The sequence below is a fragment of the Cibotium barometz genome, chromosome 31, assembly GCF_041138505.1.
Source record: "Cibotium barometz isolate CiBa-2024 chromosome 31, ASM4113850v1, whole genome shotgun sequence".
Taxonomy (NCBI): Eukaryota; Viridiplantae; Streptophyta; class Polypodiopsida; order Cyatheales; family Cibotiaceae; genus Cibotium; species Cibotium barometz.
In genome coordinates this window covers 21,383,898-21,455,986 of record NC_141076.1, presented here as the reverse complement: position 1 = coordinate 21,455,986, position 72,089 = coordinate 21,383,898, and the positions used below count along the sequence as shown (strand labels likewise).

The 72,089-nt window shown below is 41.8% G+C and overlaps 1 protein-coding gene across 2 annotated transcripts; it reads right to left on the bottom strand.

The window, feature by feature from the left end:
* Window positions 1–15,361: 15,361 nt before the first annotated feature.
* Window positions 15,362–41,520, bottom strand: LOC147620613 (SAGA-associated factor 29 homolog A-like). 2 transcript variants are annotated; one of them, XM_086824855.1, is made up of 9 exons: window positions 41,272–41,520; window positions 17,905–17,998; window positions 17,730–17,806; window positions 16,956–17,074; window positions 16,775–16,860; window positions 16,565–16,615; window positions 16,098–16,251; window positions 15,950–15,963; window positions 15,362–15,852 (listed from the first exon to the last, which is right to left on the bottom strand). In XM_086824855.1, exons 1-9 carry the CDS (start codon window positions 41,384–41,386, stop codon window positions 15,741–15,743), a joined length of 822 nt encoding a protein of 273 aa, XP_086680981.1. In that variant the 5' UTR covers window positions 41,387–41,520; the 3' UTR covers window positions 15,362–15,740. The 2 variants fall into 2 exon arrangements, with proteins under 2 accessions (XP_086680981.1, XP_086680982.1); XM_086824856.1 differs by having other exon boundaries at window positions 16,098–16,248.
* Window positions 41,521–72,089: the final 30,569 nt, after the last annotated feature.

The following is a 72,089-nucleotide window of genomic DNA, read 5'->3' as shown; positions in this document are numbered from 1 at the left end:
GAAATTCATAAATTGGTAATTGGGTCTTCAGATGCAAGTACCGCAATTGTATGGAATCCCTGACTTGCTTGAGGCCTAGACATGATGGTATTTACCTTATAGTTCTAAGGACCGTGACTACCCGTATGATGAATTCGAATGTGGTTGATATGATTTTAAATTCTGGTTGAGAACTGATGAGTTGATTTGGATTCTGATTGAAAAATGAAGATTCCTGAATTTTGGTTGAAATGTAATAAACTAAGCAAAACCACAATGAGGATGAATGGGGCGAGTCCCTGTGATGATGCTCGTAGCTGGAATGACGTTAATGACTTCAGCAAATCACTATGAGATTAGTGGATTGTGCTGGCAGATTGCTGCTGTTAACACTTGACCCATTGGATCAAATTAAGGGATTTCAAATTAAAAATCTGTATAATTGAAAATTTCCATGAAGGACTGTTCAGATAGAAATTTGGACCATTATTGTGATAATAAGGATTGAATGTTACGATCTGAGTGAATTATTATCTGATGATGAGTTTTATATGAGGGATCTTTATCCCAGGATTCTGTTGGGTTCACTAGACTATAAGGAACCCCAGAATCAGTTGGATCTTAAGGAAAAGAGTTCTCCTCTAATTTTGCGAGATGAGGACATCTCGGGTTTTTTAAGTGGGGTAGGATGTAAGATTCCTCCCTCCAGATTTTGAGGTGTGCAGGTGTAAGAACCTCCCCTTCTGATCTTATAATTATTCCCCTCTCTGAAATAAAAGAAAGATCCTCTTTTACCCTGTTTTGGCCGAGAGAGAAAATGTCTAGAGGGAGATAATTCAAAATTGATATATTTTTGGATATAAAAATCCTCCTAGTGTCTAAAATGGTTTCCCCTGAAATAGATATTCAAAAAGAAATTTCCAATGTGCAATTGGAATAAATTGAAATCAGGTAAAAAAGGACCTTAGCCTAAGGGTCCAGATTTTCTGAAATTTTTGAATTAAGGTTCCTATATATGGACCAATTAGATTATTCCAAATGTAGGGAGGAGATAAATGGAAGAATAAAAAAAATCCCCCCAAAAATGAGTAAATGCTCACATAAGATAAAGAGTTGACTAAGGACATGGTTATTAGTTAAAAAAGAAGAGATATTTAGAAGAAATGATGTATTTTTGACACCTCAGTGTGGGAAATTCCCCTCATGAAGGAGGCACCTATTTCGCATGTGTGGTTAAGTTTTAAACTCACAAATAATGAGATATTTTCATCTCTCCTCTCTCCTGCTTCAACTAGATCCAAAAAGTAAGCTAAACTAACCTAAAAATGGTCAAAAATTGACCAAACTGATCTGAAAATTTCTAGAATCAATTTTCTTGGTTAGAGGCTCACTTTTTCCTATAAATGAAGCCTCCCCCTTTGTAAATGGTTAATAGTGTTTTATGCACTGTTACTCTACTCCTCCTCCCCAAAGCCAAAAACAGTGAATTCATTGATAATTCATTTGTTTTTGACCAAAAGAATTGGTGGCCACTCTTGTTGCAAACAAGAGTAGATCCCTCAACCCATCAAGCCAAAGGAAAGCTCACAAAACTCCTAGAAAGTTTGAAATTCTACTTTTTCTTATTCTATTTTATGGTTTTCTGATTTTTGCTTTCTTTAAAATGGATGTTATGCCTTGCTGGAAAGGCTTTCCCCCTTCTCTTCATTATTGAATTCAGCCTTTCTTTATCCTAGATGTGTAATCAAATTGATGGAATTAAACTTTTCATATTGTTTACTCTTAATAAAGTGAAAATTGATTAGATTAGAATGATTTAAATCATCTTGGATAATTTCTAGTAGATTTTAGAGTGAAAAAAACTAAAAAATGGTCAGCCATACAAAGGAGGTTATGGCGAAAACATTTTAAATTTGGTGAAGTAAGTTTTATCTTTTTATTATTCAAAAAGAGTAATCCCCACCGCTTGTGTATTCTAAAAGTGTTATTTTTATTCTATGCATAGAAAAATGCATATTAGAAATATTTTTATTATAAAAGTGTTATTTTCATTAGAATTAATTTCTATGCATAGAAAGATGCATATTGGGAATATTTTGATTATAAAAGTGTTACTTTCATCAAAACTGATTTTTATGCATAAATAGATGCATAAAAGAATTTTTTTCATTATAAAAGTGTTACTTTCATTAAAATTGAATTTATGCATAAATAGATGCATAAAAGAATTTTTTTAATTATAAAAGCGTTACTTTCATTAAATTTTGATTTTATGCATAGAAAGATGCATAAAGAATTTATTTTTATTCCAAAAGTGTTATTCTCATCAAATTTTGATTTTATGCATAGAAAGATGCATAAAGAATTTATTTTTATTCCAAAAGTTTATTCTCATCAAATTTTGATTTTATGCATAGAAAGATGCATAAAGAAATTTATTTTTATTTCAAAAGAGTTATTCTCATTAATTTTGATTTTATGCATAGAAAGATGCATAAAGAATTTATTTTTTATTCCAAAAGTGTTATTCTCATCAAATTTTGATTTTATGCATAGAAAGATGTATAAAGAAATTTATTTTTATTTCAAAAGAGTTATTCTCATTAATTTTGATTTTTTGCATAGAAAGATGCATGAAGAAATTTTTTTTTATTTCAAAAGAGTTACTCTCATTAATTTTGATTTTATGCATAGAAAGATGCTTAAAGAAATTTATTTTCATTTCAAAAGAGTTATTCTCATTAATTTTGATTTTTTTGCATAGAAAGATGCATAAAGAAATTTATTTTTATTTCAAAAGAGTTACTCTCATTAATTTTGATTTTATGCATAGAAAGATGCATAAAGAAATTTATTTTTATTTCAAAAGAGTTATTCTCATTAAAATTGAATTTATGCATAGAAAGATGCATAAAAGGTTTATTTTTTATTTCGAAAGTGTTATTCTCCTTAAAATTGAATTTATGCATAAATAGATGCATAAACGGATTTTTATAAAAGTATTATTTCCCACTGAAGTTGTTCTTATGCATAAATAGATGCATAAAGAATCTTTATATCAAAATTAAGAATTCTCTTACATTCTATAAATAGATGTGAATAGATGTGATAAGATGTGATATGAATCAGATAGATGAGAATGAATAGAGAATGGATATGATGAGAATAGAAGTGAGGAGAATGAGAGGTAAATAGATGTGATGAGATGTAATGCGAATCAGATAGATGGAAATGAATGGATGGATGGATGTGATGAGAATGAGAGGTAAATAGATGTGATATGAATCAGATAGATGAGAATGAATAGAGAATGGATGTGATGAGAATAGAAGTGATGAGAATGAGAGGTAAATAGATGTGATGATATATGATGCGAATCAGATAGATGGGAATGAATGGATAGATGGATGGATGTGATGAGAATAGATGTGATGAGAATGAGAGGTAAATAGATGTGATGAGATGTGATATGAATCAGATAGATGAGAATGGATGTGATGAGAATAGAAGTGATGAGAATGAGAGGTAAATAGATGTGATGATATGTGATGCGAATCAGATAGATGGGAATGAATGGATGGATGGATGCGATGAGAATAGGAGTGACGAGAATGTGAGGTAAATAGATATGATGAGATGTAATGCGAACTAGATAGATGGAAATGAATGGATGGATGGATGTGATGAGAATAGATGTGATGAGAATGAGAGGTAAATATATGTGATGAGATGTGATGTGAATCAGATAAATGTGAATGAATAGATGAGATGTGATGTCATGTGAATCAGGATGTAAATGAATGATATACGATGTGAATGAATGTGTTAACATGTGTATCGGGATGTGAATGAATGATATAAGATGTGAATGAATGTGTTAGCATGTGAATCGGGATGTGAATGATTGATATAAGATGTGAATGAATGTGTTAGCATGTGAATCGGGATGTGAATGAATGTGTTAGCATGTGAATCGGGATGTGAATGAATGATATAGGATGTGAATGAATGTGTTAGCATGTGAATCGGGATGTGAATGAATGATATAGGATGTGTTAGCATGTGAATCGGGATGTGAATGAATGATATAGGATGAGAATGAATGTGTTAGCATGTGAATCGAGATGTGAATGAATGTGATAGCATGTGTGAATGAATGTGATACCATGTGGATCGTCGATGAAGAAAAAAAATTGTGGGAAGATGAGAAAAGATGGGGACTAATGTGAAAGGATGTGGAGTGATGAGAAAAGATGGAAATATTGTTGGAACTGTATTTGTATGTGAAATCTCTTTTTAAATGATTGTTTTATGTCAAGAATGCTGGAGAAGTATTTTGACCGTCTTGCGAATGAGGTCGTGGAGACCTATCTGTTAAAGTTGCAATTGCTGAAGAAGAGTCAACGGAGGACGTCTCGCGTAGCAAGGTCGTCGGCCGAGGTCTTGACCAGCCTCGGTTTGATTTAAATGGTGAGCTTCCGGTTTAGTGAATGAGGGACCAAGGAAGCAGCCTATGAGTGAAGCGCTAGGTGACCTGGAAAGGATCCTAGAGGGTGCTGACGATATGGTGCTCGGGCTTTGGGTCGGTCACCGAAGATACCCACACGTACGTCGGGGAAGATATTGGAACAAGGAGTAAGAGTTGTTTTCTGAATTCAAGCATGGATCTGGTTGATTGACCTTGCTGGTCCTCAACGGATGAGTCCATGGCTCTTTTATATGGATCTGTTGGTTGATCTTGTTGGTTGATCTTGCTAATCTTCAACGGAGACTCCATTTTTGTCAAAGTGAATACTTGTCGGTTACTATGAGCTAGGAACTATCGAAAAGGCCTTTGAGTGGACAGCGGGTGAGTGTTCTGGTTGCCAATGATGCCATAAGTACACCGATGAAGGAATGTTTGGAAATAAGGATTCAACTGGATAATTAGAGGATTATGATCAGTGACACTATGGTTTCATTAAATGATTGTTTTAAAGACTGTTGAATCTGTGAAAAAGGCAATTTCATATTGGGTGTGTAAGTGGTGTGACTAGTTTTAAGTTTGCATGAATATCCTGCTAGGGGGCCTGGGAACTCTTTTCCCTGGTACCCGGGACAACCTAACCAAATTCTTAATTGGATCCCATCACCACAGTGGTTGGGCGGTTGGCTAACCCATGGGATGGATGGGGTTAGGCTGGACTGATGGATCCCTAAATTGAGACTCAATTCTATTCTGGTTCGATAGATGAAGTAAATCCCGGACAAAAATTGTTCTTTGGAAAAGAATCAACGGCTGTGCCTCTCAATGAGGAAAAAAGCATTGGTCTCTATGATCCAAGTACAATCTTTTCCCTGATCTGACTATGGGACTTACGGGTCGGGTCAGATTAGTTCAGTTAGTTAAGGCTTTTGACTATGTTAGAGAAAAGTTATCCTGGAGGAATCACCCGTGCTTTCTGGGCAAGGAAAGTTTTTTCGGGTTCGATTTTGGAAGAACCGATGGATTAGTCTCTTGTCCGGATATCCGTGGGCGAGGCCCCGAGTGTGGGACCCTACCCTGCACAAGAAGTGCTACTTCCGCTACTAGCACCCCTGAATTCGTTGCGCGGTCATGGAGGATATGCCTAAGAGGGTTTCTTTCAACTCAAATGGAGCGGAATACGAGAACATAAGGTATGAAATGGATGAAAAAACTTGCAAAGCAATATCAATGCTCATGCAAGTCAAGCCAGTGGATAGGTATAACAGGGTCCCTCTCAACTGAATAGCAAAAGTCCATGAAGAAAAACAAGAGTATTGGGCTTGGTACATCCACCGCAAGATGGATAAGAGTACTGGGTTTGGTACATCCACCACGAGATATCCACCACGAGATGGACAAGGTGGAAAACAAAAAGATGTGGGCATCACCACCAAAAACGGAAAAACCTGAGGACCAAGAGTGTCTTATGATGGACCAGAAGATACAAAACAAATGGATTTAGCATGGCCTATAGGGAGGAAGCCAAATTGGTTTGGATAGCCACCGACTTAACCTAAGAGGAGGAGAGAACTTAGAACTTATAGTAATGCTCAAAGAATACAAAGACGTGTTTGCTTGGAGCTACACAAATTGAAAGGCATTGCTCCAAACGTTTGCCATGCTAGGCCACTACAAGCCAAAGCTTGGCAAAGGAGCGACAAAGACTACTTGAAGAAGCTAATGTTTAGGCCACAGCTTCGAGGATTGCAACAGAGGAAGCAAATAAAAGATATGCAGAACTACCTATGCTACTCGAGATGTGTGGGAAACCACCATCTCCACACTCCTCACCACTAAAAAACTCAAAAATACAAGATCTGGAATGCCAACTCGCCCTCCAACAAAGATCCTAATGAACTGCCCAACCAGATGAATTATGCCAACTCATTGAACATGCCTCAGAGACACGTTCGTTGTTTGCCAGTTACTCCTCGGGCCCCTCCTCAAACTCTAACATTGTTTTTATCTACACTAACCCTCTCTCTTCTTCTTCAATAAGAAATTAACTTAACTTAAGACTTCAGTCTAGGAGACTTAACCCTCATTCACCAAAATACAGAAAGGGATGTTGACCCAACCATTGTAATGTGAATCCTACAAGGGGATATAGTTCTAACTGACCCAAATGATATTTTCTATTTTCCCTTACATCCCATAGTGCTAAACCTTCATAGTTGGTGTCAGGTGCTGTAACAGTCACACATCTTAGATGACAGTGTCGATAAACTCGACCTATTTCTACGAGATGATATCCCAATGACACCAGTCAACTATGAGCACGAAGTTACCAATGGGTTATAAGCCATGGTTGGACTAAAGTATATAATACCCATCAACATCTAAACCTCTCCGAATCTACATTATATTATCCTTTTGGTATTACAAAACTTTATCGAGATATCCATAAGCATTTGGAGGCTATGCTCACTAATATGATTTTTAATTTTGATAAAGAGCATATAGAATATTCTAATATAACCACCGATAATATGTGACCTCCAAGAATTTATGAAAACTAACAAGCCCAGTCTCCTGTCCCCAAGTTTCGGAGAGGGTCAAGAAGAAACACAAGGAACTTCCTCATCTTTTACTTATCCAGTGTTCTCTTCCATTGCTAGTAAGTTATTAAACCCCTTTCCTAATGTATCTCCAACTAACAAAACTGAGGCAAATTGCATTTTCTCTCGCTTCTCTTCTCTCCCCGTTGATTTTCCCACTAACACTCTCACCCCCGAGGAGATGCCGGCACCAACTCTATCTCCACCAAGGCCGATCGATGAGGTACACAACCATCACCCTCACGATGATATCCAAGCTTTTTTTGATGAAAATACTCTTGAGTCTTTGATAGTTGCAGGATATGAGGGCTTCATCCATGCAGGCAACCCACTCTTGAAACCGAAACTCATGTTCAAGGTGCTGATGCAAATCACACCATTTGAGCTTACCGGAAGAATCCTTCCAGATCTTGGGAAGCCTCAAGGGACGTGAGCTCGAAGCATTGGTAAGTACCCAACGATGGTTGTTGTCTATTGCTTCTTCCGATTATGAATGGGTAGATTTCTCTCTTGGGAGGTGCGATAGCCCATAACAGTTGTGGTATTGGGTTTCCCCGAACAATGGGTTGTATCGTGGTTCCCATGTTACTGCCAATGTGAACACAATATTGTTGTTGTCTAGCCCCTAGTAATAGACACTCCGTGCTTATATGGTTTCAGCACAGCAACAGATACCAAACCATATCTCTCCTTGGAAATAAATGTCGGTATCTAACTTGAGAAACTGGCTGGGACTAGGGTTGCCCTTGGGACTGGCCTTGCCAGTGTTGGGGCCTAAATGGTTGAGTAGATTTTTTGCCAGCTTGTCCATGCTTACACTCTTTACTAGGAAAATAGTTTGTGCTAGTTGTTGGGCATGCGTAGCTGCCGGTTGAGGCTTCCCCTGTCTCTTGGTTTGGGTGGATGACTTCTACATCCTTATGGTGCAAATTGTCTACTAGGTATATCACCTCGCAAGCAACACTCATCAAAGATGTAGTGTCTACACCTGTAGAGATGGTCATGAAGTGTCTTACTATCAAGACCTATCATAAATCCATCAATGAGCGATAAGTCATCTAGTCTCTCATAGGGGTTGCATCTCATGTGGAGATACTTGGTTCTATAGCAATGTAGCCTTGCATTGTTTCACCCTCCTCTTACTTGAGGTTATAGATATGTGTGATGGGGCTCCATCTAGCTCCACCACTAGGCAAGAATCCCACAATGAATGTGTGTATCAAAATTAGGTAATTTCATGTCCTTTTCATGAAGTTTATGTTGGATGGATGCTTTCTTGAATATGTTTGTTTGTTGGTTTCCCCCTTGCATTAACTTCTTCTTCTTCCCCCATTATGTATGAGAGAGAAACGTTGTGAAAGACCATCTCTAATGACCTCCATCTAGACAAAAAGTTATCTCCCTTCATCCCCATTTGGCAAGGAGCAATCTAGTGTGACAATGGAGTGAGGATGCGACAGACGAGCTAGTGCATCCATTCTAGTGTGACAACATAGTGAGGATACGATGGATGAGCTAGTGCAGTCACATCGGGAAGTTACACTTGCATTTTTAAGGCAAGGTCCAACAACACATGCTTTGGAGAGACTAAGGTAAGCCCTTGACATTAACATATTTGGCAATGTTGACGAGGACTAGCCTAGTGCTTAGCTTAGTCCATTCCAAGCTATTGGGATTACCCAATATTGTGGATGTTGATTACAAGGTCACATACTAAAAAACATATGTTTTTGGAGTCTTCGATGGGTCTAATTTGTTGTTTTGTATTTTGTTTTAAAGTTTGTTACATTAGGACATTCTAGTTTCATCTCTTGGAAAGGAGAAACCTTGCTTTTTTGGTGATTTGCATGATTTTAAAGCCCTTAAGACTTCAAAATCTTTCATCTTGTTACATTGAGCTAAGGAATAGCTTGGTAATTATTATTAGGAATGCAATAATCCACTCTTAAATCATAAGCATTAAGCTCCATTAGGTGTGGATTAGGGTGGGATAGTTAACTTTTGTTTATGCACTTCATAATTTTGCATACATTGATAGTTTAGAAGCATGCAAAACCAACAAAAGACAAGCAAAAAATACTTAAACACTTACATTACCACCATTAACTAGGATCAAGTTCAAAAAACCTCTACAAACTCCAAAACCAAGCCAAAGAAGCTCTCAATTGAGAGATGTGAGCTTGGAGACACGTACCATGAGTTTGGAGATGTGAGTCAACCAAACGTGAGTTAATCAAAGTCTAGAGATAGGTATAGCTAATATTGTATTAACTAATTATTACTACCTTAAAGGGACATACCTACTCATGTCCTTTAAAGATTTTCTTGTCATACAATAATCTATACCAACTATAATTTCCAAGGAAAATTCTTATCCTTTGTAAATATTAGGACATTTAAGCATAATTATTGCCCGATAATTATACACCGATCGTGTTATAGCCTAGTGCATAAAATTCCGTACCCCAAGTAGGCCTATTTCATTAAAAAATAAAGACATAAGCCTAGTTCATACAAAAAAGGTGAGTCTACATACTTGAGTCAACAGAGGTTTAAGTCGACACGTGAGCCTAGAGATGTGAGTTTGGAGATGTGAGTCAAGAGAAGTAAGCCAGCAGAGGCACGAGTCAAACATGTGAGCCTAGAGATGTGTGTTTGGAGGCATGAGTCAACAGACATGAGTCAAGTGAACCTAGAGATGTGAGCCTAGAAAATAAAAACCAAAAAATCTCAAAACAAAAAAAAAGTATGAAAAAAAAAGCATACTTTGGTAGCTTAAGTAGAATAGACATCTGTGAAATCAATTTTAGACATGTTTCAGAAAGCACTAGAGACTCTGTCTCACCAAAGTGAAACCCTTGTTACAAACCCAATCTGAACTAACTATTAAAAATGACTATATATTTGACTACAGTGCATCAAACCACACTTCGTCAACCCACCTATCCTTTGGTCCCACAACAAATGACCAACATTCAACAGAGCACTCCCCAGTTAAGAAGGAAAAACTCCTTTGGATCCACCTTAATCAAGGAGCTTTGGGACACAATGAGCCAACTAAACACATATGTGAGTGGAGGACCAATGGAACACCTGGAAGCCACCACGATTCTCCAAGCCCCAAATTCACCAAAACTGGCTCTGTAAACATCGTTGAATTTAATAGCATACAATCAAGCATGAGTAGAGAAGTAGGGGAACTCGCAAGTATTTATTGCAAAGGGAATGATTGTGTATGGCTTATTGTCAAAAAATGACTTATATATAAGTGACTAGTTTTTCACACTAGACCGGCCAAACTTCAAAATGGTATGGTCTCTATAACTAGTCTCTTAAGAGAAAGTATGTATACAAAGTCCTTATACTTTCCCTATTTGATATGAAGTTCAAGGTATAGCCACTTTATATGTTCTAGCGCTGCCTTACAAAAGATAATTAGTGCCCGTTCGAGCAGGTAAGAGGGCAAAGCACTTTATGATACGTTAGGCAAGTGAAACCATGTTAACTTACATAGTGATTAATAACTAACCATCATCATGAAAAATAATATCTTTTACATTGATGGTTCCTTTCATTTTCAATCATTTTCAAAAGACAATGAGATTTACTCTTACCTTTGTAATCACAATAGTCATGTTCAGTGTTACCATCTTACTTAAATGAATCGTCATCCATGTCATCCTCAATCATGGACACCTTAGCCACGTTATTCTTTCTCTTCTCTTCTCTTCTCTTCTCTTCTCTTCTCCAAACAATGAGATTTACCCTCTTGTTTGAATGAATCGACATCCCCATCATCCTCGATCATGTGCAACTTAGCCATGTTATTCTTTCTCTTCTCTTCTCCAAACAATGAGATTTACCCTTGCCTTTGTACTCGTAATCATCATGTTTCATGTTACCCTCTCGCTTGAAAGAATGGTTGTCTCCCCCGTCATCCTTGATCATGTCCACCTTGCATGAAAGAATGAGATTTACCCTTATCTTTGTACTTGTAATAGTCATGTTTGGTGTTACACTCTTGCTTGAAAGAATGGTCATATCCATTTCATCCTCAATCATGTGCGCCTTAGCCACGTTGTTTTTTTGCTTCTCTTCTCCTCTATCGTGTGCACCTTAGCCACGTTGTTTCTTTGTCTTCTCTTCTCCCCGATCATGCGCACCTTAGCCACGTTGTTCTTTCTCTTCTCCGGATAATGTGTAGAAACATGGCCCTCTTTGTCACACTTGTAACATCAGATGCACAAGGCTTGGAATCCCCTTTGGTAGGCTTGGGAGAAGTATCAACCTTCTTTGTATTATTATTGCCCTTGGGTTTGTCAAATCTTAGAAATATCTTGATTTTTGAGGTTTTGATAATCGGGGTTCTTTAACTCCTTTTATAATTCCATTCTTCCTCTCACAATCTATGACTAAGAATATGGCAGTACTAAGAGAATGTGAATGAAACATATTCACTTCAACTCTATAATAGTGGGTCAAAGTCTAGCTATGAATTTTCTCTTTTGCTCCTTCTCGTGGACTTTCTTTAAGGCTTGCAACTAAAGAATAGTGTGCCAAAATCTATCAACATAAGCGAGCATAGACTCTTTCTCTAACTAATGTGAAATATCCCACTATTGTCTAGCTCTTGCCTTGTATTATCATGGTAGAATTTTTTTTTATGTTAGGTTTTTAAAGGATTTCCAAGTATAGGGTTTATGATGGATATTCTTTGTGACTTTCCACCATAAATCAACACTCTCCACCACTAAATGGTTAGTAGCACATTTGATTTTATCTCGTTTGGAGAACTTCTTCCCCCAATAATAATCATCAAGTTGGCTAAGCTAAGAAAGTTTAATACATGCATCTTTCTTCTCGTAAACTCCCTCTAAAGGGCAAGATTTTAAAATATCTAAACACCCAAAAAATCCCATTTTCATATGCGAAAATGAGGTCATGGTCTTAATCCATGTGCTAAGCATAAAAATGTGATTAAGCTTTTATAAGCTCCCTACAAAGCTCATGGGCTCCCTCTTTTTCTCACCAAATCTTCATGTCTTTGCATATATGAGTAGCCCTTGTTATGGTGAACAACCCTATACAATCAGTTCTTCGAGAGGTGTAGATGTCCTCCTCTAGAAAGGGTAAGAGTTTAAAAGATTCGAACACCCAAAAAGGCCCATTTTCATATGCATAAATGAGAACATTGCCTTAATTCATGTGCTAATCATAAAAATGAGATTAAGCTTTTATAAGCTCATCCTTTTTGGCACTCATTGCTTAGGAGATTGGCTCCCTACTTTACTCACCAACATCTTCATGTCTTTGCATATATGAGTAACCCTTGCCATGGTGAAGAAAATAGAATCCCTTACCGGTGAATAGCCTTGCGTTCGTGAAGGCGTGAAGAAAATAGAATCCCGTTATCCATTCTATTATATAGGAAGAGAGCATTGTTATCTTTAAGAAAAAACATTTTTCTTTCTCATGTATTAAACTTGTTGAAGCCAGTTTTTTTGCATCCTTTTGTCTAAAGGTCCTTCCTTCCCTTGCCTTCTCCTTTGCCCAAGGGTATTCGTTGTGAAGCTTCTTGTCCTTTTTCCGTTACGTTTGCCAAGCTTTATAATTTCTCCTTGGAATTGACCAAATCTCTGATACCACTGTTAGGATCTTGGTACAAGAAAAAATCTCTACCATATACTTGCAACTAAGGTTACAAACATAAATAATTACACCGTGCACACATGAATCACGTCCCAATAATACAAAATGGATGGTGAATAAAATAACAAAACGTTCGCAGACAACTAAGTAAACAATAATGCTTCGTTTAATGCCACAAACGATAATATATGCGCTACGTACATACCTCCATCCATACGATATCCTAGTTAGGTCCATCGTAGTGCTCATCACCTATTACTCATAATGTCAACTATCTTAGTTAATTGGACTCCTTACAATCAATCCCAACATGTCAACATGAATAAACACAAACTTAAACACCAATAACATGAATAGACATAAACATAAACACCAATAACATGAATAGACGTAAACATAAGCATAAATAACACCAGCTCCGTATATAACATGAATAAACACAAACATAAACACCAAAAACATGAATAGACATAAACATAAACATGAATATAACATTAATAGACACAAACTTAAACACCAATAACATGAATAGACATAAACATAAACACCAATAACATGAATAGACATAAACATAAGCATAAATAACACCAGCTCCGTATATAACATGAATAAACACAAACATAAACACCAAAAACATTAATAGACACAAACATAAACACCAACATACGATATCCTAGTCAACTCCATCGTAGTGCTCATCACCTATTACTCATAATATCAACCACCTTAGTTAATTGGAGTCCTCACAATCAATCCCAACATGTCAATATGAATAAACACAAACATAAACACCAATAACATGAATAAACACAAACATAAACACTAATAACACTATCTCAATAAATCACCCGTAATACTAATAACACTAGCATGGCCCCAAATATGCATGTCAATGACACTAGCCAATCGGTATTTAATATGGCATCACCCATAATCTACCATAGAAGGTTTAGCTAGCTAAGACATTGTATGGTGCAATGTTGAATATTGTGGTTGTATGCTCGAGGGCTCTTCTATATCTTATGTGATCCCACAAGAAAGCTTGTCGTATTGTTTCCACATCTAAAATATCAACAAGGTATGGATAGCTAATCTTATTGGTCTTTGAAAAGGACTACTCAACTTCAATATATATTTGGTAGATGTATATGGCTTGTTGTCCTTTCTTTTGATGGTTGTCCTCGTATTGGCGTGTGATTTTTATAATGATGGATATTCTTTGTTTGGTATGTAGTGACACAAATAACAAAAGCTTGTAAGGAACTTTAGCCAAGAAAAGTTTAGCACTTGTGTAACACTTTTGTAATGCGCTCTTGCAACATACAAGTTGGTGTCCTTGCTTGTAAGAAGCAAGTTTAGCACTTTTATAATGCACTCTTTCAACATGCTTGTTGGTGCCTTTGCTTGTATCCCAATCGCCTCACCACAATTATGTTGTACAAATTTAATGGTGTATGTTGAATATACCAATCATATATAGTTTGTAATGAGTGTTAGGTCTAAAGTAAAAAAAGGTGGTCACAATCACAAGCACCTACATTAGGCTCATCTACCTAGCTCTAAACCATAATTGATCCATAATTTTTTAATTAGATGATTTATATATGAGTACAACAAAGGGCATAACATTTGCACTTTTCAAAACAAAACAAATAAATTCTCATTGGAGCACTGCGTGACTAGACAAAAAGTTAGCAATCGATATACAAAAAGTTCATCCAATTCATGTGCATGTGCACACAAACTCAAGTGATATTTCATTCAATGAAGAATTCTGCAATACACAAGAAGTTTAGACGTGCATGACGATGGCTAGAAAAGTAAAACCATATATTACTTGCATGATAAATCTTATTTCCAGCTTTGGTGGTGCGTATCTACTTGTATGATAAAAACCTCATGTTTGATTTTACCAAGCGTTAGTTTCAAATTTGAAAAGATTGTTTTTCTTCTACAACATTTATAAAGTGCTTACACTTGGGTTCTCTACCTTGCCCTAAATTAAAAGTCATTGTAAGTGATTCTAAGTGTAAAAAAGACAAATACAAGCTAGATAGGAGACTGTCAAAATCAATTCTCGAAGAAGATATAATTAATTCACCAATGAGCTTATGGCTAGGACCAAGAGGTCCTAGGTTCAAAACCCCACATGGTGCTTCATCACCTACGGGCAGATAAAAAAGCTCCAAAAAAAAAAAAGTGAGATCATTTTTATGGCAAAATGAACCAGCTCATTAAGAAATATTGGAAATAAAGGCAAGGATAAACTACTATAACACCCTTTTTGTGGAGACTCGAGAGGAAGACACCCTTATGTGATCTTGATAAGCTATATTTGGATACTCTTTCTTGGCAATCAAAGCTTAGGAGATCACTTGTGCTCTCCTTAGCTACCAAAAACTAAAAGATTATTCAAGTTATGAAGGCTCTGCCTGAGGTACAATAGCAAAAGATCATACGTTTGGCATATGTTAGATGTACTGTTAGCACTTTTAAAAAGCAAACAAAAAGATTTAGTATACATACAAGTAAGAATGCAGTAAGGTGGAATAATTGTACATGATCAGACCAATGACAGCACAAAGCAAGGAAGCACAGATCGGACATCCAAGATGGAGACATACAATGCCAGCATGTGCAACATTGTTGTGTTATGTACCATGTGTCGTGAGATAAATTTCATGTCATGTATTATGTATCAATTGTTTAAGGGGCAATCCTTCTTCAGGTGTCCCTCACTCGGTACTTACACAGAAGCGTGACCGCAATGGCAATTACAAACTTGCAGTTCTTTGCACATGTTCCCCTTGTTCTTCTCATTTGCTTTCGTGAATAGAAAGACTCTGTGCACCGCTTCATATAACTTCCAAGGATTTTACTACTACTCAAACCCATGACAAGCTGCTCTCTTCTTTCAGGGAAAAGACTTGCACCTCGGTGATGATATAGACTAGTTAACATGCAGTCTGGCTAGCATTCCTAACCATACGTGCAAGTTAACCGGACATATATAGACATTATAACCCACACACCTGTTGAAACAGTCTTCATTGCCGATGGCCTTCTGGCAATTGGACAACATGAAAGAAGGGTACTTGCCTTTGTGGAAGACCATCAAAACCTTCTTCTTCATCGTCATCAAATTCAAGCACATAATACCTGAAAATTCAATTAGCAAGGCCATACATCTGACCGATTAAAATCATATATAAACATAATAAAGACCATGAAACATTGCAAATAGAGAGGAACTCACTCGTCTGTTTTCTTCTGGAACTCCAATAATGATCAAAACATGCATTTAAAATTTTACAAGAGATAATAAATCAGTGATAAATACACAACCCGAATGAAATTGCAAGGTAAAAAAGCTTGTCCTGAAGTCATGATTGCCTCTTGCATACCTTGCGATGAGCTGCCACTGCAGCCCTGTACAAAGCTGTTGTGCCAGGATACACAGCCAAAACTTGAGAACCTGTGGTGAAGTCCGGTGCACTTGAAGGGTCCGAAGGTTTAGGAAACGGAATTATACATGTGTAAGGCAGCTTGTACTTTCTGCTAAACTCCCAATAAAAAAACATAACTTGTAAGATGCTGTTCAATTTTCGCACAAAGACACAAATTGACCCCTTGCATGTGATCAGAAGAAGAAAAATGCCACACACAGAAAACAACCAAAACAAACACACACACACACATGCTAGGTATGTATTTATGTTTGCATTGATGTATGATGTATGATGCATGGCATGCGGGCATGCATAAGCGCCTGGGTACGGGTGCTCTTGGGAGCATGCACATGCATGCATGGGTGTAGGGGGGGGGGTGTGTGTGTGCAAGTGGGCGTTTAAGGAAGGGGGAAGGATACAACCTTTGAACACTTTCTTCATCATCACCAGGCTCTTCATCGATCACCTCCAATCTGCAAGAATCTCAAGAATATTAAATGGTGAACAAAATGGAAACCTGAGATGGAGCAAGCAAGACATGAGTACGTGGTGCAAAACTTATACCGTGAATCTAAATTTTAGCACCAAACTAAATAAATCAGGAACAATCCAATAATAGAAAAGTCACGCACTTGTTCAATTCACGATCAAAGCGAATGACTTTCACCACTATCCATTCATCTTTGTCAGCATTATCAGGTGATACTCTTGCAGCCACCTGTGCACCATGATAATGTCGGTACATATATGATATGATCTTTGACATAAACCACAACATTGCTGGCAAGTCAAAAGTAATACGATTTGCGAGACCTGATCTCCAACAAGTACAACTCCATGGTCTGCAGGAGATCGAAGGCTACCAGATGGGGAAGACAAACGAGATGGATCAGTATCTGCTTTCATCCGTTTGCGCTTCTGTTCACCACCTTCTGTTATATGAAAGCAAGGAAACAAAACAATTAGCTGTGACTGGAAAAAGCAACTCTTTGTAGAAATAACCCAAGAGCCAGATTAGCATGAGATTTGCAACAACTTCAGGTTCCTCTGATTGTCAGCACAAAAGATAACCTCCAGCATGAAGAGTCTTGTGGGACCCATGCTCATCAAGGGGGGTAATTAAGCACTGGTGACCAAGGAACATCCTGTGTTGCAAGAAGAGTGCAGGATGCAAAAACCTCACCTAACCTTTTCTTTGCATTATCTTAACACACTAAAACAGTCCCTTTACCATTTAAGATGTAACTAACTTTGGAATCTCTAAAATGTGTATATTTTAAAAATCCCATAGAAGCATGCACCTGTGTGTATATTTAAAAAATACCATAGAAGCATGCACCTGCGTGTAGGCAAGAGTGCAAACAATGACATACTAGCCATCTGAAATGTGTGTATTTAAAAAATACCATATACCATAGAAGTGACATACTAGCCATCTGAAAAATGTGTGTATATTTAAAAATACCATATACCATAGAAGCATGCACCTGCGTGCAGGCAAGAGTGGAAACAAATGACATACTAGCGAACAACAATGAAACCAAGCATTACATTGTAAACTTTTACTGCTAGAACACACAAGAAAACCTGATTTTTTCCGATGAGTTGTGGCTTGCCCTGGGACCATGAGAGTGTCAATTTGTGAAATTAAGGCTGCAGAGACTCTGCAAGCATCCAGAAAAGAAAAAAAAAATGCACTTAACTACCAATACTGCAAATGGACACCTAAAGGAAAGAAAAAATATCAAAATGAAGATAGCACCTGTCTTCTTCATCTGCAAACATTTTTGCTTCACTGTACAATGCACGAAGCCTGATCCAGAGTTTTTCTGGAAACTTCTCAGCTGTATCCGGGTCTGCAATCACAATGATTGTTGTTAATGCAAAAGTGCAGGTATGAAACAAGTTACGATTTCCTAAAACCTGTGTAGAGAAGTGGTTTGAATCAACTAATCATTCAAAACGCATGCTTCTACTTGAGGCTGTTATGATAGACATGAAGTACTAACACCTGGTAGAGTCGACACTTACTGGGCCTACTGAAACTACATTACTTACTTGGCAACAAGTTAGATTTCTTGTATTCCTGAGATTTCAAAATGACAGTTACATGAGATAAGAAACTTTGGGGGCTGCCCAACCACTGTGATGTGGCTTTCTTCTTTACACTCTATTATTTGAATCCTCGTTAAAGCTGTTACGTCCTGACTAATTGATGGGCTTACTGATTGCTTTTGGCAAGGCCGCCATGAAAGCTTGCATGGATGTGCAAGAGATTGAGAGAAAGGAAAAAGCACCTTTATGTGCAGGTTGTAGTATCTATGGCGCATGGTAACTGTTTGAGAACAAGCATTATCCAAGTAACAAATGATAAGTGTGTGTGAACAGCCTCTAAAAAGGCTTCATATGTATGTGTGTGTGAACCCACTCTTAGAGGGGTGCACCTACATATCTAGATATTATACTTATACTAACCTAAGCAATGATGTCATCCAAGAGAGGCTCTAAGCCTATAAAGCATTGTACTTGAGTGAAGAAATACAACACAAGTCACATCATTTGAGTCGTGCATCTCTTAATTTGTGCAGTCTTTCTTTCTCTCTCTTCTCTCTCCTCTCTCTCTCTCTCTCTCTCTCTCTCTCTCTCTCTCTTTGCTCCAATGCCATAAAAATGTTTTCAGTACAAGCCACCATAGCTTGTGCACCAGGCAGCTAACCCTAGGCCATAATTCAACAGTTGGTATTAGAGCATTGGCATCCACTATCTCCGCCCACATTCTGTTGCCGCTTCCTCCACTGTACACACGCCGCTTGAGGCTCAACGCCTCAGCTGAAGTAGCCAAACCAGCCGTTGTGCACATGCTACCCCTACGTTGCAGCCGCCGCCACAGGCTGTAGAGCCGACACCAGGCAGTAGAAGCCAAGAACAACTTTTCCCACCTATGTTGCCCCGACTGTGGACTTCCTCTCTCTTGTGCACACTGCACTCAGCTTGCGCTACTTCATCAACAAATCAGAAAGCTACCATTACACAAGAAAGTAAAATCAATTTGGGACTTCTTAATTTTCTACAAAATCCTGCTTAACCAGAGCAATTAACCCTAATCATACCATCATTTTTCAAAATTGAGGATACAAATTAAGCATTAAAGTGTTGCTATAGCATGCTACATCATCATTTCTCAAAACCCCCTTGTTAAAACCCTAATTTTTTGGGAGCATTTTCTGTAAAGGATTAGACACTGGCATTGGAAACTCTCCTTTGCTAAGACCTTCCCAAATTCATAGCATATCATGGCTACCCACATGTTGATTGACAAGTTCAATGGGGAAAGTTTCCATACCTGGCAAACTAAACTAAAATTTAGTCTCATGAGGGAGAGCCTATGGCTTGTCATTGAAGGAGAAGAGAAGATGCCAAAGACTAAGATGCACCCTAGAAAGCATGGAAGCTTAGGGATCAAGATTCAAAGAGCCTTTGGCCTCGTAGCTCTTGCCCTCTCTAATAATTTCATATACCATGTTGCAGTTCTCCCTACCTCCAAAGTAGCCTATGAAAAGCTGGACAAGCTTTTTGGGGCTCAAGCAAAGGACTCCAAAGTTTCTTTGCAAATAGAGTTCTATGGTCGCTTAATGCAACCACATGAGAGCTTTGATGCTCATGTGAACAAGATGAACTCCTTAATGAACCAGCTTGCAGGTCTAAAGGTACAAATTGAAGATGATGTGACCCTGGCAGTACTCATAAAGTCCATGCCTAAAGAGCGTTATGGGAACCTCATCAACACACTGAAGAACTTGCCAAAACTTACCTTGGAAGGGATCTAAGAAGGAAAATGAACACGAAACATGTGTACACCCATTGAGTGTTTTACTGGACACTATAGAGAACCTGCAAGAATACTCTTGCTTGAGGTTGCATTTTTGCAAGCACAAAGTTTGCACAAGAACATTGGGTTGCCTAGTATTGCACGTAAGTACTTCTTGGTTTGCTTGCAGGTATCAGATTGTGGATTTTGACATCATGGCTAAAAATGCTACACATGTATTTGGTGTGCTATCCCAAGAGGATAAGCTACATGGAACAAACTACTCCCTGTGGAGTTTCATGATTCGGAATCTGCTGGTAGCCAAAGGGCTTTGGGGCATTGTGTGATGATGGCACACGCCCACTTACCTTGCATTCTTTGCCTCCCTTCTCATATTTGGGCTTTCACACCTCTCTCAATCTCTCTATGAGAGGAGGTGCTGAACCTGTCACTTTTGAAAAGTTAGTGGGTTTCCTCTTGTTGCAGAAAGAACAAACAAGAGTAAATCTATCAAGCAACCGTGGTGGTGACAAGGCATTTTCAGGTAAGGACAATGGGGAAAGCAAAGAGCTTTAAGCATAGAAGACATCCGTGCCTCAAGCCATATCACTTCTTCCAAAAATGTATTTCAGCACTCGGTTTATGCTTTTGATTGCCCGCAAATGTATTGTATGTTCCAGGAATAAAGAAAAATCTGCTCTCTATCTTAGCCATAACTGATCAAGGTTTGGTGGTTGAAGTTGTAGAAAAGAGGTGTTTAGTCAAGGACCCTTCAAGGGGTTATGCTATAGTTACTTCTGGAACACGATGCAAAGGCTTGTATAAGCTGGACAACTATAACAAGTGTTCATATGATGCGCATACACAGTGGCTGCCCACACAACCCATGTCTTGAACAGGTGCCCAACAAAAGCTTCGGAAACCATAACACTATTTGAGGCTTGGTGTCACCAATTGGCCGACCATTTGGTCCATCTCCAGTTTTGTGTCTCGTTCACTTGAGGCCAGGCCGATGTCTCATGTGAAAAGGCCAGTATTTTTGCTTAACATGCACGGGAGCCAGACTGGTGCCACCCGTGTGTTAGCAGGATGGTATCGTATGGGAGGGAGCCAGACTGGTGCCACCCGTGTATGACCTGGACTGTGTTCTATCCATGGGATTGTCACGCCATGGAAGAGCCAATATTTGTGCCATGTCTTGCCTATGGGACTGTCACTCCATAGGGAGGCTAGTGCCTGGAACTGTGTTTTACCTATGGGACTGTCACTCCATAGGAAGACCAAGATTTATGTTTTATGTCGTGCCATTTTTGTGCCCGACAGATGTTTTGTACTTGTTCCATGAACGGGAGATATGTCCATGATACTATTTGCACATGCACTCATGTTCTGCATGTTTGAAACTATTTTCGCATGACTTGTATTCTTGTGTTTGCCTGCTTGACGTGCCACTTACTGAGCGGGGACGCCTGCCAGTGAGTCGTGAAGTTTGCTCTGTCTTCTGACGAGTTTTGTTGCGTGTGAACAGGTGGTAAGTGTATTGCACTTGTTGGTGTAATAGTTTTAATTCTAACCTTTCATTTTATAAGGTTGTAAGTTCACATTCACTTAAAAGTGGGCACCCATTATGGGCACCCACATATGGGCCATGGTGGGGAGCCACACTTAACCCTTGAAGTGTGTGGGGGTGGGTGCATGGCCACCTACCCACACCACACCATGAAGCTGGCCGCCCCCATGCAAACGTGGGGAGCCGGCCAGCTATGGTCGTTTAACTCCTCTCTAACACCTACAAAGAGGCGACCACCCTTTTTCTCTCCGCCCAAATGATTGTGCGCCGCCTCCTTCTCAAGCTACGCCGCCTCCACCTCCACAAGCAAACGGCGGCTGCTGCTCCTCCCTTGCAAGCGGCTGTTTTCTCCAGCAGGCGGCTGTACCTCTTTTTCATCGGCGGCTGCCCCTCCTCCCATACAGGCGGCTGTGCCTTCTGCAGGAGGTGGTTGCGCCTGTTCTCCAGCAAGCTGCCCTCTACACAGCAAGTGGCGCAGGCTGCAACCAGGCGTCTCCTATCGATCAGTCGGCTGCACCTCCTTCAGGCGACTGCGCCTCTCTCTCCCACTCGCATCCACAGGTGGCTGCGCCTGTCTACTGCAGGCGGTTGTGCCTCCTCCCCACGGGCGGCTGCAGTCGGATGTCTCTTGCCCATTCCGACAGCTGCGCCACCCTACAAGTGGCTGCAGCAGGCGACTGCTGCACTCTCTAGGTGGCAGCGCCTCCCACAACAAGCTGCGCCTCCTCATCCTCTCCATAGGCGGCTACGCCTCCTCCTCCTCCACAGCAGGCAGCTGTGCTCCTTTGCAGGCGGTTGCGCCTCCCTTCCATAGGCGGCATCTCCCTCTTCCTAGGTGGCTACACCTTCTACACAGGCAGCTCCTCCTCCTCCTCCTCGACATGCTGCTGCGCCCTGGTGTCCACCTCTAGTAGCTGCACACAGACACCTCAGGTATCTGTCTTCCATTTGCGAGCTACAAGTGAGTGAATTCAGATTTAAGTAAAGAACTTTGTTGTAAATCTGATAAAGGATTCTCTCTACCGCTAACACCCGTTCGGTGCCGGGTAGTCCAAGCTTTTGGAGAACCACGGTCCAAAGGTGCCGAGATCGGGAGAGCCAGGCGTTAGTACGGGAGCGCCTATTTGTGCGTGGTCCTGGAACACCAGTGGGGCGCTCTCCGCGGATTCCAGTGAAGGCACAGGACCGTAGAGACTGGACCACTCAAGCGGTCGCTCTCCTTCGAACATCTACTTCGAGCCTCTTGTTTGGTATTGTATTCATCTCAGTTGTACATGGACATCATCTGGTTCATTGAACCCATGGAGCATTGTATTTGTTAAATACTCCCAATAATATATCATATATTGAGGGAAGGGTCGGCCCGTTCCGGCCCCAATGCTGGTGTCCATCTATCAACATTTCATTTCATTTCAATTTTCAATTGTTATTAAGTTGTCCATTTCCAATTGTGAGATAAGGTTGTACTATTACGCGTGTGGGTGTCCAACGGAGTCTATTCCCACTTAGATGTAGGTAAAAAACATGTTAATCTTTAGGTAGAGGGATTAGTATATCCACTTGATCTAAGTTGCATTAATCGGTTTCATTGGTATCAGAGCACGGTTCTTTCCCTCTTCTTAGTTGGGAAACGAACCTGTGTATTGGACACCCCGCTTCTAGCACACTTAACACAATGGACAGCCAAGGCCACCCTTTGAAAGTGCCTAATTCGAGGGGCCCATCAAGTGCCTCACGTGGTTCTGATGCTCTACAAGGAAGGCACAAGCCCCTAAGGGTAAATGATAGTGATTCAAAGGGACAACTGTCTCGAGGAAAGACAGTCATGCAAGAAGAAGAGCCTGATGCAATGAGGGCTGAATTGGAGCATATGAGAAAGCTTTTGCAAGCACAAGAGCAAGAGCTGAAATTTTTGCATGAAGATTCCCATGTGCAAAGTGCCATTGAAGCAAGGAAAGCCGATGCAATGGTAGATGTGACTTTTGAGTCCATGGCACGAGAAGTGGGCAAGAAGCCAAGGGAGTTGGCACTTTCTTACCTCCTCCGCAAAGGTGACATCAAAGAGGGGGAAGATGGAGAGCTGAAATTCAGAAATCCACCTCGCTTGAAGCATGGAGATCCCGCATCTCAAAGGTTGAGGTCATTTATGCAAAAGGAAGAGGTGACAGTCACCTCTCGTCATGCATCTTCTCCACAAGGCACAAAGCCTGACAGGTATATGTATGCTAGTGCTCATGGAGGGCATGATGGTCACATGCATTCAAGACATTGTCATGTGCATCACAGATGCCATGGACATTCTCAGGGCTAGATCCAGAAGAGGCAAACAGATAAAGACCATGAACCAGTAGAAGATAGGTAGAACCAGAATGTAGGAGCTTCAGGTGTAGCATCTGAGGTGAGCATGGAGCAGGACAAGTGGGATCATGGAGGGAAGCAGACGGCTGAAGCACATGAATCCAGACAAGGGCTGTCGGCTGCAAGAAAGAGGATGTTGGTTGCCAGAATAGCTGTCGGCTGAAGTCAGCAGAGTGGACAGCAGCAGGCACATCAAGAACATGGATAAGATCCAGTCGGGCTGCATTAAAGGGACTTTAATGAACTTGTAACTGGCCGACCAGCAGTCGGCCAGTTCACCATTTATTCCAAGGGGCTATAAATAGCCCCCCTTGCTCAATGTCTTATTCATTCAATCCCACTAGGGGTTTGGATCCTTAGAGGTCCCATAGGGGACAGATTTTAGGGTTAACCACCTTTTTATGAAGGCAGCCCATGGCTGCAGATATGTACCCTTTTTGTACCAATAGATATACTGAAATTCCAGCACTTCTCTCTCTCTCTCTCTACTCTCTCTCTCTACCTGCGTTTTTGCATCAGATGGTGCGTTTTTGCATCAGAAGGTTTCCAAGAGTGTTTAGGGCTGAAAGAAGACTACCCAGAGCTTCCGCGCGTTACATTGGTATCAGAGCATCAGGCTCAGCAAAGCTAAACACTGATTCAGTCCCAGATGATGGTGTACAGGTCAAAGGTACAGGAAAGTACACGGATTCGAAGCCCAAGGCGAGGAGCACAGAAGCGGGAAGAACTCCCAGGAGGTTTGTTGGTGGTGTTCCACAGTGCCAGATGGGGATGGCAGTTCCGTGAGCCAGATAGGTTCTCAGGTAACGGTCCCAAGGGAGGTTGATCCTCCAAGGGTGATGTGAGAGTGCCAGACTCAGCTCCAGGAAAGAAGACCAAGACGGTGTTCAGAGTCAGGGCAGGAATGGATTGTGGACTAGAGGAAGACCAGATGCATAGATCTTCATCAGAGACAGAGTGGTTTGGAGAACAGACCGGATTTTCAGAGAAAAAGGTTTGCCAGGGATGGAAGATGACAGAGGGACTTCGGGACAGGATTGGGATGATGACAGTCATCCAAGAGCAGGTTGGATTCCCGTCATCAAGTTTAGCAGAGGGGGATGTCATGTGCATCACAGATGCCATGGACATTCTCAGGGCTAGATCCAGAAGAGGCAAACAGATAAAGACCATGAACCAGTAGAAGATAGGTAGAACCAGAATGTAGGAGCTTCAGGTGTAGCATCTGAGGTGAGCATGGAGCAGGACAAGTGGGATCATGGAGGGAAGCAGACGGCTGAAGCACATGAATCCAGACAAGGGCTGTCGGCTGCAAGAAAGAGGATGTTGGTTGCCAGAATAGCTGTCGGCTGAAGTCAGCAGAGTGGACAGCAGCAGGCACATCAAGAACATGGATAAGATCCAGTCGGGCTGCATTAAAGGGACTTTAATGAACTTGTAACTGGCCGACCAGCAGTCGGCCAGTTCACCATTTATTCCAAGGGGCTATAAATAGCCCCCCTTGCTCAATGTCTTATTCATTCAATCCCACTAGGGGTTTGGATCCTTAGAGGTCCTATAGGGGACAGATTTTAGGGTTAACCACCTTTTTATGAAGGCAGCCCATGGCTGCAGATATGTACCCTTTTTGTACCATAGTATATACTGAATTTCCAGCACTTCTCACTCTCTCTCTCTACTCTCTCTCTACCTGCGTTTTTGCATCAGATGGTGCGTTTTTGCATCAGAAGGCTTCCAAGAGTGTTTAGGGCTACCCAGAGCTTCCGCGCGTTACAGACATGTATCCCATGGTAGGGGTGACAGGTCTGCCACTAAAAGAGCTTTGCCTTCTGAGTTGTCTCATGGAGAGACATTGCCTTATGAAGGAAAGTCACATGCATCTGATTCTCAAGTTCGTGGAGCACATGCCACCGTGCTTCATGAAACTTTCATGATGGCCCATAAAGCCCATGCAGATAGGGCTGCCCTGTTGAATAAAGTGAAAAGAAAAAGAGAGGACCATGAGCCTCATGCCAGAAAGCTCAAGGAATTTAAAGCAGGTGACAAGTCTGTTAAGTTTGATGTTTTTCATGGAGAACATGATGCTTCCAAAGTGTTAGCATTTGTGGCACAGTTTGACATTGCTTTTAGCGATGAGGACTTCACTGAGAAGTCTAAAGTACGCCATGCTAGCATGTTTTTGAAGGGGACCGCTACTCATTGGTGGATCACTGAAAAGATCACCAAAGATCCCATTTGCACCTGGAAGGAGTTTAAGGACAGATTCTATGCTCAGTTTTTGCCACCAAATGCGGAGCAAACTCTCACCCAAAAGTGGGATAGACTTGAGCAAAGAGATAATGAAAGTGTGCAACAGTATGTCAACAAGTTTTGGAAAGTGTTACTGGAGGTAACTCCTTTTATGCAAATCACTAAGGATACAAGAAAGAGGAAGTTTCGCTCCGGATTGCAACCAGCTTATCGTTCGGGCATTGAATTGCACCCGAAACATACTTTGCAACAGCTCACAGCCTCTGCTCTTGCTACGGAGCAATTGGTGCTCAAAATTAAGCAGGATCAAGGCGGTTCAAAGGGGAAAGATAAGGCTGTCCCAAATCTGCAACCCAAATCTACAAAAAGGTGAACAGCCACCTAAAAAGAACTTCCGGGAGACCCACAAGGGAGGTAAAGCTGAAAATACCTCATCTAAAGATCAAGGCCCAAAGAAAAACAAACTCGGCTTGACCCCGGAGCAAAGAGAGCAATATGCCAAGGAGGGAAAATGTTTTTCTTGTGGCAGCAAAGAGCACATGTTTCGACAATGCCCTGACCGCAAACCTAAGCATGAAGCTTTGCTAGTACCTGTAATGAGCATGTCATCTACATACAAGATGACTATGAGAATATCGGCATCGATTTTCTTCACATACAATGTGCTCTCAGCTGGACAATTCACATAACCTTGGCTGGTTAGATGAGCATGTATTTTATCATACCAAGCTCTTGGAGCTTGCTTTAACCCATACAATGCTTTGTGTAACCTGCATACTTTATGTTCCTCACCAGGAACTACAAAACCAATGGGCTGATTTACATATACTTCCTCCTGTAAATCCCCATTTAAGAATACAGTTTTGATGTCCAATTGATGCACTTTCCATCCTTTATGTGCAGCCAATGCAATCACTGATCTTATTGTGGTTATTCTCGAAGTAGGAGCAAAAGTCTCTTCATAATCTATTCCCTTTTTCTGGGAGTAGCCTTTAGCCACAAGTCTTGCTTTGTACCTGTCAATAGTACCATCAGACTTTCTTTTGACTTTGTACACCCACTTTGTTCCAATGACATGCTTGCCTTTAGGCAATTCCACAAGATCCCAAGTATAGTTCTTCATGATAGAAGAGATTTCAGCTTACATAGCTTGCACCCAATGTTCATTCTCATGTGCTTCTTCATAAGAAGAAGGCTCTTCTGAATCAAAGAGACCACCCATTGCTAATGCAAACTCCCCACGATGTATATTCAAAGCATGGCTGGAACTAGCCCTTGTTCTACCTGTGAGTGGAGCTGCAAGTTTGCTTTCTTGCAAAGTTTTCAGCAACCATCTTGGCACTGACTTGGCTGTGTCTATGGCTGTTTGCTCTTCCTTGACAAGATCTTCCACTTCTTCCATAGAAGGGGGCTGAATGGCTGGCTATTCCACATGTTCTACATGAGGATTTTCTTGTGTAGGGGCTGGCTGATCTGAATCCCCCCTAATTGCAATGGGTAATAGTCCATCAAACATGTCCTGTATGCATGTATCATTACTTTTATACAAGCTATACATGGGCTGTTCTGAATTTTCAACAAATACCACATCTCTACTGACAAAAATCCTTCGTGTTGTTGGATTATAAAGACGGTATCCTTTGCTCTCATTGCTGTAGCCCACAAAAATGCATTTCATTGCTTTGTCATCTAGCTTTGTTCGGAGTTGTTCTGGCACATGTGCATATATGCCAAACACCCAAATGTATGCATATAATCCACTGTTGGTTTTCGGCTATACCAAGCCTCAAATGGTGTTATGGTTTTCAAAGCTTTTGTTGGACACCTGTTCAACACATGAGATGCACACATTATAGCTTCCATCCAGAATTTGTGAGGCAACTTTTGTGCTTTCACCATGCATCTTGCCATCTCCATGAGAGATCTATTTTTCCTTTCAGCTACACCATTCTGCTGCGGTGTATAAGGCACAGTACATTGGTGTTTGATGCCCTTTTGAAGCATATAATCCTTGAATGCATTTGACATGTATTCTCCACCTCTATCTGAGCGGAGTGTTTGGACTTTACATCCACACATATTTTCAGCCATTGCTACAAAGTGTCGAAAGCATGTAAACACATCTGCTTTCGCTTTCAAGGGGTAAACCCAAGCAAACCTGGATAGTCATCAATGAATGTGACAAAGTAAAGATGCCCCCCTATGGATGGTGTCCGCATTGGACCACATACATCACTATGTATGAGCTGTAATTTAATTTCAGCTCTAACAGTTCCATCTTTGGGGAATGGTTTTCGTTGCATCTTTCCCAAAATACACCCCTCACATACATGTTTTGGAGGCGACATATTATCAACCATATGATGCTTCTACAAAAGCATCAAACTCTGAAAATATACATGCCCAAAACGAGCATGCCATAGCTCTGCATCATGCATAGCAGGAATGTGGGCAGCCACTGTATTTGCATCATAAGTACGCTTGTCATAGCTGTCCAACTTATACAAGCCTTTGTATCGTGTTCCAGAAGTGACTATTTCATAACCCTTTGATGGGTCTTTTACCAAACACTTCCCATCTTCAAATTCAACCTTTAAACCTTGGTCGTTTATGGCTGAGACGGAGAGCAGATTTTTCTTTATCCCTGGAACATACAATACATTTTTCATACATATATTGGCACCATTACCTGCAATAAGTATGACATTGCCAATTCCCTTTACTGGATATGTGGTATGATCTGCACATGATACAGTGTGGCCATTTGAAGCATAAACCAAGTGCTGAAATACATTTTTGCATGAAGTGATGTGGCTCGAAGCACCACTATCAAAATACCATGATACATCCTGTCTGTCAGATGCAATGCAAGACATATCATTGTCTGAAGACTGAAGCACTTGGTGTGCCACTAGTGCATGTGACCAAAAAAGTGTACTCTTCCTGGATTACATTAGCTGATTGCTGTGCTTTGTCATAAGAAGAGTCTGCTACTGCATTGCCTGCTTCTTTCCTTTTCTCTTTTGCAATCCACTTCCTACATTCACTGATGTAGTGTCCAGGCTTATGGCAGTAGTGACATTTGCCCTTCTTTTTGGGCTTGTTTGCATCCCCTTTGTCAGACTTTTCACCACCAGAAGAGGGCTGTCCATGACCAGCCTTGCTAGACTGTTGTCCCCCATGCTTAAAGCTCTTTGCTTTACCCTTATCCTTGGCTATAAATGCCTAGTCTCCACCACGGTTGCTCGATAAGTTTGCTCTTCCTGCAAGAGTAAACCCACCAGCTCTTCAAAAGTGACGAGATCACCACCTCCTCTCATTGAGAGGTTGAGAGAGGTGTGAAAGCCCAAGTAGGAAGGTGGTAAAGAATGAAGAGTGTTGGTGACCATCTGTCTGTCTGGGATAACCTCATCAATGTTGAGCAATTGTTCCTGCAAATCTTTCACTTTGGTGAGATGATCCGCCATGGAATCACCCTCATCCATAGAAAAAAGATCCAATTGCCTCTTCAAGTAGGCAACTCTTGCCTCGTTGCGTAGCTGATACATTGCTTCCAATGTGTCCCATGCAAGCTTCGATGTCTTGCAAGAACGAATGTGCGGAATAATAGTCCTTTTCACTGAAAGGGCTATCAATGACATGGCCTGTGCATCCCTAGAGTCCCATCTCTTCTGCTCTTGTGTGGGAGCAGGTTCTACATCAGGAGCTCTTTGAGCACCTCCCCTTTGAGGCGTGGCTGGCTGTATGGTAAGTGGGCGTGTGTCATCACCACACACGATGCCCCAAAGCCCTTTGGCTACCAGCAAATTACAGATCATGAAACTCCAGAGAGAGTAGTTAGATCCATCCAACTTGTCCTCCTGGGTGAGCACACCAAATACATCTGTAGCATTTTGAGCCATGTCAACAAAATATACCTACAAGCAAACCAAGTACCAATGTGCACTGCCAGGCAACCAAATGTCCTGTGCAAATGTTTGCCTGTGATGGGAGAAGGAACCTGAATTAGGGTTTAGAGTTCATTCATGGGAGACATACACAGAGAAGCAAGGGAGAGAGAGAGAGAGAGAGTTGTGGGGATAAGTCAACTCATGAAAAGCATGAGTGTGTGACTCCCCTATCACACATGTATATTGCACTAGTACACATAGTGCACTTAGTACATTAAAAGTACTAAGTGTACTATGTACTATAACTTATGGGCTTGTACACACTATAAGGGTGGGCATAATGCCTTTACCCCAACAACCTCCCACTTAAAGGCAAAGTGCCCTTAAGTAAAGGAAAAGAAAAAAAATCAGCATGTACATGATAATATACAAGGCCATATCAAGGCTGAAAATGGCCTCATCCAATGCCCATCAAGTGTCTGCAATGAGCAAACCGCTCCGGAGGCAAACTCTTCGTCAACAGATCAGCCGGGTTGTCATCCGTATGAATCTTAACAAGCTGAATTTGCTTGTTCTCTATCACCTCTCTGATGAAGTGATACTTCACATCCACATGCTTCGTCTTTGCATGAAAAACAGGGTTCTTTGCCAACTGAATGGCACTCTGACTGTCACAATGCAACAATGGAATATCCCCTGTATAACCCAAATCAACCACTAACCGAGATAGCCATAATGCCTCCTTGCAAGCCTCTGTGGCTGCAATATACTCGGCCTCTGTAGTAGATAAGGCAGTGCACTTCTGCATCCTGGATATCCATGACACAGCACCTCCTGTGAATGTAAATACATAACCGGTAGTAGACTTCCGGTTATCTGGATGACCGGCATAATCCGAATCCGTGTAACCATGCACTAATGCATTCTGTTTGCCAAAGCAAATGCACAAATCCTGTGTGCCCTTTAGGTATCTCATGACACCTTTCACTGCTTCCCAATGCTTCTTGCCAGGGTTGGCCATGTATCTAGAAACCACTCCCACTGCAAATGCAATGTCCGGCCTAGTAGCAACCATGGCATACATGAGACTGCCACAAGCTGAAGCATACGGAATCTTGGCCATATCAGCCCTGTCTCTATCTGACTGTGGGCTGTCCATAGCACTGAGTTTCACATATGGAGGCAAAGGAGTACTAGCTTTCTTCCCCCCGTCCATATTGAACCTCTGCAAGACTTTGCCAATGTATTCCTTCTGAGACAAATACAACACATGCTGATTTCTGTCCCGAAGTATCCGCATACCCAAGATGTGATTTGCATCACCCAAATCCTTCATATCAAAGGTTTGATGCAGCCTCTGCTTCAAAGCATCCATCTCTTTACGAGATTTCCCGGCAATCAACATATCATCAACATACAAAATGAGAATCAATAGACTGCCATCCAAAGCTTTCTTGGTGTACAAGCAGTGATCTATGTCACTTCTCCTGAATTTCTGAGATTTCATGAATGTATCAAATTTATGATACCATTCCCTTGGTGCCTGTTTGAGCCCATAAAGACTCTTTTTCAGCTTGCATACAAGCTTCTCCTTTCCACTCACTGCATAACCCTCTGGCTGCTGCATATATATCTCCTCATGGAGATCACCGTGAAGAAAAGCAGTCTTCACATCCATCTGAATCAAGTCCAGATCATCATGCGCAACCAAAGCCAACACAGCTCTAAGTGTGGTCATTTTGACCACTGGAGAGAAGATCTCATCAAAGTCCACACCATATTCCTGCTTGAAGCCCTTAGCCACTAACCTGGCTTTGTATCTTGGCTTAGCATCTGATGCAACTTTGAGCCTGTATACCCACTTGCATGGCAAAACCTTCTTGCCTGCAGGCAAAGACACCAATTTCCATGTTCCATTTTTATGCAGAGAATCCATCTCTGACTTCATGGCACGCTCCCATAGAGCCTTGTCTGCCCTCTGTAAAGCCTCTTTATAACATGAGGGCTCCCCACAGTCAGTTAGCATCAAGTAGTCAACCCCTGGAACAAACCTGTCAGGGGCTCTGGAGGGTCTAGTGGACCTCCGTACCCAATGACCATCATTTGCAGGTTGCTGTCCAGCCTGCATATCACCCATTGGTGGCTCCTGTTCCATGCCATAAGGCTGAAAAATCATGCCCGGTATATCCTCCAACTGTGGTATATCCATAGGGATATCTTCTGCCATGTCTGGCTGTCCATTTGGACCATTTTCAGCACCATTTAAGGGCTGGTTTTCCTGCTGTAATGGCTGATTTACAGCCCTCTGTTGTTGTCCATGATGTCCATCATCATCAAAGATGACTCTGCCAGGCTCCTGTTGCCTTGCAGGCTCCTTATACATGCATGTTTCATCAAAAATGACATCATTGCTGCGTATGATCTTTCTATTCATGGGATCCCAAAGTCTATACCCCATTTCACCTCTGTCACCATATCCTAGGAATATGCATTTGTGAGACTTAGGATCAAGTTTGGTGCGCATTTCCCTGCGTATGTGCACGTACGAAACGCAACCAAACACTCTCAAGTGCTTGTATGACGGAGGCTTCCCTGTCCATACTTCTTCTGGCACTTTCCCACCAAGCCTCGTGTTAGGTGACCTATTTATAAGGTGTACGGCTGTCATAACAGCTTCAGCCCAAAAACCATGAGGTAATGCAGCATGTGACAACATAGAACGGACCTTCTCCTGAATGGTCCTGTTCATCCTCTCTGCTGTCCCGTTTTGTGGAGGATCATAAGGAGTAGAGAGCTCCCTTTTGATGCCTTTAGCATCACAAAAGTCCTGAAACTGTTTGGACATATACTCTCCCCCATTGTCGGAACGCAAAGTCTTCAGTGTTTTGCCAGTTTGATTCTCCACATGAGCAACAAACTTCTCAAACACTGAGAATGTATCACTCTTCAAACGAAGAGGATAAACCCACACCTTGCGTGTGGCATCATCAATGAAAGACACAAAGTATTTTGCCCCTCCCAAAGAAAGCTGAGGCATCTCACATACATCTGTATGCACAAGCTCTAACTGAGCATCTTTTTGTCCAAGAGCTTTCTTGTGGGGGCACTGTAGTTGCCTACCATATATACAATGCTCACAAAACTGAAAACTTGAAAACTTTAGAGAAGGCAAGTAACCCAAACGAGACAATTGCTCCATTCCCTTGACACTCATGTGTCCCAACCGGCTATGCCACATAGAAATTTCCGGCAGCTCAGTTGCATTTACATTTGCATGGTGACAAACACCTGCATGCATGAAATAAAGAGTGTCCACCTTAGAGCCTCTGGCAACAACCAGTGAGCCCTTACTAATCTTCCACTTTCCACTACCAAATGTGGTAACATAATCAGCATCATCAAGCTGTCCAGTAGAAAGCAGATTCTTCTTGATCTCAGGCACATGCCTGACATCATGGAGCATAAGCTGTGAGCCATCTGAAAATACAAGCCTTACATCACCTCTGCCAAGAATCTTGCATGCATGGTTATCACCCAAATAAACCACTCCTTCATTGCCAGCAGTGTACCTGACAAACAAGTCTCTGCAACCTGTGACATGAAAGGAGGCACCTGAATCAATGATCCATGAGTGCATACCATGACCACCTGTAAGAAGTGAATGGGCATCAAGTGAAGACGTAAAGAGGACCTCATCCTCACTGCCACCTGCATGTGACACATTGATTTCTTCGATCTTGACTCCACTTTTGCCCTTCGGCTTTACATCTTTGGCTTCATCCTTCTCTTTGTCTTTGCCTTTTCCTTTTTCTTTTTGATCATTTTTCCATTTGTAGCATTGTTTTTTGATGTGTCCCTTCTTGCCACAATAATGGCATTCCAAATCCTTTTTGGAGCGAGACTTGCTCCTTCCCCTTTCTTGGCTTTTCCCCCTTTGCTGGGATCTCCCACGTGCATTCATTGCATTAGACTTGCCAACAGAGTTGTTTTTCCTGTTCATCTCTTCTTGAAGAAGAGCACCCTCAACATCTGCATATGACAGCATAGCATGCGAATTGCTAGTGGCTGTCCTGAATGTGTCCCAACTCTCTGGCAAAGTGCATAACAAAAAAGTGGCTTTGAACTCATCGTCCATTGCCAACTTTTGATTGATAACCTGGCTGACAATACCATTAAACTCATTTAAATGGGCTGTCATAGAAGCCCCTTCCTTCATCTGAAGACCTATGAGTTTCTTCAACCAATACACTTTGCTTGAGGCACTTTGTTGGGCATACAAGTCCTGCAATCTCTGCCACATTCCCCAAGCTGTCTTCTCTTCACGAATGCTGAAAAGTAATGAGTCTGACACAGACAACATGATAGTAGATCTTGCCAGCTCATCCATATCTTCCCACTCTTCAGCTGTAAGAGAAGCGGGCATCACACCCCTTTCTTTGATAGGCTTGTGCTGCTTTTTCTGAAGCAACACATTGTAGCACTGGGTTTGCCAAATATCATAGTTCTGCGAGCCTTCAAGCTTCTTGATGTGAAGCAATGAAGAGCTCTCGCCTGTGGTTGCCATAGCAAAATGCAACCTTTAATGCCTGACTCCCTGCAAATGTGCAAACACTGCACCCAAGATGTGCAAACACTGCACCCAAAGCACACAAAGTGCTCACAAATGTTCTCCCAAGCTTTATCTCCCACTGCGGAAGCAAGAATGCAACTTTTCTCCCACTTTTTGTGATGAAAACACCAAAATCTGGTTGCTGCAGATTTTGGACAGCACCTTAAATGTGCTCTTTTGCCTCTCCAAAGTACTGTACAGCAGTACCAAGTGCTCACCAATGATGTACCAAACCTGTACCGGCAATTTCAGCAGCTGAATTTGAACCTTTTGATCACTCAAAACAGTGTACAGCCATGCCAAAACATGCACAAAGCTGTGCCAAATCTGTACCAGCAGGTACAATAGCAATAAATGCTCTCCTGGCTGTCCAAATGAGTAAAAATCAGACTTTTACAGTCTCGAACACTGCATAAAACAGTCCCGAACAGAAATTGGGCAAAAGCCCCTTGACTGCAAGCTGATTTTTGAGGATTCAAGGCATAAATGTCTTGCCTGCTGCTTTGCCAAGCTCAACAAGCATACAAACTTGAAAAGCCCCTTGATTTAAGATTAATTTTTGATCATACATGGTACATTGACGCACATAAAGGCATCCAGAGTGTTCACGATCCTTCCCCCTGGCCACATATACATCAAATACATGAAAGCCCCTTGATTTACAGGCACATTGAGTGCTTGTAAGGCATCAACACATTATCCACAGCATCAAATGCGATTGCCTGCATGCAAATCAACCAAATCGGCACAAAAGCCCCTTGATTTGCACTGCAGTTTGTTGCAATTTTGCCCAAATGTGCGATTTCTCACATCATACAGCATGTATGAATGCTTAATTGCACAATTACATCAAAAGCCCCAAATTTCAACATCCAATTTCCTGCAAATTAATCCTGATTGTGACCAATGTCACCCGATTTTGCGAATTTTGCTCAAAATTGAGCAATTGGGTACCTGTATCCTGCTCAATTAATTGAATTGATAAAAAATTCCCAAAATTGAAGCAAAATACCTCTGATTTTTTTGATTTTCGGGCTGAATTTGAAAAAGGGCAATTGATGCTGTTGCAGTTGCAAGATTTGTTGATTGTTGATGCTTCCTGTGTGTGTTGATTTCTGATCCTTGCAGGTGAAAAGGGGGGGCACTGTTCTGTTGCTGCTGCACCACGAGTCTCTTCCAAAAAAAAAGAAGTCGGGCTGCCTCTTTCCTGCTGTACTGGCTGTGCTGACACGTGTTTGTATGACAGAAGGCGCTTGGCTGGTTACGCACGACCTGGGCAGATACGGGATGCTCTGGCTGATTGCGTACGTGCTGATTTGCTGTCCCGTAGGGCTCCTGTGCAGCCCGTGTGGCTGCTGCTGCTGCTGCTGGGCAGCCCCTGCGCTGCCTAGTTGGGCAGCGTGGCTGCCTACTGGCAGCGTGGCAGCCCACGTGGCTGCCTAATGGCAGCGTGGCAGTCCACGTGGCTGCCTTATGGGCTGCAGGCGACGTGAACAGGGCAAGGCGACCAGCATAAACGACCAGTTATTGGTGACCAGCAAAACGACCAGCAGCTGTGCATACACAGGCGACCAGCAAAACGACCAGCTCTATGGAGGGCTACCAGGAGCAAGGCGACCAGCTGAGAAGAGGCGGCCAACAGAAAAGGAAGCAGCCAGCAGCAGAAAGAGGCGACCAGCAGAAGGGCAGCCAGCAGGAGAGCACGACCAGCAGAAGGGGGAGAGGGAGGGACAAACACCTGCTCTGATACCAGTTGATGGGAGAAGGAACCTGAATTAGGGTTTAGAGTTCATTCATGGGAGACATACACAGAGAAGCAAGGGAGAGAGAGAGAGAGAGAGTTGTGGGGATAAGTCAACTCATGAAAAGCATGAGTGTGTGACTCCCCTATCACACATGTATATTGCACTAGTACACATAGTGCACTTAGTACATTAAAAGTACTAAGTGTACTATGTACTATAACTTATGGGCTTGTACACACTATAAGGGTGGGCATAATGCCTTTACCCCAACAGCCTGCAAACTGAAGCAAGTGTAAACCTGCACCAAATTGTCCAATTACACACAATGTGTATACATACGCGACAAATCACAGCTGTAATGCCCAATTACATGCTCCAATCTGAAAAGCCCCAATTTTTATGCACTCTAATCGCTTCAATGTGCATTTAATTGGCCAATTTTCACAAAAGTCCCAAATTTTTGCAACTGGAAGAGGCTCAATTTGCTGATTTTGACCTCAATTTGGAAAACCCCCAAATTGCAAGCAAAGCAACATGTCCAATTTTTCAATTTGGCCTCAAATTGAGAAATCCCCCAAATTGCCTGAACCCTATACCACCTGCAATTTTTCTTTGAATCTGACCTGCATAGAAGTGTCTGCAAAATTTGTATGTTTTAATGCATATTTTTACTCGCATGAAAAGTACCTGCAGGCGAGTGCAGTACGGATGGCAGAGACTTGTATTGCAAGCGTCAGTCCAGGTGCAGGTGTCGGCGTAGGCAAGCGCAGGTTGAGGCGGATTGCCAGTGCAGGTTGAGGTGGACTGCCAACGGTGGCCTGATGCGACGGCCGAGCGGGGCGTAGGCAAGCGCAGGTTGAGGCGGATTGCCAGTGCAGGTTGAGGTGGACTGCCAACGGTGGCCTGATGCGAGCTTTGGAGGTGCCGGCCGAGCGGGGCGGAGGTGGCGATGGGTGCAGTAGCGCCAACAGGAGGGGCGGCCGTGCTAGGCGGAGGTGGCTGCCTGCGCAGTCGCGCCGCCGAAGGAGCTGGGCGGAGGTGGCTACCTGCGCAGTCGCGCCGCCGAAGGAGCTAGGCGGAGGTGGCTGCATGCGCACTCGCGCCGCCGAAAGAGCTGGGCGCGGAGACGGCGGCGGTGGAAGGCTGGCCAATAACGAAGCCGGCCGGGCTGGGCGGCAGCGGAGAGCTGGAAGCCGGCCGAGCGGCGACGGCGGCAGCGGCGAAAACCAAGCGACACACAGAATCTGCGTTTTCGACGAAAATTCGCCGGCGGAAATTGACAGTCAGCTACAAGCTACAGGCCCTAGACTAAAGCTCTGATACCAATTGTTGGTGTTGGACTCACACACTCACACAAAAACCTGCACATTAGGGTTAGGTGCAGGATAGAGAGGCTCACACACAGAAAATGAGAGGGAGAGAGAGAGAGAGAGCCAAAAGTGTGGTAGCCACATCCATATAATATAGAAGTACAAAATATTATATGTAGAGTGTCCTTTCACACTTGACTGCTTGATAAAGCTTTGGTTGCAATCCATTGACAAACTTTCACATTTCCATCAATGGTGGGATAAGAGTATATGAGGTAAACTTCAATGAGACGGCTGAAAAGTTATTAAGATATGTTGCCACACTTTCTCCCGCCTTTTGCTTTACCTCATCCCATTCCTTCTGTACATCTGCCTCAAAGGTTGTGGGAAGGAACTTCTTGTTGAACATGGTTTTGAAATCAGCCCATGAGGTAGGCTCGGTCCCTTCTTAGACCACCTTTAACCACCAATTAAAGGCAACATCTTTCAAGTGCATACGGACTGTGCGGAGTTTGGACTTTTCGGAGAAGTCCTCTCCTCCAAAGGCGGCGTCAAACTGTTTGATGAAGAATAGAGCTTTCTAAGTGTCCCGCTTTCCATAAAAGATATCAAACTTTACGCTTTTCTCTCCCGGCTTGAAGTTTGCTTTGCCGGTTGAAGGCTCCTTTGCCTTCTTCTCTTTTGCTAAGCCAGAAGAGGCTGCATCTAATAGAGCGAGTCTTCGGGTAGCTTCTCTCTGTCCTCCATGAGTGATGGATCGAGTGGCTTTGGGTTCTTCTCTAAAGGTAACCCCTTTACCTCGTAAGTATGCTTTAGCGGCTTCCACACCTTCGGCTTCGGTGGTCTAGTCTTTGATAAAGTCTTCGAACACATGAGCTCTTCTGTAGTCTTGTTCCTTCTTGGCTCTCCAAGCTAGGAACTCTTCTTCTTGAAGATACTTTTTGAACTTTTGAAAGTCTCGATATTCACCTGATGTCATGACTACGGTCTCATGAGAGACAGATTGGCGGCCTTGGATCTCTTCTTGATACCCTAGGTTGTCTTCATAGTTGTTACCTTCTTGAGGCCCTTGGTCTCCTTCAACTCTCGACATGGTTCTATCACCCCAAAAAAGTTTTCTTCAAGAGAAAACCTGAATACCGTTGTAAGCCCAACGGAGCGTGTAGTGATAGATGCAACCACGTGTACGAGAGATAAAGATAGAGAGAGAGAAGGGGGAGAGAGAGATGGGAATAGGGGTTTCACACAGTACACCACACTCAGTGGGGAACAGCGCCCCACCCCCACCTCCCTCTTCAAGAATTTATTTCAAGAACAATCCACAGGCTTTTCCAAGCCAGGACCAATACACAAATGAATACAATATCAAGCAAAAGTGTCGATGTCAAGATCAGGCTGAGTCGATGTCGAGGCACAAGATAACTGATGCCAAGCTCACCACGAGGATGACCCACAAGAGACTTACACCAAGCTAGTACCAATATCCAATGTCGGAACCAAGTATGATGCTCACAAATTCCCACAAGAGCTTGGTACTCAATAGGAGCCTTAGAAAAATCAAGCACCCAAGGTAGTGATGTTGATAGAGGAGGCTGCACCCAAACCAGCTCAGGTTTCTTCTTTGCAAGATCTGTTGAGTGGCACAGGTGCTACCGTAGTGGCGGCGCAACTGCTGTACAGAGCAGAAGCAGCAAAACAGGTGGCGTATGCGTTGCAGGGCAAAGGCAGGTGCTGCAGCAGGCAAAGATTTGCAAGGCAGTGCTATGCTCTCTTCAGGGAGGTGCTAGTTGCAACCAAGGCGGGTACACAAGGCAACGCTACTGCAATGCAAGTGGCGGTGCACAAAGCAGAGGTGGCCGCTGGAGACAGAAGCAACGCTGTTGGGGTGGTGAAGCCAGGTGAACAGAGCGCTGCAAGGGCGACGCAGCCAGGCAAAACAGAGGCGGAGCAAGGCGCTTCTGGGCAAAGGTACACAAAATAGTGGAGGCGGCTGAGTACATAGAGTAGAGGCGCAGCGCGACAAGGCTGAGCGCTGGCTGAGAAGGGCGCTACAGGGGCGTCGTGGAGGTGGTTGCCGATAAAGATGGTGGTGTTGGACGGCCAAAAAGAGAAGGTTGTGACGATGATTTTTCTCAAGATCTTCTTCAATAATCTCCACGAATACTTCTATGAATCTCCAAGAGGGTGCATGCTTCTTTATGTACTTGAAGGGGTGCCTGCTTTTGCCACACTTTGCTTTTGCTTTTACCACTTGGCTTTTGTTTTAGCCTCCTTGCTTTTGTTTTAATAATAGTCAAAGTTCTTGATTTATGCTTTTAGAATCTTCAGGGCCTTGCTTTTTGGCCCTAGAGTAGCTTTTTGAAAAAGCGCCTTTTAGCTTTTTGATCCAATTCGATGCCCTCTTTCCAACAATGCCCTTAGCTTTTTGGTCAACAAAGTTTGACTTTTGCTTTTTCTTGCTTTTTGACCAAGACTGATGCTTTTTTTCCAATTCCAACTTTAGGAACCCTGTTTCCATGAGTCCATCATCCTGTCCATGTGTCCGGCCATGAGTTCTATCATGTGAAAAGAGCATGGAGGACCAAATAGTTACAGAATGTACAGAATGGAGAGTTTGCATTTGCCATGGGGGGGGCCTCTTTCATTCAGAAGAGCCTTCTTCTTGTGAAGAAGCACAAGAGAATGAGCACTGGGTGCAAGCCATGCAGGATGAGATTTCTTCTATCATGAAGAATAATACATGGGATCTTGTGGACTTGCCAAAGGGCAAGAATGTCATTGGAACAAAGTGGGTGTATAAAGTCAAAAGAAAGCATGATGGTGTAACCAATCCCAACACCCGGACCAAGAAACAGTTCGTGCAAACAGAGTATAGCAACAGAAAGCCACAAAATAGGTGGACAACACATAGCTGGAACAGCCAGCCCCCATAGGTAACTTCTTTATTTCTTAGAAGCTTTTTACAAGAATTCCAAGGTGAGGTTGCTTTCAGCACCAAATTTTCCACATGTCCTGTATCTGATCCATAAAGCAGTCCATGAAATCTCCAAAATACCTCAGACTCTGAGCCAGTCAATGACTCAGCTGATTGAGAAGAGGCCATTCCCCGGGAGGCACATGCATGCAAGATACGCACAATCAGGGAGCTGGTGACGGAGGAGCACTATATCCTGCTATAAAATTCCTGGGGGATTCTATTGTCCTTTTCGAGATGGATCTTTGCGAGGTCGTGCACCCAAGGAGTCAAACCATTGAGATGCTTCTCAAACCTCCATTACGAACTTCTTTAAAGTGTCTCCACCTACAGACATAGGGAACACACAGGAACACACAGGCCATCGACTACATACTAGAGAATGGGACCTGTGGAGTCACTAGAGAGTGAGCTCCCTTCTGAGAGCCAGATGAGGATCAGTTGTGGATCCAAGACATACTTCGGCGACATGGAGAGGCCTCACCGCAGGAGTTGGACATCATCACGGCCCTCCATTTGGGTATAATCTCTCTCTCTCTCTCTCTCTCTCTCTCTCTCTCTCTCAAACAAAACCTTGTTTCAATGTAAACATGAAGGTCAGAAAAACGCCCTTACTGGTATTGAGCAGCCTGGAGTGGATCTTGTTGATCTTGTTGATCACGGCCTCCTGGTCCCTCCGCAGGCGCTCCAGTTCCCTCAGAAACTCGTTCGATGCTTCGAAAGTCGCCATTTTGAGCCTTCGTGTATTCCGTTTCCCCTACATGAGTTACTGTTAGAAGGCAGGCCTGGAGGTTCTGCATCAAATCTATCCTAACACATTGCTTTACAATTACTATAAGTTTGTCACATACATAAATAATTGGCTCCTTAAAACTTGAGAAGCCAATGTAACTTGGCTTATATAGATTCTAAAGTTTTAGTGTTTAGAGATAGAGATAGGATCTAACACTAGCTTAAAATGCCGTCCATAAACTCAAACAAAGGAATTCTTTTGTCATTAGCTTCATCACTCCCACCCATTTTTGAGACTGGTTTCCCTACCCATCTTCAGGCATTACCCAAGCATGTATTTTTAATGTCCCAGAGGCTCACTAGTTTAGAGCCTTTTCACCTACCCAAGCATCTATTTTTATTCTCCCATAGGCTCACTGGTTTAGAGCCTTCTCACATGTCCAAGTTAATGAGGGACCTTTTGTTGTCGGATAACTTAGTCATGTGCTTTGTAACTATACTAAAAACGACACAATTGGAAATGCATGAGAAAACCTGGCCAAACTTTCCCTTTAGCAAATGTAAGAACACACAAATTTTTGCTGCATTAAAAGCCATTAAATTAAGATTTTTTGAGTAAACTTGACCATGAGAAAATTCCCTTACACGTCACAACTCGCACGTAATTTTATTTTAATATAGGATAATAAATACTTGATAATTAAGTATATAATTTGCCCTCTATTATTGAAAGAAAAAAGCGCATGTTATGGACGAGGAAGAAGGATGACAAGGAGGGCTCCACCAAATTTGAAGATAAGGGCGGCAACAACAAACATGAAGCAAACCTTTCTAAAGAATAGCTTTTTTAATCTCCTTGTAACTTTGTGGTACTGTATGAAAATCTATGTGATGCAACCTTTTTATAGCCACCAATGGGCAAGTCTTTGTGATTCCATGATCAAGCACACCCTGCAAGGTATGTATGCTTTGATCAAGAGAGAGTCTTGAGAGTTCTATGTGATCTAGCATCCATACATATGTGTGCATCTATGTGTTAGGGCACATTATCTAGGTGGCATCAATACCTTAGGGTAGGGTATTGCGCTTGGTAGAATGACTAAGGTCCTCTTTAGTGCCTAGATTGGTGGGTTTAAGTAGCCAATCTCCCTAGGTGGCACCTGTTATGTTTAGGCCACTTACCTTTGATAGAGGGAGGTGGAGAGAACAAATTGGGAAAAAAGTCTCAATGCATTTCACCCATTAAAAGAAGCACACTTCTCAAATGCTTATGGGGCCACAAGTTCTCTTATGTGCATTGTTACAAATCCTCAAATGCTTATGGCAACAAATTCTCTTATGTGTATTGTTTCAACTCATTCAATGCATGTTTGGAGGTCCTCTCTCTCTCTCTCTCTCTCTCTCTCTCTCTCTCTCTCTCTCTCTCTCTCTCTCTCTCTCTCTCTCATGCACACACATAGACACACACATAGTAAGAGAATTTGAAATGGGAAGGAGGGTCACCTAGCACCCAGAGGCCTAGATTTGGGCAAGACCAAGCTAATCCACATCTCACGATTGATGACCGAATTTGATGAAACTAGAGATCTCATTCAATACTTAGGAAAGTTTGATCAAGTTTTTGAAGCCATGGGAAGGATTGATGATCCCATTAAGATTTGCTCATTTAGACTTTGCCTTGAAGGCAAAGCACACCAGTGGTTTAGGGCACTAAACCCACTTTAAAAAAGGCCAATATATAAGGTCTTGAATCATGCTTTCATTGTGGGATTCTCACCCAGTGGAGCTAGATGGAGCCTCATTGTGCAAATCTACATATAGAAGGCTTGAGTGAGGAGTGCAAATTGAGGAAGTTCATCAAAGGGTTGCAAAACAACATTAGGGTTGATGTGGATGCTCAAATGTTGAGAAATGTGGTGCCAAAGAGCACAAGGAAGAGATAGGGAGTGAGTTGAGTAAGCCAAACAAGAGCAAAGTCTAGCATGAAGCCATATGAGCAAAGGGAATTATCCCACATTGATGTACAAGCCCAAGGGTGTACCTCCTCTGTTCTGGCTCACCCTAACCCTCATTGGAACACATCCAAAAAGAGATTACCTGGTGAACCGCAACTGTCGTGAGGATCTTTCCAATGGCCGAGCTCGTAACCCTTGAGATCTCCAAGATCTACAACTCCTTGAGAAGCAATTCCACCGCGTCTCCCGCGAGCGTTGTCACACCGCCGCGTTGCACTACGGGTCCTCGTCCCTCCTCTCACCTCACTTCACTCACACACACTCACTAGCATGCATTAGGGAGAGAGATTAGCAAGAGCAAGACTCAATCGCACAATGGGAGAGTCCCATGTATTATGAGAGATATTCACTTATATACATGGCCACATAAGTGTTCACACTCACTTAAACTGTGGCCGGCCAGTCACTTTAGGCTCATAAGAGGCCTAATGCTATTACAATGACTACTCTCATAATATATCCATGAAGTACATCACTTAGGGCACCAAAAATGTTATGGCTCACCTTAACCCTTCTTGAAACACATCCAAAAAGAGATTACCTGGTGAACCGCAACTGTCATGAGGATCTTTCCAATGGCCAAGCTCGTAACCCTTGAGGTCTCCAAGCTCTACAACTCCTTGAGAAGCAATTCCACCGCATCTCCCGTGAGCGTTGTCACACCGTCGCGTTGCTACGGGTCCTCGTTCCTCCTCTCACCTCACTTCACTCACACACACTCACTAGCATACATCAAGGAGAGAGATTAGCAAGAGCAAGACTCAATTGTACAATGGGAGAGTCCCCTGTATTATGAGAGAAATTCACTTATATACGTGGCCATAAGTATTCACACTCACTTAAACTGTGGCCGGCCAGGAACTTTAGGCTCAGAAGAGGCCTAATGCTATTATCTTGTTTCCACACACTCTTGAAGTGAGAATCGCCATAAATACTCCGTGACACCATTACGGGCGTCCATCCAAGTTATAGCTTTGGACACTATGGCTTCATATCTTGAATATATGACCCTTTGGTGTATCTACCGTGACTCCTTGATATAAGATAATGGCAGTAGCTCTTGTTAACCCTAGAATTGGGTTAACAGTCCCCCCTTCTTGATGGCGATCGCGTCCGCGTGATCACATTGAAGACCTTTGTTGTGTGGGAAGAATGAATAAGATTTGTCGATGGCGTTGATGTTGAGTGACATTCAATGGTCTTTGTTCCTCCGGAAGAAATAAAAAAAGTTAGTTAATGATTGAAGCGGTTAGTGGTGTATTGGGAATTCCTAACGGGATGGAGGGTGGGGGTTTTTGTGAATGATTGTATTTTTATATTTGTGTGAGCCCTTCTTCTTTTTTTGCTCAATTTGATTTTCGCAATCATCGGCGGCAAGGTTACATGTGATTTTTGTTAGTGGGGACACTAAGAGATGTTAATAATGGGAGAGAAGAGAGGGATGGATCCGGAGGAACGTAGACTTAATCATCAGAATGAGATGGTGGTTCTCAATTCCTCATTTGATTCATTGAAGCGACATTCATCATTTGAAGAATTTGGCCTTTGATGATGTCCCTTTGTGTGGCAGGATTCTTGCCAAATTTTGTTGAGAAGAAGGACCTATTCCTGTCTTCTTCTCCCCATGTGCTTTTTATGTTTTTATGTATATTTAAGTGCTCTTATGAAGTAGAATTACATGAAGTAAAAGAATTGAGTCATATAGACTCTTATTGAACTTCTCTGTGTTGAAGTAGCCACTTGTTGGTGAGGATTGAAAGAATTATATTGACTTGCGAGGCTTATATAGATATCTTCAGTAAGGATTGAAGATGATTAATTTGTGAAGATGGTGGCGTCATTTGGAGACGTTTATAATTTGAAGGGAAAATCCAGGCGATGGGTTGTACCATTGACTAGGCTTTTGCCCACCATGGCCCCCCCATCCAGAGATGTACTCGGAAGTTGTCAATGGTGAGGCTATGGTGCAAATGTTCTCCAGTGCATGAGTATGGATATGTACTCATGGAGCAGCTGCTACATTAATTCAGCCAAAAGAATAATAAGCAATAAGCTTAACAAATCTACTATTGAAGATCGTTGAGAATGTGGTAATGCATGATATGGCTTAATCCGTGATGATGAGGCTTAAATTATGAAAGTGCAGGTTCTTAAGCCGTGAGATGAAACTATGTGAATTGTAATTCTGTGAGATAGAATTCCGTGAATTTGTGGGTTTTGACCTTAATAGTTTTTTTTTTGTCATCTAGGTTATGACTTACAAGCAACCGCTTCTTATGCACTTATCTCTCACATCCAGAGGGGTGACAAGAGCATTGTTATTTTGTCCTTGATGCGCTCATAAGTCTCCATCGCAGATGTGGGTATTGCACCCATATTTGATGAACATTGTAAACTGGTTACGGATGTGCTTGGTGTTGATGCTTTCTTCTTTGTGTAAGCTTAGGGGCCTTTGTGATGCGCTTGGGGACCCAAGCTTTGGTATTTCTTTGGTAGTACCCTTGTGCGTGCAGCAGTGTTTTTGGTACCCACACTTGATGACTGGGTAGAGGTTTTTGAGGAACTCGCATAGGCTTTGATGGACTGTGTTGTGGAGTATTTTTCTTTTTCCTTGGCCTTTGGGTGCTACGTTGAGGAAGAGGTTTTGACTGTTGAGGCACCCAAATTTGATTGGCACCTTCATAGTAGCCTTGAGCTACAAGTAGCTGCTTCTCCACCCACATTTTGATACTATTAAGATATCGTGATTGTGGTAGTCTTGGTGGAGTTTTCTTTTGGGTTAATGTGGAAGGTTTGGGACCCTCCTTGACTTTGGTCGGCGCTGAGGCTACAAGTTTGAGACTCATGGACATTGTTGATAATGATGAGGTTAGAGTCTCTTGTGGAGTGGTTGTCGATGACAAGGCCTTTGAGCATGTGGTTGTCTCCTTTGGTGAGGTTTATCGGATGAAGATGCATAGGCTCCAGGGTCTTTCCTTTGATTTCCTTATTAGAGATAGATGGTTTGGCTCAGGGAACTTCTTCAGGATTAATTACTGATTCCGCGGTTTTGGCATCGAACTTCTTCAGGATTAATTACTGATTCCGCAGTTTTGGCATCGAACTTCGTAGGGTGAGGATGGGGTTGAAGAAGTAGGTGCTTTATCGGAGTCGGTCGTATGCAGATGGTAGGTCATTGTGTAGAGGGGCTTTTGTGGAAGAGACTTGTATCCTTTTGCATTCAGCATTCAGCATCATGGATATCCATTAAGCATCATAGATATCCTTTTGTGAAAGAGGCTTGTATCCTTTTGCATTCAGCATCATAGATATCCATTAAAGCTGGATCCTCTTCCTTACAGTTTGGTATTGTCAACTTTTGTCGTTGACCATCATGAAGACTCTATCGCTAGCAAAGCACAGTGGTGCTTGGGCATCAATAGTCCATTTATGCCCCAAGATCAAATCTTCTTCCAACACATACTCAACCACAAAAAACTTGCAAGTGAGGGGGTTAGTTTCAATATACATTGTATGTTCAAAGTACCCCATACATGGCATGTTCAAGTCTTGTGTGTAACGGTAATCCTTTCAGGATGTGTCGTGAGTGTTGGTTGACCTAACAAATCCCATAGCTCGAGGGTCATGAGATTGTGTTCTCGTGTTGGGTAAAGCTATGCTTGAGCTGTGATGATTTTATTTGCAATTTCCAATCCAACCAGAATCCTAGGGATCTTTTCAGTAAGATATGTTGGAAGTTCCAGCTCCTGCAAGGTTTCTTCCTCTCGTGTAATAGCAATTTTACATTGCTTTGCAGGAGTGTTCAAGGTGACTGTTTGCATAGATTCATCTAGTGAATACAACGATTCACCTACCCAAGTTCCGCCCAAGGACGACATCATACTTAAGGGAATCTAGGGTAACATGAAATGTAAATTCCATATCGCCATCGATTGTTTGAGTAGTGTATCTAAAGTATCCTGGAACTTCAATGTTTTGTCCATTAGCTCCTTTTACAAGACTATTGCTTGTAGGGATGATTTTAGGTTGTCCCAATGACACCTAAGTCCCTATTCACAATGTTATGACTAGCTTGAGGGCTAATCAATGCACGTTTGCGCTTAACATCATTGCTTGTAGGGAAATCTAACCATACCATGATAGAATCTTTCAAAGGAACCATGGGTGTTTCGGTTATTGTTTCGGCTTCAAATCCCATTTATGTTTCATACTCCCATTCACTTTCATCCTCATTTTGGCTTTCATCTTTTTCAAGAGTACCCAATACATACACTGGCACACTTGGCTCTCTAACAATTCTTAATGAGGTCTGTTTAGAAACTTGCGAATCCTCACAGTCTTGTTTTATGGAGTTCGTTATGTCCTTGTATAACTCAGGTTGAGCCCTTAAAGGTGCAAGTGCTAATGTGATGCTAGCTTTATGAGAGAAGAGCATTCCTCCAAATGAGGTTTTAAGAGACTGTTTTAATCTTATAAGCGAATTTTTGAATTCCTTACATGCTTTCTTAAGTGTATGGTTTGTACAATCTGTTTCAAATGACTCTTCCGTAAAGAGTATGTTTTCCTCTTGAAAGGGGAAACGGTACTCCTCTAGGCTTTATATTTTGGTTGCTGTTTTAGGATTGGCATTATGAGGCTCAATCATAACTGGTGACCCTATAAGACATTCAACCAAGCTAAGCATACTCTCCTAAGCTTGCTTTTTGCGTTTCGCATATGTCATGTGATCATTATTATTGTAAGGTTCCCCCCTTCCAAAATAGGGAAAACACTTAAGATAGTCCACTAAGTCTTATCTTGGAGAAAATTTCATACTCATCGACACCTTGACCATGCAGAGATTCAAGGATACGATTCATAGGTAAGACCTAGTCCTATTCCGCAGGGGGAGCGTGATCTTCTAAAAATCAAATCACCCATAGGGTAATTGATCATAAATTGGGTAACTACTAGTCTTGATTTCTAGAGACAACGCTTTTTTCCTCATCCATGCAAGGCACAGCCCGCTGGCCTAGTCTTCTAGAATAGAATTGCCCAAGAACCTATTTATCTAGCGTAGGGCTTTCACTTAATCTGTTGGAAAGCTACCCGACTAATCGGGTCCACCCGTTCGTAGGATGGTGCCATCGGGGCATTCCATCCTCCCACTTTCCACCCTACTCACGCATCAATTTTGTTTTCTAATTAATTCTACCACACTGTTTGACATAAATAAACATGTTCCTTAATTAAGGCCCTTTTCACAAGGTTTGTTAAAACAGCCTTTTTCCACACTACAATAATGCTAAAGACAAGAATTATAAATAAAGTTTATACATGAATCAATTCCATACAAGCCAAACCAGCTCTCTTATTCTTTTCGCATCACAATCACTCGCCTCAATCGGCGAACCTCATTCTTTCAATGGTATGAGGGATACCATGGGCCGGCAAACCTCATTCTCCCAATGGTATGAGGGATACCATGGGCCAACTCCGGGCCTTACTAAACGTCTCCGCCATCCGCCTACATAAGCACAAGAAAACGGGGTAGCGTCAAGGCAGGGAGAGTTGTACCTGTACCTTAATTTAACCAAGATAACAATCCATTTACTCAACTAAACCATAGGACTAGAATCCATGTTACCTTCTTAAGAAAATAATCCTTTTCACAAAGATTTTAGCATTTCAACTTGAGATTGCGATAAGACATTCTTTATTAAGGTATATGCTGTTGTTTAAAAGAATACAAACTTTAACTAGTAAATCAATCAAATAGATCACTATTAACAATTAATAGAGAAGCTAGGGCCATACCTCAACCCCTAAGAATGATATATAATTGAAAAACAAAAAAAAAACCTTATAGAAATTTGTCGTTTATCATTGTCTTTGCTCGTTTAATAAGAGTTTCAGAACTTGATATATGAGAATAGAGAGTCTTCTAATACCTTCTCTTACGATTGAAATCATCCGATCATCCCCAAGCTTTATCTTCTCTTACTCGTACTCTGACTTTTCTCTCTTTCGAAGGTCTATGGCAAAATAGCCTTCTCTTGTTGCAGGGCTACGGCATACTATTCTTTCTTTAAAAGAAAAGCTATGGAGTTTTGGTCTCTTCCTCCGAAAGACCATAGCAATCTAGCTTTCTCTTCTAAGATATTAGATAAGAGTGAAGGGATATATACATCTCAAGCTCTAGGATTACCTTGAGGCTACTTGATGCCTTCTTACAGATTTTCCTGTGTAGAGACCCTGATAGAATCAGCAATTATTTCGGCCATAACTCTATGATAAAACTTAGAATATAGTTGTATAGCCAGTCAAAAGAACCGGAAGGCATCTAGTCTAGGCAAAAACGTCTCTATATAGCCACAAACGTGTCATTCTTATTTCTTTTAGGATTTTTTGGAGCTAATATTTTAATTCTAACACTTTCCTAATGTTTCTAGCCTTATTGTCTCACTCTTCTCTAAGTGCACTCTCTTTCCTTATTGAAATCTATATTAAAAGAGATATACATGGCTTGGGAGGGACCTTACAATTATCCATTTGGGGTGGTTGGGTGGGTTCTAGTTTCTTGATTGGTCTATGTGGTGCACTAAGTGAAGAGTAAAAACTTGTTTCATCATCACTTAGTGATGTACTAGAACTTGTTTCATTTTCTGACTTTCTTTGGATTGTCAGTTTTTCATTATGGTTACCCATGCGACGAGATTGAATTTTCTTTTGGGTTTCGGTATCCTGTGTCGCACATATGGGTGTTGAGGTTTGTGTGGTGGTCTTTGAGGTAGATGCTTCTGCATCATGTATAGCTTTTGGCTCTTTTGGGATTATGTCCCTTTTTGGGTTTATATCCTTCATAGGCTCCTTTTCCCTATCCTTTAATTCAACCTTGGTTTCGATAGTTTGTTGTCCCTTGTTTTTCTTGGGTTTAGAAGGTTTTGCTTTTTCATTTAGGTTCTACTTGAAAGCATGTTCTTCTATCCAAGTTGAGGTAGTCTTTTGCGTTCCTTTTGACTGTTTCTCGTGCCTTGGCTTGTAAAACATGTAAGCACATTCAAGGGCACCGTGGACAATTGCCCGTTTTGTACACTTAAATGTTAAGAGTTGTATTTTGTGAGATGAATTGCATTGGCGCAACTCGTCTTGGGAAATCTTGGAACATGTGTTCAATCAATGCCACATTGTTCACACATTAGTCGTCGTCGTCGCAAGGTGTCAGTGACTATGGGCATGGAAGTATTCCAAACTGTGCAGTCTACCACCACCTTGTGAGGTCCACGATAATAAAAACACTAAAGTGTTCGATTAACTGCTTCCTGAGTAGTTTCTACCCTTTGGACTATTTCTGTTTGGTGCACGGGAGATGGAGGTTTTGAGTACATTGTCGATGAAGCGGGACACTTTTTAGTATCATGGTCAAAGGTTTTACAATATATGCAGTATAGAAGAACAGGTGTCTTGTATGCACAATGAGGATTGGGATGATCATAGTGATTGCACTCAATATACAAGGCATTTTGTTCCTCACTTTTAGAGGCATTAAGGATGTCTAGTTTTAAAGGTTTTCATCCTCTCTTAGAGATGTTGGCTGTAAGGTTTTAAGCAAGGCTATATAAAATTTTGGGAATGTCAATTTTGAGATCGATCTTTCTTTTACCATTGCTTCACTTGGTTTAGATGAGGAACACCTCGTAGCATGATCATCTTCTAGCATGTTGTCATCTAAACGTATTGCTTCTTTGCAACATTGATCGAATGTCTCCGGATTGGATACAATGATCAAGTTGTGTAAGCTGTTATTCTTTAAGCCCATCATGAAACATCTCTTCAATTGAACATCGTTTAATTTTTCCCATGACACAACGTGAGTCCAAGAGTTTTATCCGAATGATAAAATCTCTAATGGATTCATTTGGTTGACGCTCAATTGAATAGAGTTCTGTTACTGCACTCCACCGATCACCTTGTCTGAAAAAGTCATATATAAAGGCTAATTTCAAGGTTTTGAAGTTGGCCTTGATCGTCGACATCATCAATGCGATGAACCATCGACTAGCTTTTCCCTCTAAGCATAAGTTCAACACATGTACCTTAGTGGGGCAGTTGGGATTTCTAAAGGCTTCACATCTCTATTCAAACATTTGAATGAATTGAACAGGGTCTGTTGTTCTGTCATATTGGCCCATAATTTTGGAAATTTGTACGGCTGTATTTTTGTATGAGTCACTGAGGCCGTATGTGGGTGCTCTTATTGGAAGAGACTCGCCACCCCCCTTCCTAGACGAGTCAGTATGTCCGAGGTGTGGGCATCCTGGAAAGGGTTGGTACTTATAGGATTTTTGGGAATGTTAGGCAAGGGGCCAAAGCCCCCGCCGGTGGGATGGAAGTGATAGGGGGTGTAAAACCCGATGACACGCTTGTTATAGGCATGGCCAATGGCATTGGGAGGTGAATTTTTGGCATAGATCTCAATGGCTCGAAGATGTCAGCCATTGGGTTTAGTCCTTGTGTAATCCCTGGCAATCCCTCTATCGTGACCATGGCAGAGTGCCTAAATGCTCCTTAATGAGTAATTATAGTTTTTAAAAGGTTTTCTTAAAGGTTTTTTTTTTGGCTTTTTATATTCTCCCACAGCCCGTTTTTACAGCCTCAAGAGGCTTGGCGTACTTTTTGTTGGATCAAACGGGTGTCCGTTTGCCCTAATTAGCTTAGGCATTGTATACACGTGAACGACCTTAAAGATATTTTTTTGGAAAAAGTGTATGCTAGGAACTTCCCAGATGGAAGAGGAGGTGCTAAAACCTATTTTCATTATCTTAAGATGGAAAAAAAATTCATTGTCTTAAGACGGAAAAAAATTTCATTGTCTTAAGAGGAGGTCTTAAACCTATTTTCATTGTCTTAAGACGGAAAAAAATTTCGAGAAGTTTTTCCCTGTTTCGTAGCACGTTTTTTAGGGTGTTCCAAAGGAATTTTGAAAAACTCTGTATGAGGGAGTTGTAGTATTTTTGGATTACTACAACTTTGTTTCCCTGAGTCGTCCATGATTTTGTCGTTTAGACCCTCGAATATGGCTCGTTGTCGTTTTCGCGCTAGTTTTTGCGATTTTTCATGGTTTTTGGGTTGTTTTTTGTCTCGATTTTCAGGTTAAATTTTGAGACTGCTGGTCGGAGGCCAAAATGGTTGATTTTGACTTCGGATGACCAAGTCCAAAGTCGAAGAGCTCGATGTCCGCCGATGGGCCCTAGAGGACCTTCATGTCCGATGGGCCCTAGAGGACCTTCATGTCCGATGGGCCCTAGAGGACCTTCATCGAATATGGGCCTCCAAACAGGGGTGTTTTCTAGAGTCTTTTTTTTTTGGGGCTGACGGACCCCTTTTCATGTTGAGGGACTTCACGAGTTTTATAAATTTTGATTTTTTTAATTTTTTTCGCGTGAACTCTAGTTCCGTGAAATTGTAGAAAATGGCTCATGTCGTGAACCGGACTTCACGGAATATTAAATTTGATTTTTTTAAAGGTTGTGAAACCTTAAGTTTTCATGCCATGAAATGTTAAATGGTTCACGCCATGAACCAGACTTCACGGAATATTAAATCTGATTTTTTTAAAACACCTTAAACGCCGTGAAACCTTAAGTTTTCATGCCGTGAAACGTTAAATGGTTCACGCCATGAACCGGACTTCACGGAATATTAAATTCAATTTTTTTGGAGTCTAGTTGGAAATACGAATTTCCCTTTTTTGGGGGGGAATATTTTTTGAATTTAAAATGAAAGGGGTATGGGCATTTTTCCAAAAAGGTAAGTGGGAATAAAAAAAGTCAACCTTTTAATGACTCTCCTTATATGCAATATGCCGCTTGCTCGGGTTGAGCAGATGGGAGCCCGCACCGTTGGCTGTATCAAAATGGTAGATCAGCGCGGTGAGTGTAACCACTCAGATTAATCCGTGAGCTCACACTTGAGGTATCTGGATATAGTTTCCAGATTGCAGTTGTGGTGCTTCGGATGGAGGATATCAAAGGCGATTATTACCAAATGCTGCTCGGCAGACCCTAGCTCTAGCAAGCATGGATCAAGCAAGATTGAGATGCGAATATGATCACTATCCAGCTTGGAAAGAAGAAAGTAAAGATCTTCGCTGGCCAGTAGGTAAAAGACCTTTGCATCAAACGTCATGACCTTTGGCCTCAACCATCCCAGATCCTTTTCCCAGAGCCTTTGCATCAAACGTCATGACCTTTGGCCTCAAGAATGCTCCCGCTACATTTCAATGCATGGTCCAGGAAATTTTTGCCGATTTTCTAACCACCTTCATGCGGGTATTCATTGAATACTTTAGTGTTTTTGGCAAATCATCTCAACATTTGATGCACCTACAGTTGTGCTTGGCCAAATGCAGACTCTCCAGATTAAGTCTGAATCTAGCCAAATGTGCCTTTTTGCTATCCAAAGTGGAATGCTAATAGGCCACATCATCTCCAATGAAGGAATTGCAATCGACCCTGCCAAGCTCGAGGTGATCCGGAAAGACCTGAATCCAACCAATGAGAAAGAGCTCATAAGATTTTTGGGGCAAGTCAGATGGCACAGCCAAATACTTAGATACCTCGCCCATGTAGCGGTCCCCTTAAACCAACAGATGGCGGCGCAGATCAAAACACCTTTGACCAAGCAGTTGAGGCAGGTAAATTTCAACTGGATAGTGGAATGCGACATCACGTTTTGGCATCTCGAGTTCATGCTGTCCGGGAAGCACTTGTTGTCCAAGCCCCAAACTGGGAATTGCCCTTTCACGTCTTTGTGGATGGCTCTGATGTGGCACAATTGGTAGTGTTCTGATGCAAGAGGCTAAAAAGAAATGGTTTCGGCCTATCTACTACACCAGTCAAAGGCTCTCTGATGCCGAGCGGGACTACTCAACCACACACAAAGAAGTCCTTGGCATGATCTACTCACCAAGTATTTATTGGGTAATAAGTTTACCTTTCATGTGGATCACTCCGTTTTGTTGTATTTGGTGGATAAGAAGAGTTTAGTGTAAACCAGCTTATACTCCAAGAATTTGAGTTCACAATAGTGCACACCCCGGGCGCCAATCATACAGGCAGATTATTTATCCTGATTAGAGTTTGGTGAAGCCCCAAGCGGAGTAGCGATAATCTATCGAACGCTGAGTTGTTCACAACTTACGAGGTCATCCCCATTCCCTAAACATAGTATGATGAAATACTAACATTTGTTGTCATAGGTCTGATGGAGGATAATCTCTCTAGAGATCGGAAGCGGATTGCGGTCCTAGATGGCGATTCCAAGTCATAGCCGACTAGTTATACCAGAAGGGGATTGACCAAATCCTCCAAAGGTGCATCCCACCTCATGATGAGCAAGAAGCTGTCCTCAGAGAAGCTCATCAAGGAATTAGTGGACACTTCGTCGGAGAAGTCACCGGAAGGAAAATCCTCCAAGTAGGACTCTGGTGGGCCGATAGTACTTGTGATGCCTACAGAGATGGGCCAAGCAGTTGTGACATGTCAACGTCTCGGCCAACAAACAGATAGCTCGATAGGATGCCGCACAACCCAATCCTCCCTCCAAAAACGGGGCCTCAACTTTGTTAGCCCATTTAAGCCGTTAGCTCGTTTCACCTATCACCCAATCCTCCTTCTAGAAATGGGGCCTCAACTTTGTCAGCCCATTTAAGTCGTCAGCCTGTTTCACCGATCACAAGTATATCGTGGTGGCCACAGACTATAGCACCAAGTGGGTAGAAGCCCGTGCTCTCCGAGATAACACAGCAAAGTCAACTGCCAAATTCCTCTACGAGATGATAATCACTCGTTTTGGATGCTCAATCGAGCTGATTAGTGACCAGGGCAAGCACTTTGTCAATGATGTCATCAAAGAACTGGTCACCCATGGATTGCGGTCCGTATAGACGGCGATTCCAAGTCATAGCCGGCTAGTTATACCAGAAGGGGATTGACCAAATCCTCCAAAGGTGCATCCCACCTCATGATGAGTAGGAAGCTGTCCTCAGAGAAGCTCATCAAGGAATTAGTGGACACTTCGTCGGAGAAGTCACCGAAAGGAAAATCCTCCAAGCAGGACTCTGGTGGGCCGATAGTACTTGTGATGCCTACAGAGATGGGCCAAGCAGTTGTGACATGTTAACGTCTCGGCCAACCAACAAATAGCTCGATAGGATGCCGCACAACCCAATCCTCCCTCCAAAAACGGGGCCTCAACTTTGTTAGCCCATTTAAGCCGTTAGCTCGTTTCACCTACACCCAATCCTCCTTCTAGAAATGGGGCCTCAACTTTGTCAGCCCATTTAAGTCGTCAGCCTGTTTCACCGATCACAAGTATATCGTGGTGGCCAACACAAACTACAGCACCAAGTGGGTAGAAGCCCGTGCTCTCCGAGATAACACAGCAAAGTCAACTGCCAAATTCCTCTACGAGATGATAATCACTCGTTTTGGATGCTCAATCGAGCTGATTAATGACCAAGGTAAGCACTTTGTCAAACAATGATGTCATCAAAGAATTGGTCACCCAACATCTCATCATCAATAAATGCTCCACATTGTACTATGTGCAAGCCAACAGTCAAGCCAAGTCGACCATCAAAATCCTCAAGCAGATCCTCACAAAGTTGGTTAATCAAAATCGCAATGACTGGGATGAAAAGCTATATTCAGCTTTATGGGAATTTTGCACAGCCTATAAGATCTTGATCGGAATGACCCCATTCAAACTAGTAAATAACATAGAGGCAGTCGTACCAATGGAATTCCTAGTACCAAGTCTCCGCATTGCCATTGCATAAAAGTTAAGCCCGGAAGAGTCCTTGCAGAGCATCGCCCCCCGGACCAGCTCCTTACGCTAGATGAAGCACGCTTCAAGAGTTTCTTTAACACCACATTTATCCAGAAAATAAGGAAGAAGTGGGTCGACTGCCACTCCAAGTTCCACATGTTCAAGGAAGAAGATCTAGTCCCATTATTTCAATCTCTCATGGGTTCGCATCTTGAAAAACTGAAGCTCCGGTGGACAAGACCGTTCTGGATAGTGGTAATTTTTTATGATGGCACCTTCTTACTCAGCACGCTCACATCGACGAGAACGGTTCCAGAAGTCAATCATAATGGCTATCGTTTGTGACTCTTCCATGCACCGATGCCACCAAATCCCTTTATCAATGCAACAACCCCACTAATCCACTACCTGGGCATCCATCACCATGATAATCATCTCAAGTGCTAGTGAGCGATATGATGCAGCCCCATCAAAAACTTTCAACCGACTGCATGCCAATCCTACACGGTAACTCTTTTTAAATCACCCGCAATCCAAGTAATCCTTATGTATCTATCTGTTTGCATACAGCACCCCTTCTTGCTCTGAGCCCCAACCCTTTGCCTACAAAACGACCTTTTACATTCTCTCTCACCCACCACCTGCACCCAGCCATGAAGAATACCATATATATGCCAAAGGGCCAGCTTGCTAACCGTAGAAAACCCAGCCAAGAAAACCCAGCCACAATAGCCAAAACCGAAGAACCACCCATATGTACTCCCACACTCCATGAGGCACAACACACACCAAAAATTCAACAGGCCCTAGTCCCTTCTTTTGATTCTGGGTATGTAAGCCAAGGTTGCCATTACCCTGAAAGGAAAGGTAGAACCTATGGTGGCCTTCTAGGCCCTCGAAAGAGTTTCTACAGTGAAGGCCACTCATCTGGTGGCGGTAGTAAAGACCATTACAACAAAGGGAGAGGCCGAGAGGGTGGTCGAAAAGAGCATCGACTTCTTCGTAGGACTAGAGATCGGAGGATGGGATCCAAAGGCTCCCTTCTAGCTATGGCAATCTGCTGCAAGGCAGTCATCACTATGGAAGCCGCTGGTTTTCATGGCAGTGACGCGTGGGGTAGCCATGGCTCTGGTGCAGGAGAGGTTACTCTATAGGGAGAGGGCAAAGAAGCCAGCATCTTAAAAGCTAGAGGGCTCATATTCAAGGATCATGGGCAGCTCCTCTGCCTCCCATGTTGGTGTTGCTACCAGGTATAACTGGGATATCACTAGAAGAGGCACAACCATCCTCACCTTAGCCTGAAGAGAGCATTCCTTTGCACTTTGAAGACCCGGCAGAGAAGTCAAGCTCAACATGAGCTGACACTCTCACGAGGTGCCTACATGACCATTCTACATTTACATCACTGGCGGGTTTGGTAGTTGGCACACTGACATATCTTCGCCAGAGATTCTACAGCTGGACTACATCGACTAGTCCACACCTACACACTCCACTTAGCGTGTTCACTTGTATATAATCTATTGTGTGTGTTAGTCACTTTATTATCTTTGTAGACCTCTTTTGTTGTGTGAAGAAGAAGAAGAATTTTCAGCCTCTCACCTTGTGTGTTCTCTTTTAGGGTTTGTGTGAGTGTGTGTGTTTACAAGAGCTCAAACTCTCTTCTCCCCTGCATCTTTTGATGGTATCAAAGCCTAGTTTATGCTAAGGGGACTGAGCGGAAAGCAAGAGAAGCACAAGAAGCAATACGAGGGTAAGAGCTTCATCTACTCTTCCCCCTTTGTGTTGGCTACTACACCTTTGTCGGGAGCTCTTCGGGAGGCACCGACGAACGAAGTCTGATTGAGGAGCTTTCTTCATGGGAGTAGAGCTACAGGGCAGCTATACTGTTTATTGGACTAAATTTTTTTGGCCAAAAACGCATTTCGAGCATGTGTGGACCTCCATTTTTTAGTTCGTAGTAGGCATTAAGGGGCACTGCGAGGTAAGTTTCGATTCTATGCAGAACTTTGTTTTTGGAACTGCAGGAAGGGAGAATCATCATTGTGTGTATTGCAAAGAGGTCTTAAAGTTTCCATTGGGTGTATGTATGCAAATTGAGGTCACTGGCTGTGACAATTTGGGTGCAGTATAGTACCGCTACAAAGAATACAGCAATTTGTGTAGGTCAAACAAGAGTGTTGCTTTTGGTAAATTTGTGTTGCAGATGATGTCAAATGATGGAATAAACCAAATTGTTGTAGAGAAGCTTGACAAGAACAACTTCCATGATTAGAGGTTTAGATTAACTAATTTCCTGATGGGAAAAGGTTACTGGGACTACATTGATGAAGGTGAACACGAGGAGGCACATCCAACTATTGCATATGTAAAAGAATTCAAGGATTAGAATCAAGGAGCAAGGAAAGTCATGTATTGGCTTTCTATTAGTATACAGAACACCATGATTGGGCATATACAGGATGACAAGTCACCTAAGGAGGCATGGGACACCTTGGTGAGGCTATATGAAACCAACACCAAGGCATTAAAAATTTAGTTAAAGAATAAGCTGCATACTCTGGAGAAGTAAAATATGTTTGTGAATGATTATGCCTTGAAGATCAAGGGCATTTGTGGAATCCCTTGCATCAATTGGTATTTCTGTTGATGATGATGATGATAAGGTGGAAGTGTGTCTACGTGGTCTCGAGCCACAATACAAGGCATTCAAGACGTCTATTCAAACTCAGGAGAACATTCCCAACTTCATTGATTTGGTGTCAATGCTGATAATTGAAGAGAAGAATTTGGGTGAAGATCAACAGTCTTCACAAAGCAAAAACAATTCAGAGCAGCAGGCCTTCTACACAAGTGTAGGTAGAGGACCAGGTAGAGATTGTGGACATGGCCAAGGCGGTGGGGCTGAACAGGTAATCAAAATTCTAGTCAGTACAGCAACAACAGTCCCAGGATTCACAACAACACACAAGTGGAAGAGGCCAATTTAGAGGCAGGGGGAGTCAAAGAGGTCATGGTAATTGGCAAAGGTAGCATAATGATACACGAGGTTGTTTTTACTGTGGTAAGCCTAGACATGTGCACGCAGATTGCTATACGCAGATTGCTATAAGAAGCAAAGTGACATGTGAAATGGAAAAGTACAGCAAAACAACTATGCATCCTCTAGCAAAAATAATGAGGATAATGAGAGGTTGTTTGTTTATGCAACATGTGGTTAATGCTATGTCTGGAAATGATGTAGCAGCATGTAAGGATGATGTATGGTATGATGATTCAGGTGCTTCAAACCATATGACAAGTCATGGTGAGTGGTTCAAGGAAATTAAGAGTCTTGAAAGATGAAGTTTTGTTGAAACAGGGGATGACACTGCTCATCCGATTGCCCACGTTGGAGATGTGCCATTGTCTATGTAGGATGGTAAGGTGAAGTACCTTGTAGATGTACTTTATTTTTCAAACATTACAAAGAATCTGGTTTCTATTAGCCAAATGATTGAGCAGGGTTTGCAGGTCCAGTTTAACCCTGATGGTTGTTATGTAGAAGACTTTAAAGATAAGTGCAGGTTGGAGTGCAGGTTGGTTGCAAAAGGCAACAGAATGGGCAGGATGTTTACATTGAATGTAAATATGCCTGAAGTGAGTGATGTAATGTTTGTAAATTGTTTAGGAGTTGTTGCATATACAGACATTTGGCATAAGAGAATTGGGCATGTAAATGTGCAAAGAATGAAGTCTATGCAAACTAAAGAAATTATGACAGGGCTGCCTAAGTTTAAAGTTGAAGGTATCCAGAAAGTATGTGAAGCATGTCAATTTGGAAAGTAAACAAAGCATGTATTTTCATATGATAGAAATGTGAGCAGGAATGTACTAGATGTTGTGCATTCAGATGTATGGGGCTCTGCGAGACTATTTCTATGGGTGGCTACATGTACTATATGTAACATTCATTGATGACCACACGAGGAAAGTGTGGATGTATTTTATGAAGGAGAAGAGTGAAGTGTTACTCATTTTCAGAATTTCAGAGTGATGGCTGAAAAATAGATAGGAAAACATGTGAAGTGCCTAAGGTCAGATGGAGGGGGAGAATACTTCTCCAATGAGTTCTCTAAAGTTTTATGAAAGAATGGCATTCAGAGACAATTTACATGTAGATACACTCTGTAGCAAAATGGAGTTGTTGAGCAAAAAAAATAGGCACATTGCAGAGATAGCACGGGCATTGATGACAGAGAAGAATATGCCGCATATCTATTGGGATAAGGCTATGTCTACAATAGTTTATATCATGAACATGACTCCTACTACTACAGCCATACATGTTGTAACACCAAAGGAGAAGTTTACTGGTAGGAAACCTGATTTGTCTCACTTAAAAGTTTTTGGATGTATTGCATATGTGCATGTGCCAGATGAGTTGTTGCATAATACCAAGCTGGATCCAAAGACAGAAAAATGTGTATTTATTGGGTATTCCTTTGAGCAAAAGGGATATAGATGCTATAATCCTGCTACACTTGAATTAAGGATAAGCACGGATGTTGTATTTGATGAGATGAGTAGCCAGTATGCTACTGAAAAAGATGTTGTTGGGGCTGATGTAAGTGGAAATGTGGTTGCACAGAATGCAAAAGTCAGTAATCATAATCATTGAGTGGAATAGGAGAGTCCTCATCCAACGGTTCTATTGATAGACCATGGAGTGGTAGACTGCGTCATAATACCAGTCCTAGAAATGTTGTTACATCACATAAAGGTAAAGAGAAATTTGTTGAGCCCCTTGGTATGCCTGATATTTATGCAGGGCATTCTCTTGTTAATGGAGAGTCTAGTGGCTTGGAGATGAGCCTTGATGAATAGCTTGGGATTTCAATGATGAGGACACCTGGTGTGAAGAAGGTTATGGAAGCCATGAATGCAAAGTTACGAAGATCTAGAAGAGTCAAAAATCCTATGCAGAGGTTGACTTATGATGGTTATGTGGCACATCACTGCTTATATGGCAAAAGTTGTGTAGGTTGTAGAACCCATATGTTTTGATAAGGCTATTGGAAGTGTGTGTTGGGAGAAAGCTATGGATGAGGATATGGATGCATTGTATGGAAATGAGACTTGGGATTTGGTGCCATTGCCTAAAGGATGCGCAGACACATGGGATTGATTATGAGGAGACATTTTCCTTGGTTGCAAAGATGGCAACTGTGAGAGCTGTGATTGTGGTGGTTGTAGCTAAAGGCTAGTTTTTACGTCAGATGGATGTAAAAAATGTGTTCTTACATGGTGACTTGCAAGAAGAAGTGTATATGGATTAGCCACCTAGTTTTGAGGATACAGGTCACCCGGAGTATGTACGTAAGCTTCGTAAGGCCTTGTATGGGCTGAAGAAGCAAGTGACAAGATTGCTGAGTACTTGTCGCTATTGGTTTTCATATAACAGATGCAGATCACTCTTTGTATGTGCACAAGAGTGATAAGGGTATTGTGATCATCATCATCTATGTAGATGATCTTATTGTTGGGGGATGACAACTTGGAAGAGATTGAGCATGTGAAAAGCCTTCTCAAAAGGAAGTTTAAGATGAAGGATTTGGGAGATCTGCGCTACTTTTTGGGAATTGAGGTTATTCGCACACCTGATGGTATTTGGCTCTATCACAAAGATAGTATGCATTGGACATGTTCAAGTATGGGATGGTTGATTGTAAGTCAATCTCGGTGCCATTAGATCAAAATGGCAAGCTTAGTGCGGATGCAGGTTATGTGTTGGAGGATCCCACTATGTACAGGAAGATTGTGGGGAGCTTGATCTATGTCATGAACAGCAGGCTAGATTTGAGTTACACTGATGGCTTAGAGAGACAGTTTATGCAGGTTCTGCACAAACCATATCTTGATAGTGTGTGACACATACTTTGATATTTGAGGGCCACTATTGATTATGAATTGTTTTATGCAGCAGCTGTACCATTGGAGCTATATGGGTACACAGATGCAAATTGGGTAGGTAGCATCTCAGACATGAGATCTACTAGTGGATTTATGTTTTCATTGGGGAGTGCTGTTGTGACATGGAGTAGCAAGAAGTATCCCACAGTTACCTTGTTGAGTACAGAGGTAGAGTACAGAGGAGCTGCGGTGGTAACATGTGAGGTAGCTTGGTTACGCAAGCTACTTTGCTGATTTGGGGTTGCATGTGGAAAGAAAGGTTGTCATATATTGTGACAATATCATCAGTATAAAGTTGGCTAGGAACCGAGTTTTCCATGTACGGATGAAACACATTGAGGTACATTACCACTTCATCAGGGAGAGAGCCTTGGGGTGGCAGGCGACATCGACTTGGTCTATGTTAGCACACAGGATCAAGTTGCTGACATCTTCAAGAAGGCTAGATTTTGAGATATACTTGGAGTTCATGAGCTGGAGTTGAGCTTGAGGGGGAGTGTTGAGATGTCAAGCTCAACATGAGCTAACACTCACGCGGCACCTACATGACCGTTTGACATTTACATCATTGGCGGGTTTGGTAGCTGGCATCGACATATCTTCTCCAGAGATTATACTGTTAGACTACACCAACTAGTCCACACCTACCCACTCCACTTAGCGTGTTTACATTATGGAATGCTTGTATATGCTCTATTATGTGTGTTAATCACTTTATATGATTATGCCACGGCTCTCCAAAAGACCTATGACCACCTGCATAATCGGCTAATCACCATGGTGATGTCCTACAAGACCAGCACTAGACTGATAACCACAGAACCACATCAACAACAAGATCCTTGCCCACAATAGGAACTCAAGGCAAGCACACTAGGAAGAAGCAAGTACTACCCATAATTTTTCTTCTGTAAGTCTACTCCGGAAATCAATCCCCGGAATTCATCTCGTGGAAGATGTTATTCATCTTCTGCCTTCCGAACCCGCCCTTCCACATCAAAGGCCAGGATGTGTCTACTACCCATAGCATTCAAGATCCGGCCACTAAAAGTGTCGAATCAGAGATCATCAGTAACACGTCTACTAGCTATAATCAGAACTCACCTAGAGGCTAAAAGGCATCTAACATTCAAGAAGACTACAACTTTTTGTGTTCGAGTGGTCAGATTGGGAATACGACCCATCAGGCATGCCAAAATGTTAGTCATAGGCCTGTGCCACGGGCGAGTGCCGCAGCACAGCTAGATAGCCGCATGTTAGCACCGCCAATTGTCAAGGCCAGCCGAATGGTAGCTAGAGTACTTTATTACAAGAATAATGCTTCCCTAACACCCAACTGCATCTTTTCACCAAGGGAATCATAGCACCGACGGATACTGCAAGTAGACAGTATAAAAGGATGGATCTTGATCTTTGTAAAGGCTGGTTGCCGGTTGTATCATATTCCTTTTTTTGAAATAAGCAAGAGCGTTCTTTTGTTCTCTCTTATGTATATGTGTTATGGCTCACCCTAATCCCCCTTGAAACACATCCAACAAGAGATTACTTGTTGGTGAACCGCAATTGTTGTGAGGATCTTTCCAGTGGCCAAGTTCGTAATCCTTGAGGTCTCCACCATGCCTCTCGCGAGCGTTGTCACACTGCCATGTTGCACTACGTGTACTCGTCCCTCCTCTCACCTCACATCACTCACATACATTCACTAGCATACATTAGGGAGAGAGATTAGCAAGAGGATTAGCAAGAGAAAGACTCTATTGCACAATGGGAGAGTATATTGTATTATGAGAGAAATTCACTTATATACATGGCCATAAGTGTTCACACTCACTTAAATTGTGGTCAGTTGGGCGCTTTAGGCTCATAAGAGGCCTAATGCTATTACAATGACTACTCTCGTAATATATTCATGAAGTACATCATATGGGACTTCATCCTAACTGACTACCACATGCTCTTGAAGCAGGAATCACCATAAGTATTCTGTTACACCATTACGGGTGCCCATCCAAGTTGTAGCTTTTTGGACACCATTGCTTCATATCTTGAATGTATGACCTTTTGGTGTATCTACCTTGATTCCTTGATATAAGCTAATGGTAGTAGCTCTTGTTAATCCTAGGAATGGGTTAACATTCCCCCCTTCCTGATGACGATTACGTCCTCATGATCGTGTTGAAGACCTTTGTGTGGGTAAGCATTATTGATGGCTTTGATATTGAGTGACCTTCAATGGTCTTTTGTTCCTCTGGAAGAAATAATAAAAGCTAGTTAGTGAATGAAAAGGTTAGTGGTTTATTGGGAATTCCTAACGGGGTGGGGGTGGGGTTTTTTGTGAGTGATTGCATTTTTATATTTTTGTGAGTAATTTTTTTTAATTTTTCTGGCTCACTTTGTTTTTGGCAATCATAAGCAATGTTACAATAAATTTGTGTTAGTGGGAAAGCTAAAAGATGTTAATAATGCGGGAGAAGAGAAGTTTCGGAGGAACGTAGACATAATCATCAAAACGAGATTGTGTTTCTCAGTCCCTCATTTGATTCATTGAAGCGACATTCATCATTTGAAGAAATTAGCCTTCGATGAAGTCCTTTTTTATGGTAGGATTCTTGTCAAATGTTGTTGAGTGAGACCTATTCTTGCATGCTTCTTCCCATGTGTTTTTTATGCTTTTATGTATATTTAAGTGCTCTTATGAAATAGATATACATGAAGTACAAGAATTGAGTCTCATAGACTCTTATTGAGGTGCTGCTTTTTGTTGAAGTAGCCACTCATTGGTGAAACTTAAAAGAATTACATCGACTTGCGAGGCTTAGAGAGATATCTTCATAGAGGCTTAGATATAATTGTGTTGTGAAGATTCTATCTTCGTTTTTAGAGAGGTCTGCAATTTGAAGGAAAGTTCCAGGCGATGGGTTGTACAATTAACTAGGCTTTTGCCCACTATGGCCCCCCCATCCAGAGATGTACTTGGAAGTTGTCGATGGCGTTGATGCAAATGTCCTCCAGTGCATGAGTATGGATATGTACTCATGGAGTAGCTACTACATTAACATAGCCAAAAGAATATTAAGCTATAAGCTTAACAAAAATGGAATGGCTATTTAAGATCCTTGGGAGTTATTTGTGATATTCTACTACTTTTAGGTAGGCCATATGTGTGACTCCCTTGTGTTTGTTTGTGTGTGTTTTTTTGAGCTACCACCTTGCGAACAACAGGTTCTTGTGTCTACTCTTCTTTTTGGGAGAATAGGTTCTTATGTCTGCCGCGCGTAGCTTCTGCACTTATGCTTCAGATCTAGAGGGGTGAAAAGAGCATTGTGAGTTTGTCTTTGATGTGCTCATAAGCCTCCGTAGAAGTAGACATGGGAATTGATTGTTGAATTTGTGGCTCAAGTGTTGTCGAGGCGGTAGGTACAGCTTCTGGTTGGTTGACATTGGGTATGATTGAACACACAAGCTCTTGTATAGGTGTTATAATGCACGAGATAGGTCGAGTAGCTTGCTTGGTGTTGCTTGGGTTTCCATTCTTGTTGAACTTTAGGTGAAGTTATTGGGGTTGAAGTCGGTGTGAGGCTTTCTTCACTTTGTTTGATTTTGGCAACCATATGATGGGATTAGCATCATAGTATCCTTATTGTTGAAGTACATTCACAAGCACCTATTTTTGATGAACATTATAATTTGGTGGCTGATGCTTTTGGTGTTGAGGTTTCTTTCTTTATGCAGGCTTAGGTGAATTTTTGATGCGCTCTAAGCTTTGGTATTACTTTGGTAGTACTCTTATGCTTGCAGTAATTTTTTGGGTACCTGTGCTTGTTGAGATGTTGTCGTTCGTTGAGGAATTCGGATAGGCTTTTGTGGATGGTGTTGTGGAGTACCTTTCTTTTTCCTTGGCCTCTGAGTGCTGCGTTGAGGAGGAACAGGCTTTAACTATCGAGGCACCCAAATTTGATTGTCACCTTCATAGTAGCCTTGAGCTACAAGTAGCTACGTCTCCACCCACATCTTGATACCATTAAGATACCTTGATTTTGATCGACTTGGTGGAGTTTTCTTTTTTGTTGATGCGAAAGGTTTGGGGTCCTCTTTGACATTGGTTGCACTTAGGTTACGAGTTTGAGACTCATGGATGTTGTTGACGAGGCTTGAGTCCCTTTGCGGAGTGGCTGTCGATGATGAGGCTTTGGAGCATATTGTTGTCTCCTTTGGTGAGGATTATTGATGAGAAGAGGCATTGGCTTTGAGGCTTTTCCTTTGAGTTTCTTGTTAGAGATAGATGGATGCATGTGGGGAATAACTGGTTGAATGCAAGGTTGTGGTATTTGACTCTGTTGTTGGTGAGGATGGAGTTGAAGGGGTAGATGCTTTATTGGAGTTGTTCATTGATGCAGATGGTAGTTCATTGTGTGTAGAGGGGCTTCTTGTAAGAGGCTTGTAACTTTTTGCGTTCAGCAGCATCATAGAAATCCATTAGGGTTGGATCCTCTTCCGTGTAGTATGGTATTGTCAACTTTGTGTCGTTGACCATCATGATGACCCCATAGCAAAGCATAGTGGTGCTTGGGCAGCAATGGTCAATTTATGCTCCAAGATCAAATCTGCTTCCAACACATACTCAACCATGAAAAACTTGCAAGTAAGGGGGTTAGTTTCAATATACATTGTATGCTCAAAATACCCCAAACATGGCATGTTCAAGTCTTGTGTAAATGGAATTCTTTCAGGATGAGCCATGAGTGTTGGTTGACCTAACAAATCCCATGACTCGAGGGTCATGAGATTGTGCTCACGTGTTGGATAAAGCTATGCTTGAATTCTGGTCAGTCTAGTGAAAAATTTGAATCCAATCATAATTATTGGGATATTCTTAATAAGATAGGTTGGATGTTCTAGCTCCTCCAAGGTCTCGTCCGCCTGAAAGAGCAATTGCACAATGCCTGTAGGAGTGTTCAAGATGACTATTTGCATGGATTCATCAAGTGAATATGAGTCACGTATCCAAGCTCCACAAAGGATGACATCATACTCAAGGGGATCTGTGGTAACATGGAATCTAAATTTCACATCTTCACCGATTGTTTGAGTAGCATAGCTAAAGTAACCTGGAACTTCAATGTGTTGTCCATTGGCTCCTCTTACAAGATCATTGTCTTTAGGGATGAGTTTAGGTTGCCCCAATGACACCCAAGTGTCTATTGTTAGGATGTTATGACTAGCTCGAGGGCTAATCAATGCGCGTTTGCGCTTAACATCATTGCCTGAACAAGGAAATCTAAAAATACCATGATAGAATCTTCAAGAGGAACCATGGATGTTTTAGTTTGTGTTTTAGTTTCAGATCCCGTTTCGGTTTCATATTCCCATTCACTCTCATCCTCTTTTTGGCTCTCAGCTTTCTCAAGAGTACCCAATGTGTACAATGGCACACTCGGTTCTCTGACAATTCTAACTGAGGTTTGTTTGGAAACTTGCAAATCCATACAACCACATTCTATGTAGCTCTTGGTGTCTTTAAATAACTCATGTTTAGTCGTTAAAGGTGCAAGTGCTAATGCTATGTTGGCTTCATCATGAGAGAAGAGCATTCCTTCAAATGAGGTTTTGAGAGACTGCTTTAATTTCATAAGGGATTCATCAAATTCCTCACGTGCTTTTTCAACCGCATAATTCATGTAATCTACATTTAATGACTCTTCTATAGAGAGCACATCTTCCTCTTGAAAGGGAAAGTGATACTCCTCAGGTTCTTGTATTTTGGTTGCTTTTTAGGATTGGCATTATGAGCTTCAATCGCAATCAGTGAACCTGTATGACACTCAACAATGCTAAGCATGCTCTCCTGAGCTTGCTTTTTGCGTTCCGCATATGTCATATGATCATGATTTTCAATTTGGGGTGGTTGGGCAGGTTCTAGTTTCGTGATTGGTCTATTAAGTGCACTGAGTGATGAATCAGAACTTGTTTCATTCTCACTAAGTGACGTACTAGAACTTGTTTCATCTTCTGACTTTCTTTGGATCGTCAGGTTTTCATTATGTTTACCCATGCGACGAGATTGAATTTGGGTTTTTAATCCTGCACATGTGGGTGTTGTGGTTTGAGTGGTGGCCTTTGAGGTGGATGCTTTTGCATCATGTGTAGCTTTTGGCTCTTTTGGGTTTATGTTTTCCACAGTTTCCTTTTCCCTGCCCTCTCTTTCAACCTTGGTTTTGATAGATTGTTGTCCCTTGTTTTTCTTGGGTTTAGAAGGTTTTGTTTTCTCTTTTGGTTTCTGCTTTAAGGCATGTTCTCTTTTGTTTTCTTGGGTTTTGTTTTCTCTTTTAGTTTCTGCTTTAAGGCATGTTCTTTTGCTCATTTCAAAGTGTTATCTTTTGCATTCTTTTTGACCGCTTCTTATGCCTTGGCTTGTAATTGCATGAGTACATTCAAGGGTACCATGGACAATTGCCCATTTTGTACACTTAAGATGTTTAGAGTTGTATTCTGTGAGACAGGTTGTAGTGAAGCAACTTGCCTTGGGCAATCTTGGAACATGTGGTCGATGCCACAACGTTCACATAGGGGTTGCAAAGTGTCAGTGATTGTATGCATGGAAGTATTCCAAACTATGCAATCAACCACCTTGTGTGGTTCAAGACAATAGAAACACTGAAGTGTTCGATTAACTGCTTCCTGAGTAGTTTCTACCCTTTGGACTATTTCTGCGGTGCACGAGAGATGGAGGTTTTGAGTTATTTGTAGATGAATTGAGACATTAGGTAGTGTCATGACCAAAGGTTTTGCAATATATGCAGTACAGAAAAAGAGGTGCCTTATACACACAATGGGGATTGGTATGGTCATAGTGATTGCATTAAACACAAGACATTTCAGTCATCACTTGGAGAGGCATTAAGGATGTTTGGTTTTGAAGGATCTCATTCTCTCTTAGAGATGTCGATTGAAAGCTTTTAAGCAAGATTGCATAGAATTCAAGAAATGACAATTCCAAGATCAATCTTTCTTTTGCCATTGCTTCGCTTGGTTTAGATGAGGAACATCTCATAGCATGATCATCTTCCATCATGTTGTCATCTACGCATATTGCTTCTTTACAACCTTCTTTACAACATTGATCAAATGTTTTTGGATTGGATACAATGATCAAGTTGTGTAAGCTATTTTTCTTTAAGCCCATCATGAAACATCTTTTCAATTGAGAATCGTTTAATTTTTCCCATGACTCACATCATGAGTCTAAGAGTTTTATCCGAAGGATAAAGTCTTTAATGGTTTTGTTTAGCTTATGCTCAATTGAATATAGTTTGCTTGCTGCACTCCACCAATCACCTTGTCTTGAAAAGCCATGGATAAAGGCTGACTTCAAGGTTCTGAAGTTTGTCTTGATTGCCGGCATCAATGTGATGAACCATCGACTAGCCTTTCCCACTAAGCATAGGTTCAACACATGTACCTTGGTGGGGTAGTTTGGATTTCCAAAGGCTTCATATCTATGTTTAAACATTTCAATGAATTGAACGGGATCATTTATTCCATCGTATTTGCCCATGATATTGGAGATTTGTACGACAGTATTTTTATGTCACTGAGGCCATATATGAGTGCTTGAAAGATCCCTGTCCCCACCACACAACGAATTTAGAAGTGCTAGCAGTGGAAGTAGCACTTCTTGCACGGGGTAGGGTCTCTCACTCGAGGCCTCGCCCACAGATATTCGGACAAGAGACTAATCCCTCGGTTCTTCCAAAATCGAACCCGGAAAAACTTCCCTCGCCCGGAAAGCACGGGCGATTCCTCCATGATATTTTTACTCTAACGTAGTCAAAAGCCTTAACTAACTGAATTGATCTGATCGAACTCGTAAGTCCCATAGTCAGATCAAGGAAAAGATTGCACTTGGATCATAGAGGCCAACGCTTTTTTCCTCATTGAGAGGCACAACCGTTGATTCTTTTCCATAGAACAATTTTTATCCGGGATTTACTTCATCTATCGTACCATAACAGAATTGAGTCTCATTTTAGGGATCCATCAGTCAACCTAACTCCATCCAGTCTAGTGGGTTAGCCAACTGCCCAACCACTGTAGTGATGGAATCTAATTAAGAATTTGGTTAGATTTTGTCCCAGGTACCCGAGAAAAGAGTTTCCAGGTTCCCTAGCCGGATATTCATGCAAACTTAGAACTAGTCACACCACTTACACACCCAATATGAAATTGCCTTTTTCACAGATTCAGCTATCTTTAAAACAATCTTTTAATGAAACTATAGTATCACTGATCATAAACTTCCAAAATATCTGGTTGAATCCTAATTTCTAATTTTTCCTTCATCGGTGTACTTATGGCATCATTGGCAACTAGAATGCTCACCACCTGTCCACTCAGGGGCCTTTTTGATAGTTCCTAGCTCATAGTAACCGGAAATAATTTCACTTATCAAAATCAAAATGGAATCTCCGTTGAAGATCAGCAAGATCAACCAACAGATCCATATAAAAGAGCCATTGACTCATTCGTTGTTGAGGACTAGCAAGGTCAATCAACCAGATCCATGCGCGAATTCAGAAAACAACTCTTACTCCTTGTTCCAAAATCTTCCATGACACACGTGTGGGTATCTTCAGCGACCCAGAGCCTGAGCACCGTATGGTCAGCACCCCCTAAGATCCTTTGCAGGTCACCGAGCACTTCACTCATAGGTTGCTTCCTTGGTCCCTCATTCACTATACCGGAAGCTCACTATTTAAATCGAACCGAGGTTGGTCAAGACCTTGGCCGACCTTGCTATGCGAGACATCCTCCATTGACTCTCCGTCAGTTGTTGTAACTTTATCAGCAGGGTCTCCCCGACCTCATTCACAAGACGGTCAAAAAGCTTCCCTAGCATTTTTGACATAAAATAATAATTTAAAAACAGGTCATAAATACAGTTTCTATAACGAACTCTCGTTTTTCCACATTGTTCCACATCAATCCTCATTTATTTCATATGTATTCCCATTAACATCACATCATTTTCCATCTCATCACATCTTTTCTCATTTATCTGCATCAGTTCTTCTCATCACTCGCATCTACCCATATCCACATCTCATCACATCATATTCATTCACATCACATATCACATCTATCCCAATTTACATCACATCTCATTCACTCACATCCCGATTCACATCATATCACATCCATTTACATCCATCACATCACATTCATTCATATCCATCACATTCATTCATATTCATCACATTCATTCATTCATATCCACCACATTCCTTCTCATAACCATCCCATCACATACATTCTATCCACATTATATCACATCACTTCTATCCACATCATATCTCATTCATACACATCTCATCTCATTCATCCACATCCATCCAATCATTCACATGTACGACTACTCACATTTATCCATACATTCATATCTCACTTCACATCCACATATATTCATGTCACATCACATCTCATTCTTTCACATACACATCCACATCCATTCTTTCATACACATTCATATCTATTTTCATCACATATCATCCACTCACATCCCATATCACATTCATTTACATCTTGATTTACATGACATCACATCTCATCCATTCATTCACATCTCATCACATCTATCCATTCATTCACATCTATCTGATTCACATCGCATCTCATTACATCTATTCACACATCACATCCCATCCATCCATTCATTCACATTTATCTGATTCACATCGCATCTCATCACATTCATTCACATCTCATTATATCCATCCATTCATTCACATCTATCTGATTCACATCGCATCTCATCACATCTATTCACATCACATCCCATCCCTCCATTCATTCACATTTATCTGATTCACATCGCATCTCATCACATCTATTCACATCACATTCCATCAATCCATTCATTCACATTTA

Coding starts and splice junctions, on each gene's coding strand:
- LOC147620613 (XM_086824855.1), bottom strand. CDS start 41,386: ATGGCGACTTTCGAAGCATCGAACGAGTTTCTGAGGGAACTGGAGCGC. Junction 16,616..16,774: donor TTTGATCGTGAATTGAACAA/GTGCGTGACTTT, acceptor AGATTCTTGCAG/ATTGGAGGTGATCGATGAAG. Junction 16,252..16,564: donor GATGAAGAAAGTGTTCAAAG/GTTGTATCCTTC, acceptor TTGGGAGTTTAG/CAGAAAGTACAAGCTGCCTT.